General features: G+C 43.8%; 2 protein-coding genes across 3 annotated transcripts; one reads left to right on the top strand and one right to left on the bottom strand.

The window, feature by feature from the left end:
- Positions 1–22,813: 22,813 nt before the first annotated feature.
- Positions 22,814–54,533, bottom strand: BRCC3 (BRCA1/BRCA2-containing complex subunit 3). Its single transcript, XM_068248097.1, has 8 exons — positions 54,142–54,533; positions 50,557–50,676; positions 46,818–46,905; positions 40,668–40,756; positions 39,946–40,001; positions 29,467–29,598; positions 27,624–27,667; positions 22,814–23,014 (listed from the first exon to the last, which is right to left on the bottom strand). Exons 1-8 carry the CDS (start codon positions 54,244–54,246, stop codon positions 22,863–22,865), a joined length of 786 nt encoding a protein of 261 aa, XP_068104198.1. The 5' UTR covers positions 54,247–54,533; the 3' UTR covers positions 22,814–22,862.
- Positions 54,349–62,717, top strand: CMC4 (C-X9-C motif containing 4). 2 transcript variants are annotated; one of them, XM_068248099.1, is made up of 3 exons: positions 54,349–54,630; positions 60,908–60,993; positions 61,069–62,717. In XM_068248099.1, the coding sequence occupies exons 2-3, from the start codon at positions 60,933–60,935 to the stop codon at positions 61,218–61,220; spliced, it is 213 nt and encodes a 70-aa protein (XP_068104200.1). In that variant the 5' UTR covers positions 54,349–54,630; positions 60,908–60,932; the 3' UTR covers positions 61,221–62,717. The 2 variants fall into 2 exon arrangements, with proteins under 2 accessions (XP_068104200.1, XP_068104199.1); XM_068248098.1 differs by lacking the exon at positions 54,349–54,630 and adding an exon at positions 54,844–54,987.
- The last annotated feature ends 963 nt before the right edge of the window (positions 62,718–63,680 follow it).

Below are 63,680 nucleotides of genomic sequence, written 5' to 3'. Positions count from 1 at the left end.
AAAAAAATTCTAAACCAGGTGCGCTTTCATGGTGCAGGATTATCTGGTGCGTCACAACTTAAAGGGGAACTTCAGCCTAAACATACTGTCATTAAATTGCATTAGTTATGTTAGAATAGATACAGTGGAGGAAATAATTATTTGACCCCTCATTGATTTTGTAAGTTTGTCCAATGACAAAGAAATGAAAAGTCTCAGAACAGTATCATTTCAATGGTAGGTTTATTTTAACAGTGGCAGATAGCACATCAAAAGGAAAATCGAAAAAAATAACCTGAAATAAAAGATAGCAACTGATTTGCATTTCATTGAGTGAAAGTTTTTGAACCCCTACCAACCATTAAGAGTTCTGGCTCCCACAGAATGGTTAGACACTTCTACTCAATTAGTCACCCTCATTAAGGACACCTGTCTTAACTAGTCACCTGTATAAAAGACACCTGTCCACAGAATCAATCAAGCAGACTCTAAACTCTCCAACATGGGAAAGACCAAAGAGCTGTCCAAGGATGTCAGAGACAAAATTGTAGACCTGCACAAGGCTGGAATGGGCTACAAAACCATTAGCAAGAAGCTGGGAGAGAAGGTGACAACTGTTGGTGCGATTGTTCGAAAATGGAAGGAGCACAAAATGACCATCAATCGACCTCACTCTGGGGCTCCACGCAAGATCTCACCTCATGGGGTGTCAATGATTCTGAGAAAGGTGAAAAAGCATCCTAGAACTACACGGGAGGAGTTAGTGAATGACCTCAAATTAGCAGGGACCACAGTCACCAAGAAAACCATTGGAAACGCATTACACCGCAATGGATTAAAATCCTGCAGGGCTCGCAAGGCCCCCCTTCTCAAGAAGGCACATGTGCAGGCCCGTCTGAAGTTTGCCAATGAACACCTGAATGATTCTGTGAGTGACTGGGAGAAGGTGCTGTGGTCTGATGAGACCAAAATAGAGCTCTTTGGCATTAACTCAACTCGCTGTGTTTGGAGGAAGAAAAATGCTCCCTATGACCCCCAAAACGCCGTTCCCACCGTCAAACATGGGGGTGGAAACCTTTTGCTTTGGGGTTGTCTTTCTGCTAAGGGCACAGGACAACTCAATCGCATTAACGGGAAAATGGACGGAGCCATGTATCGTGAAATCCTGAACGACAACCTTCTTCCCTCTGCCAGGAAACTGAAAATGGGTCGTGGATGGGTGTTCCAGCACGACAATGACCCAAAACATACAGCAAAAGCAACAAAGGAGTGGCTCAAGAAGAAGCACATTAAGGTCATGGAGTGGCCTAGTCAGTCTCCGGACCTTAATCCAATAGAAAACCTATGGAGGGAGCTCAAGCTCAGTTGCACAGAGACAGCCTCGAAACCTTAGGGATTTAGACATGATCTGCAAAGAGTGGACCAACATTCCTCCTAAAATGTGTGCAAACTTGGTCATCAATTACAAGAAACGTTTGACCTCTGTGCTTGCAAACAAGGGTTTTTCCACTAAGTATTAAGTCTTTTATTGTTAGAGGGTTCAAAAACTTATTTCACTCAATGAAATGCAAATCAGTTGCTATCTTTTATTTAAGGTTATTTTTTCGATTTTGATGTGCTATCTGCCACTGTTAAAATAAACCTACCATTGAAATGATACTGTTCTGAGACTTTTCATTTCTTTGTCATTGGACAAACTTACAAAATCAGTGAGGGGTCAAATAATTATTTCCTCCACTGTAGGTAGTATAATCTCTTACTCGCCCTGTTTTAAAAGAACAGGCAAATGTTTGATTCATGGGGGCAGCCATCTTTTTGGTTGAAAGGAGGTGACAAGGAGCAGGAGACACAGTTCCAACTGTCCTGTGTCCTGATCACCCCTCCCAGCTGCGCACCCTAGGCTTCAAATGTCAAATTCAAAATGTAAGAAAAAAAATTTGTACCAAAACCGCAGAACGAGAGCAACATCAGAAATCCCATCATGTTTTGCACAGCATCGGGGGGGGGAAAAGCCTGAGCAATTTTCTTCTGTGCATCTAAAAATGAGGCTTGGGTAAGAAAAACAAAGTTCTGATGCTGTGAAACTGTTAAAGAAACACCAAGCCTTTTCAGTACTGCTGAGTCGATTTTTATTCTGGAGGTTCACTTTAACCTCCTTGGCGGTAACCCCGTGTGTGACACGGGGTAAGCCGCCGGAGGGTGCCGCTGAGGCCCTGCTGGGCCGATTTACATAATTTTTTTTTTTTTTTTTGCTGGACGCAGCTAGCACTTTGCTAGCTGCGCCAGCACCCCGATCGCCGCCGCGCGCCTGATCGCCGCTATCCGGTGCGGCGCACCCCCCCCCCCCCGACCCCTGCGCTGCCTGGCCAATCAGTGCCAGGCAGCGCCAAGGGGTGGATCGGGTCTCCCAATGACGTCCCGACGTCATTCCGCCCCGTCGCCATGGCGACGGGGGAAGCCCTCCAGGAAATCCCGTTCTTTGAACGGGATTTCCTATCGCCGGAGGCGATCGGCGGGGCTGGGGGGATGCCGCTGAGCAGCGGCTATCGTGTAGCGAGCCCTGGGCTCGCTACATGATTTAAAAAAAAAAAAAAAACTGCTGCGCTGCCCCCTGGCGGTATTTTTCATACCGCCAAGGGGGTTAAAGGGAAGGTTCAGTGATGCCTTGAAAAAAATAAAAATCCATATCCACTTGGGGCTTCCTCCAGCTTGTGGCAGGCAGGAGGTGCCCTCGCTGCCGCTCCAGAGGCTCCCAGTCGTCTTCGGTGGCCGACCTGGCCAGGTCGGGCTCTTCTGCGTCCCACGCGGGCGCGCTGACGTCATCGGACGTCCTCCGGGCTGTACTGCGCAGGTGCTAAAATTCCAGGATAGTATAAATACCCCCCAAATGACCCCATTTTTGGAAAGAAGACATCCCAAAGTATTCACTGAGGGGCATGGCGAGTTCATAGAATTTTTTTTTTTTTTTTGTCACGTTAGTGGAAAATGACACTTTGTGGGGAAAAAAACAATAAAAATCAATTTCCGCTAACTTGTGACAAAAATAAACTCGCCATACTCCTAACGGAATACCTTGGGTTGTCTTCTTTCTATAACGGGGTCATTTGTGGTGTTCCGTTACTGCCCTGGCATTTTAGGGGCCCTAAACCGTGAGGAGTAGTCTTGAATCTAAATGTCTCAAAATGACCTGTGAAATCCTAAAAATACTCATTGGACTTTGGGCCCCTTAGCGCAGTTAGGGTGCAAAAAATCCCCATACTCAGAAGTAGTAGAATGTGTTTTACAGCGTAGTTTTACACATACCCATGCTGGGTGGGTGAAATATCTCTGTAAATGGTGTGTATGTGTGTGTGTGTGTGTTAAAAAAAAAAAAAAAAGGAAAAAGTTGTCTATTTACAGAGATTTCTCCCACCCAGCATGGGTATGTGTGAAGACACCCCAAAACACATTATACTACTTCTCCTGAGTACGGGGATACCACATATATGACACTTTTGCAGCCTAGCTGTGCAAAGGGGCCCACAGTCCAATAAGTACCGTTAGGATTTCACAGGTCAATTTTACTCATTTGTTTTCCAGACTACACCTCACGGTCTAGGGCCCCTAAAATGCTAGGGAAGTATAGGAACCCGACAAGTGAACCCATTTTGGAAAGAAGACACCCCAAGGTATTCCATGAGGGGTATGATGAGTTCATAGAATATTTTATTTTTTGACAGAAGTTAGTGGAAATGGATTTTTAAGGGATTTTTTTTTTCTCACAAACTGTCATTTTCCACTAACTTGTGACAAAAAATAAGATACTCTATGAACTCACCATACCCCTCACAGAATACCTTGGTGTCTTTTTACCAAAATGGGGTCACTTGTGGGGTTCCTATACTGCCTTGGCATTTTAGGGGCCCTAAACTGAGTAGTCTGGAAACCAAATAATTAAAATTGACCTGTGAAATTCTAAAGGTACTCATTGGACTTTGGGCCCCTTTGCACAGGTAGGCTGCAAAAAAGTGTCACGTGTGGTATCGCTGTACTCAGGAATAGTAGTATGTGTTTTGGGGTGTATTTTCACACATAACCAATCCTGTGTGTGAGAAATATCTCTGTAAATGACAATTTTTTCCATTTTATTTTTTTTTACACTAAATTGTCATTTACAGAGATTACTCCTACCCAGCATGGGTATGTGTGGAAAGACACCCCAAAACACATTATACTACTACTCCTGAGAATGGCAATACCATATGTGACTTTTTTTTTTTTTTGCAGGCTAGCTGCGCAAACTTGCCCAAAGTCCAACGAGCACCTTTAGGCTTTACAGCGGTGCTCACAATTTAGGCCCCCACCAAACAATTCCAGGACAGTAAACGCCCCAGAAATGACCCAATTTTGGAAAGAAACCCCAAGGTATTACACGAGGGGCATAGTAAGTTCATATAAAATATTTTGTCACAAGTTAGCGGAAAATGACACTTTGTGGGGAAAAAATAAAATCAATTTCTGCTAACTTATGACAAAAAATAAAATTTCTATGAACTCACCATGCCCCTCAGCGAATACCTTGGGGTGTCTTCTTTCCAAAATGGGGTCACTTGTGGGGGGGGGGGTCTGTCCTGGCATTTTAGCATCTCCACAATCATTACATGTATGGCCAGTATTAGGAGTTTCTGCTATACTCATATTGGGCATGATGGGTACGGGTGATGCATTTTTTTTTTTTCTCCATAAAAGGAAAAGTGAACGGCAAAGATTCTCACATTCGCATTGATCAATGTGGATGAAAAAAATATCTGCCGAAATATGTGAAATAGGGGCATGGCGTTTGCCAGGACAGAGCACCGCCCACAAAATTTTCCAAACCTACTTTGCTCCTATGCCCTGGCAAACCCGATTAATCCATTCACATCGATGTGGATGAAAAAACCTTTGCCAGTTTTGATACAAAGTGCTTGCCAAAGCATAGGAGCTCCAACACCGCCCCTCAGCTCATATGCCTTGGCAAACGTATCTTACTGCGGAGGAGAAATCTCGTCCTGCAGCGCTGCATGCACCGACTTGTGTGTAATCTGACAGACACGCAATGCTTCTGTCACCATCAGTGCTGCAGCTGGTTGATCGATCAGTCGTTCGCTCGGTCCACCTGGAAGGATGGAAAAAGAGGGGAAAAATACAAAAAAGCAAGCAGTAATGCAAGAAATTCATTAACTTTTGTAAACTTTATTAACCACTTGAGGACCTAGGGCTTTCTACCCCTTAAGGACCGGCCACTTTTTTTCCATTCAGACCACTGCAGCTTTCACGGTTTATTGCTCGCTCATACAACCTACCACCTAAATGAATTTTGGCTCCTTTTCTTGTCACTAATAAAGCTTTCTTTTAGTGCTATTTGATTGCTCCTGCGATTTTTACTTTTTATTATATTCAGCAAAAAAGACATGAATTTTGGCAAAAAAATGATTTTTTTAACTTTCTGTGCTGACAGTTTTCAAATAAAGTAAAATTTCTGTATACATGCAGCGCGAAAAATGTGGACAAACATGTTTTTGATAAAAAAAAACCCATTCAGTGTATATTTATTGGTTTGGGTAAAAGTTATAGCGTTTACAAACTATGGTGCAAAAAGTGAATTTTCCCATTTTCAAGCATCTCTGACTTTTCTGACCCTCTGTCATGTTTCATGAGGGGCTAGAATTCCAGGATAGTATAAATACCCCCCAAATGACCCCATTTTGGAAAGAAGACATCCCAAAGTATTCAATGAGAGGCATAGTGAGTTCATAGAAGATATTATTTTTTGTCACAAGTAAGCGGAAAATGACACTTTGTGAAAAAAAAAAAAAAAAAAAAAAGTTTCCATTTCTTCTAACTTGCGACAAAAAAAAATGAAATCTGCCACGGACTCACCATGCTCCTCTCTGAATACCTTGAAGTGTCTACTTTCCAAAATGAGGTCATTTGTGGGGTGTGTTTACTGTCCTGACATTTTGGGGGGTGCTAAATTGTAAGCACCCCTGTAAAGCCTGAAGGTGCTCATTGGACTTTGGACCCCTTAGCGCAGTTAGGGTGCAAAAAAGTGCCACACATGTGGTATTGCCGTACTCAGGAGAAGTAGTATAATGTGTTTTGGGGTGTATTTTTACACATACCCATGCTGGGTGGGAGAAATATCTCTGTAAATGACAATTTGTTAATTTTTTTTACACACAATTGTCCATTTACAGAGATCTTTCTCCCACTCAGCATGGGTATGTGTAAAAATACACCACAAAACACATTATACTACTTCTCCTGAGTACGGCGATACCACATGTGTGGCACTTTTTTGCACCCTAACTGCGCTAAAGGGCCCAAAGTCCAATGAGTACCTTTAGAATTTCACAGGTCATTTTGAGAAATTTCGTTTCAAGACTACTCCTCACGGTTTAGGGCCCCTAAAATGCCAGGGCAGTATAGGAACCCCACAAATGACCCCATTTTAGAAAGAAGACACCCCAAGGTATTCCGTTAGGAGTATAGTGAGTTCATAGAAGATTTTATTTTTTTGTCAAAAGTTAGCGGAAATTGATTTTAATTGTGTTTTTTCACAAAGTGTCATTTTCCACTAACTTTTGACAAAAAATAAAATCTTCTATGAACTCACCATACTCCTAACGGAATACCTTGGGGTGTCTTCTTTCTAAAATGGGGTCATTTGTGGGGTTCCTATACTGCCCTGGCATTTTAGGGGCCCTAAACCGTGAGGAGTAGTCTTGAAACGAAATTTCTCAAAATGACCTGTGAAATTCTAAAGGTACTCATTGGACTTTGGGCCCTTTAGCGCAGTTAGGGTGCAAAAAAGTGCCACACATGTGGTATCGCCGTACTCAGGAGAAGTAGTACAATGTGTTTTGGGGTGTATTTTTACACATACCCATGCTGGGTGGGAGAAATACCTCTGTAAATGGACAATTGTGTGTAAAAAAATCAAAAGATTGTCATTTACAGAGGTATTTCTCCCACCCAGCATGGGTATGTGTAAAAATACACCCCAAAACACATTATACTACTTCTCCCGAGTACGGCGATACCACATGTGTGGCACTTTTTTGCACCCTAACTGCACTAAGGGGCCCAAAGTGCAATGAGTACCTTTAGGATTTCACAGGTCATTTTTGTTTCAAGACTACTCCTCACGGTTTAGGGCCCCTAAAATGCCAGGGCAGTATAGGAACCCCACTAATGACCCCATTTTAGAAAGAAGACACCCCAAGGTATTCCGTTAGGAGTATGGTGAGTTCATAGAAGTTTTTATTTTTTTGTCACAAGTTAGCGGAAATTGATTTTAATAGTTTTTTTTCACAAAGTGTCATTTTCCGCTAACTTGTGACAAAAAATAAAATCTTCTATGAACTCACCATACTCCGTACGGAATACCTTTGGGTGTCTTCTTTCTAGAATGGGGTCATTTGTGGGGTTCCTATACTGCCCTGGCATTTTAGGGGCCCTAAACCGTGAGGAGTAGTCTTGAAACCAAATGTCGCAAAATGACCTGTGAAATCCTAAAGGTACTCATTGGACTTTGGGCCCCTTAGCGTACTTAGGGTGTAAAAAAGTGTCACACATGTGGTACCGCCGTACTCAGGAGAAGTAGTATAATGCGTTTTGGGGTGTATTTTTACACATACCCATGCTAAGTGGGAGAAATATCTCTGTAAATGACAATTGTTTGATTTTTTTACACACAATTGTCCATTTACATAGAAATTTCTCCCATCCAGCATGGGTATGTGTAAAAATACACCCCAAAACACATTATACTACTTTTCCTGAGTACAGCGGTACCACATGTGTGACAATTTTTGCAGCCTAGGTGCGCTAAGGGGCCCAACGTCCTATTCACAGGTCATTTTGAAGCATTTGTTTTCTAGACTACTCCTCGCGGTTTAGGGCCCCTAAAATGCCAGGGCAGTATAGGAACCCCACAAGTGACCCCATTTCTAGAAAGAAGACACCCCAAGGTATTCCGTTAGGTGTATGGCGAGTTCATAGAAGATTTTATTTTTTGTCACAAGTTAGTGAAAAATGACTTTGTGAAAAAAAACCAATAAAAATTAATTTCCGCTAACTTTTGACAAAAATAAAATCTTCTATGAACTCGTCATACACCTAACAGAATACCTTGGGGTGTCTTTTTTTCTAAAATAGGGTCACTTGTGGGGTTCCTATACCGCCCTGGCATTTTACAGGCCCAAAACCGTGAGTAGTCTGGAAACCAAATGTCTCAAAATGACTGTTCAGGGGTATAAGCATCTGCAAATTTTGATGACAGGTGGTCTATGAGGGGGCGAATTTTGTGGAACCGGTCATAAGCAGGGTGGCCTTTTAGATGACAGGTTGTATTGGGCCTGATCTGATGGATAGGAGTGCTAGGGGGGTGACAGGAGGTGATTGATGGGTGTCTCAGGGGGTGGTTAGAGGGGAAAATAGATGCAATCAATGCACTGGGGAGGTGATCGGAAGGGGGTCTGAGGGGGATCTGAGGGATGCCGAGTGATCAGGAGCCCACACGGGGCAAATTGGGGCCTGATCTGATGGGTAGGTGTGCTAGGGGGTGACAGGAGGTGATTGATGGGTGTCTCAAGGTGTGATTAGAGGGGGGAATAGATGCAAGCAATGCACTGGCGAGGTGATCAGGGCTGGGGTCTGAGGGCATTCTGAGGGTGTGGGCGGGTGATTGAGTGCCCTAGGGGCAGATAGGGGTCTAATCTGATAGGTAGCAGTGACAGGGGGTGATTGATGGGTAATTAGTGGGTGTTTAGGGTAGAGAATAGATGGAAACACTGCGCTTGGGTGGTGATCTGATGTCGGATCTGCGGGCGATCTATTGGTGTGGGTGGGTGATCAGTTTGCCCGCAAGGGCAGGTTAGGGGCTGATTGATGGGTGGCAGTGACAGCGGGTGGTTGATGGGTGGAAGTGACAGGGGGTGATTGATGGGTGGCAGTGACAGGGGGTGATTGATGGGTGATTGATAGGTGATTGACAGGTAATCAGTGGGTTATTACAGGGGAGAACAGATGTAAATATTGCACTGGCGAATTGATAAGGGGGGGTCTGAGGGCAATCTGAGCGTGTAGGCGGGCGATTGGGTGCCCGCAAGGGGCAGATTAGGGTCTGATCTGATGGGTAACAGTGACAGGTGGTGATAGGGGGTGATTGATGGGTAATTAGTGGGTGTTTAGAGGAGAGAATAGATGTAAACGCTGCGCTTGGGTGGTGATCTGATGTCGGATCTGCGGGCGATCTATTGGTGTGGGTGGGTGATCAGATTGCCCGCAAGGGGCAGGTTAGGGGCTGATTGTTGGGTGGCAGTGACGGGGTGATTGATGGGTGATAGGTGATTGGCAGGTGATTGACAGGTGGTCAGTGGGTTATTACAGGGAAGGACAGATGTAATTAATGCACTGGCGAATTGATAAGGGGGGGGTCTGAGGGCAATCTGAGCGTGTGGGCGGGTGATTGGGTGCCCGCAAGGGGCAGATTAGGGTCTGATCTGATAGGTAACAGTGACAGGTGGTGATAGGGGGTGATTGATGGGTGATTGATGGGTAATTAGTGGGTGTTTAGAGAAGATAACAGATGTAAACAATACATTTGGGAGGTAATCTGACGGCGGGTTTGCGGGCGATCTAATGGTGTGGGTGGGTGATCAGATTGCCCGCAAGGGGCAGGTTAGGGGCTGATTGATGGGTGGCAGTGACAGGGGGTGATTGATGGGTGATAGGTGATTGGCAGGTGATTGACAGGTGATCAGTGGGTTATTACAGGGAAGAACAGATGTAATTAATGCACTGGTGAATTGATAAGGGGGGGTCAGAGGGCAATCTGAGCGTGTGGGCGGGTGATTGGGTGCCCGCAAGGGGCAGATTAGGGTCTGATCTGATAGGTAAAAGTGACAGGTGGTGATAGGGGGTGATTGATGGGTGATTGATGGGTAATTAGTGTGTGTTTAGAGGAGAGAATAGATGTAAACAATGGATTTGGGAGGTGATCTGATGTCGGATCTGCGGGCGATCTATTGGTGTGGGGGGGTGATCAGATTGCCCGCAAGGGGCAGGTTAGGGGCTGGCTGATGGGTGGCAGTGACAGGGGGTGATTGACGGGTGATTGATGGGTGATTGACAGGTGATTGACAGGTGATCAGGGGATAGATGCATACAGTAAACAGGGGGGGTGGTCTGGGGGGGGGGGGTCTGGGGAGAATCTGAGGGGTGGGGGGTGATCAGGAGGGGGCAGGGAGCAGGGTGGGGGATAAAAAAAAAAATAGCGTTGACAGATAGTGACAGGGAGTGATTGATGGGTGATTAGGGGGGTGATTGGGTGCAAACAGGGGTCTGGGGGGGTGGGCAGGGGGGGGTCTGATGGGTGCTGTGGGCGATCTGGGGCAGGGGGGGGAGAAATCAGTGTGCTTGGGTGCGACATAGGGTGGCTGCAGCCTGCCCTGGTGGTCCCTCGGACACTGGGACCACCAGGGCAGGAGGCAGCCTGTATAATACACTTTGTAAACATTACAAAGTGTATTATACACTTTGTATGCGGCGATCGCGGGGGTTAACATCCCGCCGGCGCTTCCGTATGGCCGGCGGGATGTTGCGGCGGTGTGAGCGGCGCCAGGCGGAGGCGGAGGATCGCGTCACTGATGACGCGATCGCTCCGCCCATGCCCCTACAAGGACCGCCGCCAATTGTCAATACGGCGGTCCTTGCGGGGTGCACTTCCCGGCCGCCAATTGTACATACGGCGGTCGGGAAGTGGTTAAACCTTTTTAAACCAAACAACGTTTGGAACTTTTGCTTACATTTTTTTTTTTTTTTTTTTTTTTTTTTTTTTTTTTAACTTGCCTTCCGAGGATAAACTTCTCCTTCCCCATGGGACAGTGCGCAAAGCACACAGAGATGTAGCAAAGTACACTATGCACTTTGTCCCAAGTGAAAGGAGAGGTTTCTGGCAGCCCTGTGTATTTGGGTCTCTCAAAAGCAGATGTCTGGTTTCACACACAGGAGCCGCGCAGTAGCGTAGGTATGCACTAGCTTTAACCACTTCCCGACCGCCGTATTGACAATTGGCGGCCAGGAAGTGGACCTCCGCAAGGACCGCCATATTGACAAATGGCGGCGGTCCTTGTAAGGGCATGGGCGGAGCGATCGCGTCATCCGTGACGCGATCCTCCGCCGGCGCCTGTCTCCGCTCACCCGCCGCAACATCCCGCCGGCCATACGGAAGCGCCGGGGGAATGTTAACCCGACGGTCGCTGCATACAAAGTGTATAATACTTTGTAATGTTTACAAAGTGTATTATACAGGCTGCCTCCTGCCCTGGTGGTCCGAGGGACCACCAGGCAGGCTGCAGCCACCCTATGTCGCACCCAAGCACACTGATTTCTCCCCCCCTGCCCCAGATCGCCCACAGCACCCCTCAGACCCCCCCCCCCCTGCCCACCCCCCAGACCCCTGTTTGCACCCAATCACCCCCCCCCCCCTAATCACCCATCAATCACTCCCTGTCACTATCTGTCAACGCTATTTTTTTTTTACCCCCCCCCCCCCCCCGCCCCCCCTCCTGATCACCCCCCACCCCTAAGATTCTCCCCAGACCCCCCCCCCCCCTGTGTACTGTATGCATCTATCCCCCCTGATCACCTGTCAATCACCCCCTGTCACTGCCACCCCATCAATCAGCCCCTAACCTGCCCCTTGCGCGCAATCTGATCACCCACCCACACCAATAGATCGCCCGCAGATCCGACATCAGATCACCTCCCAAGTGCAGTGTTTACTTCTGTTCTCTCCTCCAAACACCCACTAATTACCCATCAATCACCCCCTGTCACTGCTACCCATCAGATTAGACCCCTATCTGCCCCTAGGGCACTCAATCACCCGCCCATACCCTCAGAACGCCCTCAGACCCCAGCCCTGATCACCTCGCCAGTGCATTGCTTGCATCTATTCCCCCCTCTAATCACACCTTGAGACACCCATCAATCACCTCCTGTCACCCCCTAGCACACCTACCCATCAGATCAGGCCCTAATTTGCCCCGTGTGGGCTCCTGATCACTCGGCCAAACCCTCAGATCCCCTCAGACCCCCTTCCGATCACCTCCCCAGTGCATTGATTGCATCTATTTTCCCCTCTAACCACCCCCTGAGACACCCATCAATCACCTCCTGTCACCCCCTAGCACTCCTATCCATCAGATCAGGCCCAATACAACCTGTCATCTAAAAGGCCACCCTGCTTATGACCGGTTCCACAAAATTCGCCCCCTCATAGACCACCTGTCATCAAAATTTTCAGATGCTTATACCCCTGAACAGTAATTTTGAGACATTTGGTTTCCAGACTACTCACGGTTTTGGGCCCGTAAAATGCCAGGGCGGTATAGGAACCCCACAAAGTGACCCCATTTTAGAAAAGACACCCCAATGTATTCTGTTAGGTGTATGACGAGTTCATAGAAGATTTTATTTTTTGTCAAAAGTTAGCGGAAATTGATTTTTGTTTTTTTTTTCAGTGTCATTTTTCACTAACTTGTGACAAAAAATAAAATCTTCTATGAACTCGCCATACACCTAACGGAATCCCTTGGGGTGTCTTCTTTCTAAAATGGGGTCACTTGTGGGGTTCCTATACTACCCTGGCTTTTTAGGGGCCCTAAACCGTGAGGAGTAGTCTAGAAAACAAATGCCTCAAAATGACCTGTGATTATGACGTTGGGCCCCTTAGCGCACCTAGGCTGCAAAAAAGTGTCACACGTGGTATCGCCGTACTCAGGAGAAGTAGTATAATGTGTTTTGGGGTGTATTTTTACACATACCCATGCTGGGTGGGAGAAATCTCTCTGTAAATGGACAATTGTGTGTAAACAAAATCAAACAATTGTCATATACAGAGATATTTCTCCCACCCAGCATGGGTATGTGTAAAAATACACCCCAAAACACATTATACTACTTCTCCTGAGTACGGCGGTACCACATATGTGGCACTTTTTTACACCCTAAGTACGCTAAGGGGCCCAAAGTCCAATGAGTACCTTTAGGATTTCACAGGTCATTTTGCGACATTTGGTTTCAAGACTACTCCTCACGGTTTAGGGCCCCTAAAATGCCAGGGCAGTATAGGAACCCCACAAATGACCCCATTCTAGAAAGAAGACACCCAAACATATTCCGTTAGGAGTATGGTGAGTTCATAGATTTTATTTTTTGTCACAAGTTATTTGTGGGGTCATTTGTGGGGTTCCTATACTGTCCTGGCATTTTAGGGGCCCTAAACCGTGAGGAGTAGTCTTGAAACGAAATTTCTCAAAATGACCTGTGAAATCCTAAAGGTACTCATTGGACTTTGGGCCCCTTAGCGCAGTTAGGGTGCAAAAAAGTGCCACACATGTGGTATCGCCGTACCCAGGAGAAGTAGTATAATGTGTTTTGTGGTGTATTTTTACACATACCCATGCTGAGTGGGAGAAAGATCTCTGTAAATTGACAATTGTGTGTTAAAAAAATGTCATTTACAGAGATATTTCTCCCACCCAGCATCGGTATGTGTAAAAATACACCCCAAAACACATTATACTACTTCTCCTGAGTACGGCAATACCACGTGTGGCACTTTTTTGCAGCCTAACTGCGCTAAGGGGCCCAAAGTCCAATGAGCACCTTTAGGCTTTACAGGGGTGCTTACAAATTAGCACCCCCCAAAATGCGAGGACAGTAAACACACCCCACAAATGACCCCATTTTGGAAAGTAGACACTTCAAGGTATTCAGAGAGGGGCATGGTGAGTCCGTGGCAGATTTCATTTTTTTTGTCGCAAGTTAGAAGAAATGGAAACTTTTTTTTTTTGTCACAGTGTCATTTTCCGCTTACTTGTGACAAAAATTTATATCTTCTATGAACTCACTATGCCTCTCAGTGAATACTTTGGGATGTCTTCTTTCCAAAATGGGGTCATTTGGGGGGTATTTATACTATCCTGGAATTCTAGCCCCTCATGAAACATGTCAGGTGGTCAGAAAAGTCATAGATGCTTAAAAATGGGAAAATTCACTTTTTGCACCATAGTTTGTAAACGCTATAACTTTTACCCAAACCAATAAATATACACTGAATGGTTTTTTTTTTTATCAAAAACATGTTTTTCCACATTTTTCGCGCTGCATGTATACAGAAATTTTACGTTATTTGAAAAATGTCAGCACAGAAAGTTAAAAAAATAATTTTTTTGCCAAAATTCATGTCTTTTTTGATGAATATAATAAAAAGTAAAAATCGCAGGAGCAATCAAATAGCACCAAAAGAAAGCTTTATTAGTGACAAGAAAAGGAGCCAAAATTCATTTAGGTGGTAGGTTGTATGAGCGAGCAATAAACCGTGAAAGCTGCAGTGGTCTGAATGAAAAAAAAAAGTGGCCGGTCCTTAAGGGGGGTAAAGCCCACGGTCCTCAAGTGGTTAAGTCGAACACTTCTGGCGTAAGGGGGGGACCGCAAAGTGGGACTTTCGCTAGGCAATATGCTGCAACACATTGCTCCTGTGTGAAAGAGCCTTGAGAGACTACTACCGCGTCTCACGTTCCCTACTCCAATAGCGAATGTGTTCGTGGAACTTTTCAAAACACTCCCCTATGCATAGGGCAGGCTAGTCAGGACAGTAAAAAGTGGTGTCACGCCTCATTCCATCCCTCTTACAGACACGACAATGTTTTCTTGGGGTGCGTTGACCTGGAGTACTCGGAAAGACATAAGCATAGTGTCTTTCATTAGGGGGATTGGCCACGGCCCCTCCTGGATACAGGAGTTCCCGAAATGACCTTTTCCTGAAATTTAAGGAAGGATCCTGTTCTCCCAGCCTTGCTGTAGAGAACAAAGCTGTTGTACATTGCCAATTGAATCAAGTAAATAGCCACTTTCTTATACCAGCGGCTGGTCCTTCGGGAAACTAAATAGGGAGCCAACATCTGGTCATTGAATTCCACCCCTCCCATGTTTAAATTATAGTCGTGGACGGTGAGGGGTTTCTCAACACAAGTTGCTCGCTGAATTTGGACTGTTGTATCTCCGTGAATGGTTGGCAGAAGGTAAACATCCCTCTTGTCCTTCCATTTCACTGCAAGAAGGTTGTCATTACACAAGGCAGCCCTCTCACCCCGTGCAAGTCGGGTAGCAGTGAGCCATTGGGGGAAGCCCCGGCGAGTAGGCCGCATGGTGCCACATTCCGAGTATCTTCAAATGCTGATAGAGGGCCACACTTGTGTAGTAGTTCACATAGATGGTACCCCTTGTGGAATAAGGGTGACACCAAGTCCCACACAATCTTGTCAGGGCATCCGACCGGCTCCAATTTTGTGTCTTTTCCCTCATAGACCCTAAAGCAATATGTATAGCCTGTCGCCCTTTCACAGAGCTTATACAGCTTGACCCCATACCGGGTGCGCTTGGTTGGGATGTACTGCTTAATGCCAAGGCGCCCGGTAAAATGTACGAGGGACTTGTCTATACAGATGTTCTGTTCAGGGGTGTAAGCATCTGCAAATTTGGATGACAGGTGGTCTATGAGGGGCCGAAATTTGTGGAGCCGGTCATAGTCAGCGTGGCCTCTTTCATGACAGGTTGTATCATCATTGAAGCGCAGGATGTCCTCAAAACATAACCTGGACATGGCAGCAGAGTACATGGGCATGTGATGTATTGGGTGCATAGACCAATAGGACCGCAATACATTTTTTATTTTTTTTTAGTTAGACCCATGTTAAGGAGAAGGCGCCAAAAGATTTTAAATTCGGAAACTGTGACCGGTTTCCACTGAAAAGGCTGGGCATGGGAGCTGTTCGGATTGGCGGTGATAAATTGTGTGGCCTTGCGGTTGGTCTTGCCACGACTAAGTCGTAGAGATCCTCGGTGAAGTTCAGATGAAAAGCGTTTAGGGCCGATCCTAGATGATCTGTCTCCACCTGGACTCCAGACTGGGCAGTGAAATGGGGCACTACGGGTGCTGCGGAATTAGGGAACTTCCAATGAGGGTTTGCCAGCACCTCTGGGAGCCTAGGGGAACTACGAGCCCGTGTTTCTGGTGGCTGCGACTTGGGTCTTACTGCACGTACCACCGAACCAGTTTCAACTGCCATGCTGGTGCTCGCCACTTCACCAGGGTCTATGGCAGTCCAGGCTGTGCTGCGCTGTTGGTGCATGCCTCACCATCAAAATCTGGATCAGCGCTAGCACCACTCTGCTGCCCTTGAGGTTGATACTGCGCAACCTGTGGTCCACTGACATGGGGTCGGGTACGCCTGGCGCTAGCAGGGACCACAACCTCGTCATCAGAGCTATCGGTCAGAGAGTCACTGTCCTCTACAGGTTCATATTCTGAGCCGGATGATAAGTCCCAATCACTCTCACCCGACTCGGCCATAATACTGTAGGCCTCTTGCAGGGAATACATCTTTTTTGCCATTTTGGGCTGCTAAATTTAGGCGGTATTCCTCTGAGACCATCCAGGAAAAAAATGCACCTGTCTAGCAAAGTGTATTTGTTAAGTTAACAGCTGCGATTGCTCAGTTTTGATAAAAAAAAAAAAAAAATCAAAACTGATCTTTATAGCGTCGCAGCCATTGTGTTGGGTTTTTGCAGTGATCAGAAAACAAAAATTTATTTCACTTGGTGGGGCGGGCTGAACACAAGTGTGGCAGAACGATCTGGCCTGATCGGGCAAACACTGCGTTTTTAGTGGAGCCTACTCTAAGGTGACCCTAACGTACTTGTATAGATCTGACTGCGATCAGTACTGATCACTTACAGATACTATATAGTACCAATGCAGATTAGCGACAGTGATGACGCTAATCAGCTACTTATTCGTGACTGCGGTGTAGTGGGCTGGGCGCTAACTACCTAACAAAGGGGCCTAGCTAGCTCACTGGCCAAAAAACAGTGCACAGGCAATAGATGTCACTCAGATCTCACTCAGACCTCGATCAGAGCTGTGACAGGCGACCAGATATCAATCACAGTGTCAGATGCCAACCAATGTAAACAGCAATTGAAATCACAGGGCAATCACAGATGATCAAAAACCAATCACTAATCAATCAGATGTCAAAAATCAATGCACTGACAATTGATGTCACTCAGGCTTCGATCAAAGCTGTGACAGGCGACCAGATATCAATTCACAGTGCTGCTGTCAGATGCCAACCAACGTAAACAGCAATTGAAATCACAGATGATCAAAAACCAATCACTAAATCAATCAGATGTCAAAAATCAGTGCACAGACAATAGATGTCACTCAGATATCACTCGGACCTCGATCAGAGCTGACAGGCGACCAGATATCAATCACAGCGCTGCTGACAGATGCCAACCAATGTAAACTCACAGGGCAATCACAGATGATCAAAAACCAATTGCAATGCAATCAATACATCAATCAATCAATCTGATGTCAAAAAACTGTGCACAGGCAATAAATGTCACTCACATGTCACTCAGACCTCGATCAGAGCTGTGACAGGCGACCAGATGACACTCAAACCTCAGTCAGACGCTTTGGCAGGGCAGTGAGGGGGGCTGTGGGGGGTGATCAGCGGCGATCGGGTGGGGGATCGAGCAGGGAAACGTGTGGATAATAGTGAGCAGGGCTGCCGTCCTCTCTCCTGGTGGTCCGGGCACGCTGTGACCAGGAGAGGAGGAGGCAGCCAGTATTATACACGTTGTTTACATTACAACGTGTATTATACTCTTTAGATTGGCCCGTTTGAACAATCGCAGCCCGCCGGCGCTGCTATTTGGCCGACGAGCTGATGACACAGGGGGGCCGCAAGGGATCGCCCGCATTTAGGACAGAGAGGACCTTACGCCAATCGGCGTTAGGCAGTCCTGGGGCTGCCGCCGCGGCCACGTCCATTGGCGTGACACGGGCGTCAGCTGGTTAAATATGCAGTAAAAGGTCTGCTTAATCCACAAAATGAAATAAACTAATCAAAAAAAGAGTTACTTGTGCTGCTTCAATAAAGCAGTCCCCGTATTTTAAGTCGGATACACATATCTGATTGTGACTGTATATATGATGTGTAAACAGATGTTATTTAGTATATCTAAAAGATTCATATACTGTAAGAATAAAGCCTGATGTGTAGCTGTCACTAATAGAGATGGAAATTCTGCGTTGATGCTGGTTTATACAAATTTATGCACTTCCTTTGCTCATGAAATCAAATGATGTGATATGTTCTTAAAATTTGGTTTGATGACTACGAGTTAAAGGGTACCTGAGACGGATGAAAAGAATTTTGTACATATCTGGGTCTTCCTCCAGCCCCCTTCAGGTCCCATACTGTCCTTCTCCGCCACCTGGATCCTCTGCTAGTAGTCCCGGTTATTCAGCCAGTCAGCGCAGTCCGGCCATGCATCGCTCCCACAGCCAGGAGCAATCTGCACCTGCGCAATAGTGCTGTGCAGGTGTACCTTCTACAAGTAATCTTACCAAGGACAAGTTTTAGTCTACGGCTAAAAGTATTAGAGGCAGATCATAAATATGGCAGCCTCCGTATCCCTATCACTTCAGTTGTATTTTAAAATTCCTAAGGGCCGGTTTCCACTACACGCAGATTGGATGCAGAAAAACGGACTCCAGTAAGTGCCTATGGAAAAATCTGTATCAGAAGAATCGCGTTTTGTGGAAACAGGCCCATAGGCTTTCATTGGAGTCAGTTTTTCTGCATCCAATCTGCGTGTAGTGGAAACAGGCCCTAAGCGTTGGCAGTTTAGAGATGCATTGCATGTTACACTTTCAATCAACATTGTAATATGCAAATTAGAGTCTGCGGAATCCTAACCTGAGGAGTCTAACTGCCCTGATGATTCTCCTGAAGAGGGGGAGCTGCTGGAAATTCCTCTCTCCCGGTCCCAGCTCTGCGCTCCTCTTCGATGCAATCTACTGCAACTTTGCTGTGTACACGTGCCACCGCAGGTCACAAAGCAAAGGCAAGAGGAACAAGGAAGAGTATGCTGTAACCAGGGAGAATGTGGAGATTGCAGTGAAGGAGTCCAACCCCCCCCGCCCCCCCCAAAAAAAAAAAAACACTGCCACATTGCAGCCCGAGCCCCACTGGTCCCTGAGATTAATTTCTGTAATTTATCTCAGAAACCAGTGGGGCTCGGGGAGGGGGGGCTGCAATTTAGCACAGGTAGTTTGGGGTCCCCTTCCTACCCTGAACATTTAGGGAGTGTAGGTGGTGTGGAAGTGGAGATATTTAAAGAGACTCTGAAGTCTTCTAAAATACAGCTTTTTATTGCAAAAAGCTCTTAAAGTGAACCAGAGACGAAGCACCCTCATGTATTTTACCATATAGATCAGTGGAAACATTAGAGAAAATGCCTACCTTGCTTTCTGTTTCATTCTGCACAGCTTGCTTCTAATCAGCCCTGATAAAATTCCCGACTGAGCATCCAGTCTGGCTTTGCTCAGGAATATTTATAGCTCAGTCTGTGTTCTCTGATGTCTTTTCAAGTCCAAGCCTGCCCCCTGCTGGCTCTGCTCAGGAATTATAGCTGAGTCATTATAGCAAAGCCAGACTGAATGCTCAGTTGGGGATTTTATCAGTGCTGATAGAAGCAAGCTGTGCAGTGCAGAATGAAACAGAAAGCATGGTAGGTGTTTTCTCTAATGTTCCCACTGATCTATATGGTAAAATACATGAGGGTGCTTCATCTCGGGTTCACTTTAAGCATGTTTGCCCTAACTAAAACGCTTCATCCCCACGGCTGAAATCTAACTAAATCCCCCCCCCCCCCCCCCAACTCCCCAGGGCACACTGTGGGGAGCACTTCCGTGAGAGGCAGAGCTGCCTCCACCCGCCCCTCAGTCTTCCTTTACTGAGAGGTGGAGATACGCGTTGATACTCATGTAGAGGCAGAGCTGCAGCTGAAAGCTCTGCCTCTCACGGAAGCACACAGGGCAGCAAAATCCACCACCACGAAAGTCATGGATTTTGCGAGGGGAGTTTGGGGGCAAACATGCTTTAGAGCTTTTTAAAATAAAAACATTTTAAAGAGGCTTCAGAGTCTCTTTAAGGGAAATAATATTTATGTCCCCACTGAGTATGATACTTGGTGCGGAAGAGTTTCTGGGCAGCATGATCTGTCATTACACCCTGATGATCCCCATCAATCTCCACTGCGGGGTGACGTACTTACTCTATCCCTCCACACACGACCCATTACATTCAGAGCCTGTTGCTGGTTACAGGGATTGAGAGCCATCCAGAGACACAGGGCCATATGCAATTCACTTTTTCACCTAAGTTTTCTCCTAGGAGTTAATTTTTCATCTTCGATTTAAAACAACTTTTCAGCAATTTTCAACTAAAAAAGTAGGTGAAAAGGTATTATCAAAATTATTTTGAGTATGTTCTTGCTTTGTGCTGGCTTAAAAAGCATTTTATTGACAAGTTTAAAATTATCATCTAGGAGAAAACTCAGGTGAAAAAGTGAATTGCATATGGACCACAGTGAGGACAATGGATTGACATCTCCATGGACAAGTGGGGTGATGGGAATCATTTCAATGATGTCCTAATTAACATTGTTTTAAATTACCAAGAGGGTGTTCTGATTAACAAACTTTTTTGATTGTTTAACTTGCCCAGTGGGTGGTATGAGGTTGCTCACTGATGGAAGTATATTGTATGTTATGTACATTGAGGTGTACATGTTTCTTATGCCTTGATAAAGGGGACCTTGCTGGCCCTGAAACCATCGTCTGCTCTTTCGGTCAGATGAATATTGCGTGCGTGTATAATGGAACAATAAAACTTGTATTTTGTTCCTGAGAGTCTGTGTGGATTTCTCCTTCAAATACTGAATTTATGCTGCCTGGGAATCCTGCACCAGCACCCACAGTTTGCGGTTCTTTCTTGTACATCAAGCGCATACATTGAATATCTGCACAACCTCGGATGACATACCCATCTCAGCATGTAACTTCTATCAAGACGTCCTGAAGACACCAACAAAGGCCAGGTCCCTGGCCTAAAGAGGGACATAAGCGTCTCAGCTGAAGAACTTATAGGGGTTACCCCAGCATCTAAAACCAGATGAGACCTCTCCTTTTGATCCTACTCTACACATTAATCATTAAGTGTGGGCTCCAATTTTGTTTGTCTCCATCAACAGCACTGTTATAAACAGGCAGCAGCACCTGTTATGCTAGGGACTGGCAGATCACTGTCAGGCAGTAGCCTCGTTCTGATAATCATAACTATAGACATGGCACGGTAACACAATTGTACAAGAAGGTTTGAGGTGTTTGGCAAATCTACTAAATGCTACTTTCTTTATCATTTTAGAATCCTGCTATACACTTGCATCCAGGGCTGTGGAGTCGGTACAAAAATCTTCCGACTCCAACTCCGACTCCTCAGTTTATGAAACCACGACTCCGACTCCGGTACCCAAAATGGCACCGACTCCGACTCCTCGACTCCTTAGTCTAATACTTAACAGGGCTGTGGATTTTGTACAAAAATCAGGCGACTCCGACTCCTCAGATTATGAAATTAACGACTCCGACTCCAACTCCGGGTACCCAAAATTGCCCTAACTCCGACTCCACAGCCCTGCTTGCATCATTACCCACCCTGTGACAGCCTTAAAGTGTACTTGAGATGGGTGATTATAAAGAAAATATACACACCTGGAGCTTCCTCCAGCCTGATTGCTCCCACACCGTCCTCTTATGCCTCTCCGTTCGCTTGCAAACTGGCCCCGTAAAATCCTCCGGTCAGGGCCAGTTGGCACTGGTGCAGTACGGCTAGGCGTGCTCTCCTGTCTTGCTCCAGTCGCAGAATGCTCCTGGCAATGTGAATGCCGCGTAGGTGGCTTCGGACCGGAGGACTTTCCAGGGCCAATTGCAGGTGAACGAAGAGGCCTATGGGTGCAGTCAGGCTAGAAGCCCCAGGTATGTACATTTTCTTTATAATCACCTATCTCAGGTTCCTTTTAAAGGGCCTGCAGACTTGTGTGGTAAGACTTACTCTCTCTAATCATGGTGAGATTGGTTACCCCTCAGGTGACCTCCATCAGTAAGTACCTTTTTATAACACTAGTCCTTGGTGGTCTACATACACCATTTGGTTCTTCGTCTTTTTCTTTGAGATACTCAAAGATATTTGTATTTTAGAACAAGGTTATATATCCTTTTGTTTGTTTTAAATTGTAACAAGTGTATATCATTGTCAGTATTTTGTACCCCATGTTTGTTTCTTAGTTTGTACAGTGCCATGGAATATATTGGTGCTTTACAAATCAATAATACTAAGGGCTCTTTCACATCAGACAACGCGAGCAGGAGCCGTTCTCCTGCACGCGTTGTCTGCCTGCGGCGTGTCGTCGGGTATCTGCGGTGCGACGCAATCAGCGGCGGTAGCTGGTAATTAAACCCGACGGAAAACGCCGGCTCGCGGGTGCGTTGGAGGAAAAACTGCGCCCGGGTGCGTTGGAACCGCAACGCTTCCAAACGCAGCGTCGAGTGTGAAAGGTAAAATGAAAGTCTATGGACTTTCATCTTACCTTGGTTAACGCAAACGGCTGCCGTTTGCGTTAACGCACAAAGTCTGCCCTAATGTGAAAGAGCCCTAAGCAAATAAAACATACTTATACAGAGTAAATGTCTACAGTATAGGTCACTGTGATAAAGAACAGACACCCTGTGGCATATCTTTTACAACAGGTTTAATGGAGTAAAAAAAAAAAAAAAAAAAAAAAAAATTATATATATATATATATATATATATATATATATATATATATATATATATATATATATATAACCGTAGCAATTTAGAATATTAAGTCAAGCTATGCAACTCTTGCATTAATTTGTCTTTCTCCTCTTCTAATTCAAGGGCACGCTGATGATTCTGTTGCAGACGATCTTCCAGCCATTGCAGGAGTGGTCCACTAATTGCAGACATCTGTCCACACAAATTCTTAGTAAAAACTACAAAAGAAGAAAGCAAAAACCAAAACTATATAAAGTCATGTCAATAGTAATGGTCATGTATAGGAGAACTCATGATCAGTTTGGTCAGGTGATAGATATGCACGTTTCTGATTTGCTAGAAATGATCATGTGCTTAAAGCAGGATGTGATCACAGCAAAACAGAGCTTTGCAAATCAGCTGATCAAACAGATCACATGCTTCTCCACAAGTTCTAGACATGACCGTTACCAGCACAAGTAGTAAAAGCAATTTTAAGCTGGAATTCAGACAGGAGTAAAAACCTGGAAGTGGTAATAACCTTGCCCCATGCTTCCTATTACATATATAGATATTACAGACATAGGACCTGATGCATGAATCAGTGGTAACATTTTACGGGTACTAAAGGCAGGAAGTACACATTACTCCATTATCGTAATGGAGGAATGCGTGTGGAGGATAAAAGTTTTTGCCATCTATTTAGAAAGGGGTGATAGTGGTTAAAATCTGGAACAGCTTACCTCAGGAAGTAGTTATAGCAAACTCTATATCTGCATTAAGGCCTGGTGCACACCAAAGGAGTTTTTCTGAGCGTTTTGAGTTTTTAAATCTGCTGCTAATGTTATCCTATGTGTCTGTGCACACTGGAGCAATGAGGTTTTGTAAAAAACCCCATAGCATTACATTGGGAAGAGCTTTTAGAGGTTTCAAAAGCTCTTCCCGATGTAATGCTATGTTTTTTTTTTACAAAACCTCATTGCTCCAGTGTGCACAGACACATAGGATAACATTAGCAGCAGATTTAAAAACTCAAAACGCTCAGAAAAACTCCTCTGGTGTGCACCAGGCCTTACAGAGGGCTTGGATGCTTTCCTTGCATTGAAGGGCATCCACAGCTATAATTTTTAGGTAACTCCCAGAAGAGTTCATCCAGGAATTTATCTGACTGCCATCTGGAGTCGGGAAGGAGTTTTTTCCCCTTTTAAGGCTAATTGGCCCAGGCCTGGTAAGGTTTTTTTGCATTCCCCTGGATCAACTGGGGTATGTGCAGGTTCAGGATGGTGATTTATGTATTTATTTTCTGGTTGGACTTGATAGATTAATGTCTTTTTTCAACCAAACTAAGAAACTATGTAAGGTTCGTTTACCACTTGTTGAAAACCTACCCGTTCAGTACATTTTCTACACCTACTTTTAGCACAGGAAGCAGATCCTAATGTTAAATAAGATCTACTTCCACTTTTTTTTTTCCATATGGTTGGTATATGCTATAGTGTCTGATTCAGCATAAGCAATTCAGGTAGCCAAAATGTATGTGATAGCAGGTAAACAAGTACTTTGCCCACTTTAGCAAGTCTTGGTGTCAAAACAGCTAGTCAGCAAAGCTGCTTGTTGTCCACTTAAGTCCAGTTTGTACTGACTCAAGATTGTATATTTAAAGTGAACCAGAGATGAATGATATGTCAGGTTTTATAATTACCTGGGGCTTCCTCCAGCCCCCTTGGTCCCTCACAGTCTCCCCAGGCTGCTCCTGTCCCCCGCAGGAAGGCCCGGGACTTTGCCCATGTTGTGCATGTGCAGAAAATCAATCAGAAAAATGATCAGGAATCAGATCGGACCCATTGAAAATGATTATTTCCAACGGGTACGATCTGATTTCGGATCGTTTTTCTAATCACTTCTATACAAAAATTGATCATAAATCAGATTGGACCGGTAGGAAATAATCAGTTTGACCATCAGTCTGACAGAAAATTGCATTGTGTGTACTAGGCACATGGGGTCTTTATAAATAAACCAATTTAAAAGAGTGATTCTGCTGCTCTATCTGCAACTTTAATTCAAGGAGTTTACCAGTCCACACCCGGATCCACCAAAGATGTGTTGTAGCAACATTAATGCTGGGAATACACAGGTCGATCTGGCGGCTGATTAGCCGCCAGATCGACCCCCGTCGCGTCCCCGCTCGTCCGTGCGGATCGATTACCGCTCGTCCCCGCCGGCACTTCCTTATTAGCGCTCTATTCCCTGCCATTGTCCGCCGGTGGGGATCGAGCAGCTTGATCGGGCCAGCTGAATATTATCAGCTGGTCGATACACGGTACAGAAACGTACAGTGTATTCCGAGCATTAGGCTGCTTTCACATTGGGACGTTACCAGCGCACGTCAGAGCAGCCTGTAACGCAGCCCAACTCAGTAATGAAAAATCAATAGGCTGTTCACAGTGCCCATGTTGCGTTACATTGTAACGCTGCACGTTATTTGAAAGTGCAGCATGCTGTGCGTTCTGTTTGCACATGCTCAGTATTGTGGTTTTTTTTTTTTTAATATTTTGAGCAGGAGAGGAGGAGGGGAGAGTCCGCTATTGTTAGCCACATGGCTAATTAATATTCACTGCACTGCAGTGTAGTGATGGGAGGTTCGGCTCAATTCATTGAATCGATTCATTGAAAAGAGCCGGACTTCCTATCGCTACTGTTCAGAAACGATTCATTGAAAAGAGCCAGACTTCCCATTACTAGGTTCAGTCCTGCCTCTGAATCGATTCTGAACAGTAGAGATAGGAAGTCCGGCTCTTTTCATTGAATCAATTCATTGAAAAGAGCCGGACTTCCCATCACTACTGCAGTGTTTACTTCCTGGAGCGGCCGCTGATTGGCTGGCGGGACCACATGATGCGGAGGGTTCCGATCACATGGTCCCCGCAGAGTATCAGATAAAAAAGGCGCACCAACAGCCACACAACGCGGCTCACTGGCGTCCACCTCCAACACCACCAGGCGTTGCGTTAGGGGTACGTTATGTGACCTGGGTGTGAAAGAGGCCTTAATAAAGACCCACAGGCTGAAACATGTTTTAGTGGTTATGGTACTTGAACAAAATGTGCAATTTCTGCTAAAGTCCAGGTAGAGACCCAGTCATTTCTTACTTTGTCTTTATATAGATAAAGCCAAGTTTATCTAACCTTTACTGGTAAGTGAGACCAGAGACTCCTCTCTGCATATACTCCAAAACTACAATGGAGGTGTAATGCAGTGCCCAGAACTGTGTTCCATATTCCAGATGCAGCCTTACAAGAGAGATATAAACTGGTGCAGTATAATGCTAATAATATCACAAGTTTTCCCCTTTAATGCATACCAAAATTGTATTTGCTTTAGCTGCAACTGCTTGCCATCGAATATAATTATTTAACTTTGTCAACCAGTACTCCCAAGTTTGACGTCCGCATCTGTATCCTGTTTATTTTGTATGGTGCTAGACCATTTTACAACCAAGATGCATAACTTTACATTTTTCAACACTGAATTTCATCTGCCATTTACTTGCCCTTATAGCCATTCTATCCAGATCATTATGGAATATGTCAATATGTTCCTGTGGGTTGACAATTATGCATAGCATTGTATCATCAGCAAAATAGCAACATTACTTTCTACTTCATCTATCAGGTCATTAATGAATTGCAGAATACTGGTCCCATTACTGACCCCAGCAGGATCAAACTGCTCCATTAACCACAACTTAGCCATTCTATATTATAGCCATAGATAAGGATCCACGCACACAGATTCTTCCAACCTCAAATTCTTCACTAGACCGTTGTGAAGAACAATATCGAAGTACTTTGCAAAGTCCAAGTATATCATATTCCCAATATGCACATTGGCATGTACCACCTCATAAGAGCGGAGTATGCTAATCAAACAAGAAAAATGTGATTATTCTTTGCTATGAAATCTTGCGATGAAGAATAGTATCTCCTCGAATAGCTTGCACACAGGAAATAATTATGAAGGCTTGTAATTCGCAAACTGATATTTTATTACTCCAGATCTTCCTAAAGATTTTAAAAAGTACTCCTCTAAATAAATAAATAATAACAAAAAAAAATCTATACTATTGACACATATGAGTTGAACTCAACATGATCAAGCATGTTACATGCGAAATTGCCATTGTGACCAGCCACTAGACCTTCACCCATCCCTTTTAAGAGGCGCCAGAAGAATAAAAATATCTAAAAAGTTTGGAGGCAGTGGTGGACTTACCTCCTCAAAACAGACAAGATATGGCAACAAAGTTTAGCAAAAAAAATTATTTACATACTTCAGGGGAAAATGCAACGCGTTTCGCAGATATGACCCCACTTCATCAGACAATAGGTAGGAGTAGGTACAGTGCAGGTCTGTAGCAGGGCCAAGCACCTGTAACAGAGGCACTTGGCCCAGCTACAGACCTGCACTGTCATTGATCTGCTACAGCAGTGTCCCCCAGCCCTGTCCTCAAGGATCACTAACAGTGCATGTTTTATGGAATTTGACAGGTAATTAATCAGACATTTATTACCCCACCTGTGAATGTTTGTGCAAAACGTACTGTTGGTGGACCTTGGGGAAAGTGGGGAATTCTGTGCTACAGGTATATTAGAAATCCTCACTGGAGCTTATTCATAGAGTGGTAAATGTGAGGGAGACAACAACCAGCAGGAACAGTTTCTTGAGTAAGTGCTCTGGCTAGTTTTTATTTTAAAATTTCAGCAATCTTCAGGTGTGCTTAAACTAAAATATGAACACTGCTCTAAATAGCAGAATTTTGTATAAAAAAAATATGCCATCACTTACCAGAACCATTGTGAATCTTTGTGACAGAATCTAGATGTCCAAGACTAAAAAAACAAGCACAAAAGTGATCATCATCCTCAAGTATTTCTATTTTCAAAGCATATTATTACCACATGTACCCTTTTATGACGGTTGATGCTTGCAGAGCATCCCATACAGTGGATAATACGTAATCTCAAGTACCACTTAACACACACATTACGCACGTGTGTGCATGCACAGACTTCGTTGTACTTTATATACAGCTGACAGAAGGACGCTGCAGCTGACCAGAGGATTTCGGAATGAGGGAGAGTGTGAACAGAGCAACTGCTGGAGGCTGAAAGAAGCCCCAGGTCAGTTAAACTACTCTATTTATTTTCAGATTTCCTTTAAATTTGGCAGAAATCTCACTTTACTCCTAATACCCTGACCATTTGGAAGAGATTGCAATATAAATATAATCTACAACCCTTCCCCCAACCTTGAGTTATTCCATAATCCTGATTTCCCAGAACGCAACGATCTGCTACTTTACTTGGTGGAAAATCACTAAGATTACTACACTCAAAAGCAGAGCTCCCCAACAGGACAACTACCCAACATGCAGCAACTTATCAATAGATCTTTCCAGTTGTGGACAGACTTAGACTTAAAGTGGCCATACACTACTCGATATTGCGACCTGATCGGCCTTCCTATTTAAGAATCTGTGTTGCAACATGGCCGCCCGATCAACCTTTCGATTGATTTCCAGCCAAATTCAGTTGAAAGGATTGGACATGCTGAAAAATCTTAGTCGCGAGTGCTTGATCAGATGTGCAGTTGTAACAGCATGCAATATCGTGGCAACCGGCATACCTGATAGATCCCTGGTCAGTATCCCCCCAGGTGTAAAAGTGTGTCATTCCCCCCCCCCCCCCCGCAGTATAAAAGTCTCCCCTCTCTGATGACATGACTCCTGGCCTCCTCCGGTGTTTGCCTTCACCGTAAGCACCTATTGAACTGGAGCATGTGTGGCGTCACGTGGTACAGTGCCTCGGGGTGAAGCCGAACACTGGAAGAGCCAGGAGTAATGCCGGCAGAGAGGTGAGACTTTACTGAGCACGGGTACTAAAGGGACACTTTTACACTTGAGGGGAACGGCCTGGCAAGCAAATTTCTGATAAGATTTCAGCATGAAATGTGCAGTGTATGGGCAGGAAATAGATCCCTCTCTGATCAGATTCGATCAGAGAGGGATCTATCTTATGGTCACTCTGCTCATACATTGACCTCAAAGTAAAGCATTGTGGCAATCATGGCTGCCACATTTCTAACTGGTAAATTGTTTTATTTCAACAACTACGTAGCAGGGGCATGCAGGTAGAATTCCTAGGTAAACCTTGCTCTTACACTTGCAGCCAACAATTGTCATGGTAAACCAACATTTCATTTAAAATCTTGAGCTGTGGTCTAGAATTTGCAGTTCATAAATGCACTATGCTTTATGCTACAATTAATAAATGTATTTTCAACTTTAAGAAAACCTGAGGAGAGAGGCCTTCAAAGGCTGCCATCTTTACTCCCTTTTGTGCAACATGCCAGGCTTTCATGCTGCCGTTTTAGTTTGGCAAGTTCTGAATCACATGACTGCAGTCACAGCAACCAGACTAGCAATGATATGTCAGATTACATGAGTTTCACATTCTGAATCAGTGATTTGGAAGTACTAGACGAGACGCATATGTATGCCAGACATGTGGCACTTTTCTTTAAAACAAAGTAAAGATGACAACCCCCACATTGGAGTGCTAGTGGTGAAGCTTTACTTTCATTTTCTTCAAGTTTCCGTATGTAACACTTTAATATATACTGTGCATACTTGTGTATTCTACGATAAGCATCTTGCTCTTCCTGGCAAAGGATTCTTGGAAGCTCTACCGCTGACTCCAGGCATACTTTCCGGATTGTTTCTTGTGGGACTACATGAAGGGGAATTTCTATTCTTTCATACCTGAAAAATGTGAATATAAAAGTATCAGCAAAATCTACTTAAAGGGAGTCTAAAGCGAATCTAAGAAAAAAAAAAAAACTAAAAAAAAACTCAGATACCTAAGAAGAAAGAAGGCCCTGAGTCCTACAGAGCATTCCAGTTTCTCTGCTGGTCCTCGCATTCCACCGCTGAGCCTGCGGTGGAACAAGGGGACCAGGAGAGGAACAAGAAAGGCTCTATAGGACCCTCTCCTTAGGAAAGTATCTGTTTGGGGTTTTTTTAGATTTGCTTCAGATTCACTTTAAGAGACAAATCAAATTGCATCCACTCTGGTTACAGTCATATGACAGTTACATTGGTAACTATATAACTATATTGGTAGCAGATAAACAGTCAAGTCAAGATAGCCACGGGGAAGCCAGCAATTTCAGAAGATACCGCTACACACAATCCATTTTTCACAACTGGAACAATCATTCCTGATCATTTTGGCTAGAAATCTGTAAGTATGTACAAGGCTCAATGCTTTAAAGGGAACCTTAACTGAAAAAAGAAAAGGAGTTTCACTTACCTGGGGCTTCGACCAACCACCCGCAGCCATCTTTTGCCTGCGGTGTGCCGAACTGGTTTTCCGTTCCTGCGGCACAGCTAAGTTTTAATTTTACACACAATAACTGCGCACTAATGATTCTACAGTCCATCCACCATCTATGCAGATAAGTGTCCAGACTCCAGATATCTTCCTTTGACTATCGAGGCTAGGCAGACCAAATTGTGAGTCACCACCACCACACCCCAAGCAGTGGGCACTCACCATTATAGTTGACCGTCTATTACATGGGTCTTCAGCGCTTATGGGGTCATCTGGCCACCCCCTGCCTTACAAGAAAGTTTCTCTGTCAATCCTCTCTCGTTACTGTAGAACAGGCATGGGCAAACTCGGCCCTCCAGTTGTTACGAACTACAAGTCCCACAATGCATTGCAGGAGTCTGACAGCCACAGTCATGACTCATAAAGGCAAATGCATTGTGGGACTTGTAGTTCCGTAACAACTGGAGGGCCAAGTTTGGCCATGCCTGCTGTAGAACCATATCACCTCAAAGAAATATATTCAAAAGGCTCCCATAGGGTAAAAAAATTGTAAAACCATTTTAATAATAAAAAGATTTTGCACTCACAAGCATTGACGTGGTTTAAGGCACAGAGTTTTTACGGGCTCCACCCCACACGTAGGCCGCCGGGTCAGCTATGTTGCGTGTCCTCCTTGCCTGGTCCCGCTAGTCCTCACATCTGCCTGGATAAAAGCTCCGCTAGCTTGACTAGTTTCGTCGCTTTAAGCGACTTCTCAGAAGCATGCACGGCCATTAGTGCTGCTAAAACTTATACCCTTCATGGATAAACACCCCCCCGCCCTCCCTAACCCGGAAGTGGCTGGATGCTCTTAACCTAACCAATGAGAACGGCTGTTACTGGAAGTAGACCTAGCGGTCTGTTGCAGTGTTGCCAACTCATCCCTTTAATTACTGACACGTTTAAGCTATACAGGTTCTGGGGCTTCTTACACATAATGAGTGCCTTAACTGCATCTACCTAGCCACAAAACCTGTATAATTCATATGTGTCAGTAATTAAAGGGATGAGTTGGCAAAACTGGTCTGTTGATAAGCAACCTTCCGCCTCCGTGTCGTTTCCTACTCTTCACTTTCTCCGCCCACGGTGTTCCTCCCATTTCCACCTCTCTCCATGTAGCGTCACGGCAACAGCTCCTCCCATCAACAAACATCTCGTGGAGCTGCCGCTGTAATCAATACTTATTCATTTTGTCATTCCCTTCTATCGAATACTTTTACCTCTCCGGTGGAAGTGTGGGGTACACCCTTACAGTCTATAATTTTCAATAAATCATTTCATTACCATATACTACTATTATTTTGGGTCGTTTCTACATACCAGTTCAAACGCATACATAACCCATATTGGGCGACCCTAGAGTCGCATCAATGCTGTGTTTTTCCATAGATTTTGTCTGCATATACACCCACATAATGTATAATGGCGAATATATAGTCTCACGGCTGCAATTTCCTTTATAGAATGTTACATAGTTACATAGTTATTTTGGTTGAAAAAAGACATACGTCCATCGAGTTCAACCAGAGGACAAAGTACAACTCCAGCCTGCTCCCTCACATATCCCTGTTGATCCAGAGGAAGGCGAAAAAACCCTTACAACGCATATTCCAATTAGCCCCAAAAGGGAAAAATTCCTTCCACTCTCCAGATGGCAATCAGATAAAATCCCTGGATCAACATCATTAGGCATTACCTAGTAATTGTAGCCATGGATGCCTTTCAACGCAAGGAAAGCATCTAAGCCCCCTTTAAATGCAGGTATAGAGTTTGCCATAACGACTTCCTGTGGCAATGCATTCCACATCTTGATCACTCTTACTGTAAAGAACCCTTTCCTAAATAAATGGCTAAAACGTTTTTTTCCTCCATGCGCAGATCATGTCCTCTAGTCCTTTGAGAAGGCCTAGGGACGAAAAGCTCATCTGCCAAGCTATTATATTGCCCTCTGATGTATTTATACATGTTAATTAGATCTCCTCTAAGGCGTCTTTTCTCTAGACTAAATAAACCCAGTTTATCTAACCTTTCTTGGTAAGTGAGACCTTCCAACCCACGTATCAATTTTGTTGCTCGTCTCTGCACCTACTCTAAAACTGCAATATCTTTTTTGTAATGTGGTGCCCAGAACTGAATTCCATATTCCAGATGTGGCCTTACTAGAGAGTTAAACAGGGGCAATATTATGCTAGTATCTCGAGTTTTTATTTCCCTTTTAATGCATCCCTCAATGCAGCGGCTTGGCATTGAGTACGATTATTTAACTTGTTGTCGATGAGTACTCCTAAGTCCTTCTCCAAGTTTGATGTCCCCAACTGTATCCCATTTATTTTGTATGGTGCTAGACCATTGGTACGACCAAAATGCATGACTTTACATTTTTCAACATTGAATTTCATCTGCCATTTATGTGCCCATATAGCCATCCTATCCAGATCCTGTTGCAATATGACACTATCTTCCTGAGAGTTGATGATTCTGCACAATTTTGTATCATCTGCAAAAATAGCAACATTGCTCACTACTGCATCTACTAGGTTATTAATAAATAAATTGAAGAGCACTGGACCCAGTACAGACCCCTGTGGGACCCCACTGCTAACAGTCTCCCATTTTGGGTACGATCCATTGACCACAACTCTTTGTTTTCTGTCCATTAGCCAGTTCCATATCCATGCACACAGACTCTTCCCCAGTCCTTGCATCCTCAACTTTTGCACCAGACTTTTGTGGGGAACAGTGTCGAAGGCCTTTGCAAAATCCAAGTATATCACATCTACAGCATTCCCAATATCCTTATTAGCATTCACTACCTCATAAAAGCTGAGCATGTTAGTCAAACAGGACCTGTCTTTAGTAAACCCATGTTGATGCTGAGAAATAAGATTATTTTCTACTATGAAGTCATGTATAGTATCTCTTAGTAACCCCTCAAATAGTTTACATACAACTGATGTTAAGCTTACAGGTCTATAATTTCCTGGATCTGATTTTTTGCCCTTCTTAAATAATGGTAAAACGTGGGCTGTACGCCAATCCACTGGGACTCTGCCAGTTGAGAGTCACAAAAGATAAGATAAAGGGGTTTATCTATAACTGAACTTAATTCCCATGTTGATGTTTTAACTTTTTTAGATACACATCCAATGGGGGATATAATCCATGTAATCCCGTTAGTACTTACTTTGTTTTCAATGTAAGCTGAGGTTAGAGCATTACTGCCAAAGTCTTTAGTGTAAGGCCATTCAATTGGCCAGAATAGTGACTTATAATAACTGTAACAACAAAAATGGGAACATCAGTGCCCACCCCTCTTATATCAAACCCCCCTCCCCCCCAAAAAAAACCCAACATTTATACTAATCACCCCATTCACCGCAATCTTGTGTGCTAAGCTTTGGCATTTACTCTGCACCCTGCTTTTTTAATCATTACTCAGAAAGCAAACTAAATCAATGTCTATATTGTGTCTCCTAGGCTTCAGTGTGTCAAGTAAATAAATCAGTTTGGTTTCTCTTTGCAAGACTTCTCTAACCATATCTCCTCCTCTCCATGGTCTAGTGACCTTTTTCACTTCACAGAAGGACAGCAGGGATGGGTCACAGTTATGGACCTCCCTGAAATGGGCTGATAGGCTATGACTCTTAAGTTCCTTCGCTATATTCCGTAGATGTTCCCCTGTTCTCTCTTTTAGATGTCTGGTAGTTTTACCCACATATTGGTGCCCGCATGGGTACCATGCCAGATATATTACAAATTTACCATTACATGTAATGAGGTCCCTAATCTTTATGGTTTTATTGTTCAAGTGGCCCAAAACCTGCTGTACCCTTGTGGGTTTTGCCTTCCTACATCCTTTACAGTCTCGACACAGGAAAAAAAACCAGGGCGTTGCCACCCCTGGATTCTGGGTGGTTGTTTGTGTGGTTCCACACAACTTGGGGCCAACATGTTTTTAAGGTTTGGCGCTTTTCTGTATATAAAATTTCGGCCTAGGAGGCAATATTTTACTCAATTCCACATCTGATAACTGGATTTCCCAATGCTTGTTTATTATGCCCTCCAAATGTTTGTATTGTGTGTTAAACTCTGTTACAAACACATAATTATATTCCTCCCCACCCCTTAATTAATTTCTCACCCTATTGATTATTTGACCCCTATCCATTAGTCTTACTTTTTCTATCTCCTCTTCCAAGAATTCTTCCTTATAGCCTTTTTTCCTTGAATCTTTCTTTTAATATGCCTGATTGGGCATCAAAATCTGCTAAATTGCTACAATTTCTCCTCATCCTCAAATTGCCCCTTAGGAACATTTTTTATCCAGTTAGGGTGGTGGCCATTATCATTTAGTGCATCCATAAATATTTTTAACTCTTCTAATGTGCTACCCCAAATTATTAGCAAGTCATCTATATACCTTTTCCAAGTTTGAACCCCCCGTGATAATTGTGAATCCAAAATACCCTCTTCCCATTTACCCATATACAGGTTGGCGAGGCTGGGTGCAAACCCTGTCCCCATCGCACAATCCCTACTTTGTCTATAGTAGTTTCCCCCGTGCCAAAAGTAATTTTTTTTGTAATGCAAACCTCAATACTTTCAAAAGAACTCTATCTGTTCTGTGCATAATTCACAATTGTTTCCCATATAGTACTTTACTGCTTCTATTCCTTTTCCTGCTGGATACTTGTATACAGTGACGCTACGTCTGCAGTTACAAGTATCATACCTTGTTCAATTATTTGGCCTTCAATTTGTTGTATATTACCACATATTGGTGCCCACATGGGCACCATGCCAGATATATTACAAATGTATCATTACATGTAATGAAGTCCCTAATCTTTAGGGTGTCTTTTCCCACCAGACCTCTAAAAGAGAGAATAGGGGAACATCTACGGAATATAGCGAAGGGACTTAAAGTGAACCCCCGGACTAAAAATCGACTCAGCAGCACTGAAAAGGCTTGGTGTTTCTTTAACAGTTTCACAGCATCAGAACTTTGTTTCTCTTATACAAGCCTCATTTTTAGCTGCACAGAAGAAAACTGCCCGGGCTATTTTCCCCTGATGCTGTGCAAAGCATGATGGGATTTCTGTTTGTTTTGTTTTGTTGTTCTCGTTCTGCTGTTTTGGTGCAATTTTTTTTTCCTACATTTTGAATTTGACATTTGAAGCCTAGCGTGTGCAGCTGGGAGGGGTTTTCAGGACACAGGACAGTTGGAACTGTGTCTCCTGCTCCCTGTCACCTCCTTTCAACCAAAAAGATGGCTGCCCCCATGACAAAGATGGCAGCCCCCATAAATCACAAACATTTGCCTGTTCTTTTAAAACGGGGTGGGTAAGAGATTATATTACCTATCTATTCTAATTAACATAACTAATGTAACTTAGTGACAGTATGTTTGTTTAGGTTGAAGTTCCCCTTTAAGAGCCATAGCCTATCAGCCCATTTCAGGGAGGTCCATAACTGTGACCCATCCCTGCTGTCCTTCCTGTGGAGTGGAAAAGGTCACTAGACCATGGAGAGGAGAAGATATGGTTAGAGAAGTCTCGTAAAGAGAAACAAAATGGATTTATTTACTTGACACACTGAAGCCTAGGGGACACAATTTAGACATTGATTTAGTTTGCTTTCTGAGTGATGATTAAAAAAGCAGGGGGAAGAGCCAAAGCTTAGCACACAAGATTGTGGTGAATGGGGTGATTTTGGTGGTGGGGGGGGGGGGGGGGGGGGGGGTTGATATAAGAGGGGTGGGCACTGATGTTTCTATTTTCGTTCCCATTTTTGTTGTTACAGTTATTATAAGTCACTACTCTGGCCAATTGAATGGCCTTACACTAAAGGCTTTGGCCTAATTTTCAATTAGTCATTTCATTAGCATATACTACTATTATTTTGGGTTGTTTCTACATACCAGTTCAAACGCATTCATAACCCATATTGGGCGACCCTAGAGTCGCATCAATGCTGTGTTTTTCCATAGATTTTGTCTGCATAAACACCCACATAATGTATAATGGCAACTATATAGTGGCACCGCTGCAATTTCCTTTATAAAATGTTGATGTCTTAACTTTATATACACATCCAATGGGGGATATAATCCATGTAATCCCGTTAGTACATACTTTGTTTTCAATGTAAGTTGAAGTTAGAGCATTACTGAATGCTCTAACTCCAATTTACATTGAAAACAAAGTATGTACTAACGGGATTACATGGATTATATCCCCCATTGGATGTGTATATAAAGTTAAGACATCAACATTTTATAAAGGAAATTGCAGCGGTGCCACTATAGACGCCATTATACATTATGTAGGTGTATATGCAGACAAAATCTATGGAAAAACACAGCATTGATGCGACTCTAGGGTCGCCCAATATGGGTTATGAATGCGTTTGAGCTGGTATGTAGAAACGACCCAAAATATTAGTAGTATATGCTAATGAAATGACTAATCGAAAATTATAGACTGTAAGGGTGTACCCCACACGTCCACCGGAGAGGTGAAAGTATTCGATAGAAGGGAATGACAAAATGAATGAGTATTGATTACAGCGGCAGCTCCACGAGATGTTTGTTGATGGGAGGAGCTGTTGCCGTGGCAAAATGATGCTACACGGAGAGAGGTGGAAATGGGACAGACTCCGTGGGCGGAGAAAGTGAAGGGTAGGAAGTGACACGGAGGCGGAAGGTTGCTTAGCAACAGACCGCTGGGTCTACTTCCGGTAACAGCCGTTCTCATTGGTTAGGGTAAGAGCAACCAGCCACTTCCACATTAGGGAGGGAGAAGGAGGGCAGGGAGTGTTTATCCGTGAAGGGTATAGGTTTTAGCAGCACTAATGGGCGTGCATGCTTCTGAGGATTTGCTTAAAGCGATGAAACTAGTCAAGCTAGCGGGGCTTTTATCCAGGCAGACTTGGGAACGCGAGGACGAGCAGGACCAGGCAAGGACGACTGCGTAACATAGCCGACCTGGCAGCCTACGTGTGGGGTGGAGCCCGTATAAACTCTGTGCCTTAAACCACGTCAATGCTTGTGAGTGCAAAATCTTTTTATTATTAAACTGGTTTTACAATTTTACGCTATGGGAGCCTTTTGAATATATTTCTTTGAGGTGATATGGTTCTACAGTAACGATAGAGGGGTGACAGAGAAACTTCCTTGTAAGGCAGGGGGTGGCCAGATGACCCCATATGCACTGAAGACCCATGTAATAGAGGGTCAAATATAACGGTGAGTGCCCACTGCTTGGGGTGTGGTGGTGAGTGACTCGCAATTTGGTCTGCTGAGCCTCGATAGTCAAAGGAAGATTATAAGACACTTATCTGCATATATGGTGGATGGACTGTAGAATCCTTAGTGCGCAGCTATTGTGTGTAAACATTGACTTTTTCTAGATTGGGCAGCAGCCACCGTGTTGTTTACATCCTCATAGATATATATCAGCGCGGTTTTGTTTGAGAATTTTAAGTTTCAATTCTGTCTATTTATCCGGTGTGGCCCATGGCCGCGCACATCCTCGTACACATTCATGCCATGAGCGCATCCTGCGCAGGCGCAGTAAGAGATTCTCTCCCGCAGCGGGGGAACGGAGGATCGGTTTGGAAAGCTGCGGGCAGAGGATGGCTCCAGGTAGGTGAAACTCTTTCTTTTTTTCAGTTAAGGTTCCCTTTAAACAACTGTCGTCCACTATTGCAAATTTAAAGTAAACCTGTAAGGGGGTGCTCACTTTGGCGGGGGAAAGCCTCTGGATCCTAAAGAGTCTTCCCACAGCATCCTCTGCAAACCCCTTCCACCACTGGGACCCCCAGACAAAAAAAAAAAATAATAATCCTAGTCGCTGCTGCATGCAGGCTCAGTAGCGGCTTTTCGCTCGAGCTCTGGTGAGGCATCTACACCTGCACAGTAGAGCGAACACAATCAGGCTCAGCTATTTCCGTCGTAGCCCATCAAAGCTGCTACTGTGCCTGCATGTACCACTTCCTTGTCAGCAGGCTTTTCGGGGTCCCATCGCTGGATCCCCTCTGCTAAGGAGGAAGCCTCTTTAGGATCCAGAGGCTTCTCCCTACAGAGGTAAGTACCCCTTAAGGGTACTTTTTCCTTTCAGGTACACTTTAAAGGAAACCAGAGACGAGATTAACTACAAGTTTTATGGCTGCCGGAGAGATACATAGAAGGCGCACTTCTCTTGCGCAGAGTAGCTGAAGTTACGGCACCCGGTACCGCAGAGGGAGAAGACCGAGGACGGCGGCGTGGGAGCGATCCGAGCACATGGGGCTGGAGGAAGCCCCAGGTTTGTATAAAACTTGTAGTTAATCTTGTCACTGGTACACTTTAAAGGAAACCAAAAAAATTAACGCTTTGGCACAAAACAAACATATAGCCTGATTTTACAAAATAAATACTATACCTTTTATTTTTACCGCTCTGGTGTGCCGTTTTTTGTGTTTTTGTACTAAAACTCTAAGGAGAACACAGTTCATCAGAAGAGCATATTATTTAGTGAGCTGTGTGCAAAATGAAATCACCATTTCTAAAAACCTATTATGACTAAGAAATATGGATTAAAAAAATAGCTCCTTCCTTGACAGCAGCAGCTCCTCCCATCTCATAACAGCTCGCTGTGATGTTGCAGTATACAGAACCGGAAAGCAGAGCCAGAAGGGGGTAGGCTTGGGTTTGAAAAGACATCAGAGAAGACATACTCAGCTATAATGATTCCTGAGCAAAGCCAGACTGAATGCTCAGTCAGGGATTTTATCAGGGCTGATAAGCAGGCTGAGCAGTGAAGGATGAAACAGAGAGCAGGGTAGGTGTTTTCTCTAATGTTCCCACTGATATATAAGGTAAAATACATAAGAGCACTACTGTTTCATTCCTTAATTCATAAAGAGACTAAAAACATTCAGCATCCCTACCATCAGAAGCCGCTGGCCATGACACCAGGGGGACAAACGGAGTGGTTATCTTTACCAGACAAGTGCACTTTTATATACAAATTGTCTTCATGAGCATTGTGTGTTTTCAATCCCTTTACGATACGAATATAGGTATAAAAAGGTAATATCCTACTGGAGCGCTCCTCGGTTTCTGTCTATTTGCAGATTTGCAATATCCATGGCTGAATGGGTTTTTTTTTTTTTTTTATACACTACATAGAGCGCAGCCTTCTTGTCAGTGAGCTGTACTCCATTGGTAGAGAGTAGAGACCATGTTTAGCTATGCGGGGGAGGCGGAGAACCAACACAGTGACGCAGGTGTGATGTCACGTGGAAGCTGGGTGAGTGGGAAGTATAATGCGCTCGGTTGTCACGATCCGCTGGCTGAGCGTCTGAGGGGTCAGGGCTGCTGTACACATACTGGATTCTCAGCAGAAGCAGTTGTTATTGGTGAAGTGTGATTTTATTGCACTGTCTGTGGATTTTTCAAATAAATATATTAGCCTTTTTCTACTTCAATCTGGTCTGGTTTGCGGATCCCTTTTTTGTTCTGTTATTGGTGAAGTATCATGTAGCGTGTGTACACAGCTTATTGTCGCCTCTTGCAATTGCTCAGAATAAAGAGAACACTATATGCACACCATAAAATTACTCTACTACAGAAAGGTGGAGGGTTTCTTGCATACTGTTGACTATTATGACCCTTTTGAATATTACAATTTGCAGTTGAGTTTTATTCTTGTAAAAAAAAATACATTTAAAACTAAACAAACTCAATTACTTACTCTGTGCTCTTCTGGGCTTGGACTGACTGGAAACAGGTGTACAAAATTCGTCCTGTCTGAGTAGATTGGGGGTTACCAAAGCAGAAGGGGAAAAAAAAGGAAGAAAGTGAAAACAAATGATATAAAAAAAACTACAACAATCACAGTTATAAAATAAACCACAATCATTTTTTCTTTTAAGTAGAACTTTACAGTTCTGAACAAGCATGCAAATGAGATGTTCTTGGTTCACTAGCTGCATGCTGCTTGCAGCTGTGTGATTCAGAACTGCATAAGAATAGTAAAAATGAATGCTGCTTGCTTGCTATAATGTCTTAACAGAGAACAAAGAAGACTCCACCATATTTCTCTGGCATCAGGATCAAATTGGAATGAGGACCCTGTATCTCTTAAATGCTGCCTAGTGTCTGCACAGACACAGTTGGATTTTTAAAGGTGGAACCATTTTAATAGTATTTTGAATAACATTTGAATTCAAACTGCATATCCTATCCACTGTGTAAACTCCGAAATTATTTTTTGATAACAGCCATACTGGAAACGTGACTTTGTCCATTACTTCTAATCAAACCACTCCTCAAACATAATGGCATTTTCAATAACCACCTAATCCACACTGCACTTAGCTAGAGAGGTGGGGAATGTTGAATACTGTAGTGTGTACGAAAATATTACTACACACGTACATTTGATTCGTATTTTCCAACAGTGCTGCAACTGACCTTTGTGTTCTTATCTTCTATAAAGCAGGAGAATATTAGGCCGACAAATCCAACATCCATCATCTGATACATAGCCTGAGTGCGAACATCTGGAGGTGAACAAAATATATGCAACAAATATTACAACTCAATACTACATTCTGTACATAAAAAGATAAAACAAAAAATGATAAAAAGCTTTTATAAAGAGATGCTACTCTCTTGGACTTTAGAAAGAATCATGCTTGCTATTGGTACTTAAAGGGGTGTAATAACTTTTCTCTTACACACAGCAAGAAAGACAGTGATGGTCAGATCTGTGAGCCTTTTGGATCATCACACTGTACAGGGCTAAAAAGGTTGAACTTATTATATGCATGCCTGTTTTCAACCAAGATAACTACCGTATATAACTATGTCTTATCACCTAAGACAGAATATAATAATACTAAAAAATGATAATAACATTCGTAAAGTGTTTTTCTCCCATAGGACTCAAAGTGTATAGATATGTGTCGGATCAATACAGGGTTGCAGACTGTGACTGTGTTACAGAGGAAATAGGTGTTCGTAATTTTGAGAATAAACAGGTGGCTTTGCAGTTTGGACTTAAATGCTTCCAGGAATGGAGATGTCCTGATTGGGTGTGGTAGGAAGTTGCAGTGTAGAGGCAGCATGACAAGAAGGCTCTGTCTGCAAAGGTTTTGAGGTGGACTCTGGGGGTGACCAAGTTATTAGATCCTTTTAATCTAAGATTGTGTGTGTGTGGCCGGGGGGGGGGGGGGGGGGCGGGGGTGATGCAGTTGCAATAAATCCTTCAGGTATCCAGGGCTCAGATTGTGAGGATTTGAATGTCAATAAGACAATCTTAAAAATAATTCTTCATTTTATTGGTAGCCAGTGGAGAGAGCGACGGGTTGGAGTTATGTGGCAATGGCAGGGTTGGCTTGTTAATAGGCAAAAATGAATGAAGAGGAATCACACCACTGGTTTAATGCAATTATAGCTCTGTATTGAGACAGGTTACCCTACATGTTACGGACCAATCGTCCTTCGTCAGGTGTACGCTTGATAACAGTTGTGCAGTGGCATTCTGTACTAATTGCAGGTGGTGCAAGTCTTACAATAGTCTAACAATAGTCTAACTGCGATGTGATAAAGGCATGAGGTGAGAGAAGGAATGTTTCACAGCTGCGATTTGATTCATAAAGCTTAATTCTCCATCAATCAGTATACCCAGGCTGCACACAACACCTGAGCTGTTCAGGTCGGAGGTCCTCATCCTCAGTTGTGCTGGTTGAGACAGGAGCCGCTTTGCTGTCGAGCACTGACCTCCGATAACAAGAACCTCAGTTTTGTCAGCATTTAGTTTTAGCCAGTTATTCATCCACTCCTGAAGCTCAGCTAAGTACGTGTTTATTTGTGGGGTAGGGCCTGTTACGCCAGGTTTGAATGATAAATATAGCTGGGTGTCATCAGCTTAGCAATGATATGTCAGGCCAAGTTTTTAGATGTATTTTTTTCTCCCCAAGTGGCAACATGTGTATGGTGAACAGCAAAGGGGATAGTATGAAAATTAATTTAACATTAGTATCAAAGAAAACAGCCTCATTTTTATTTTCAGCTTTATAGTTTGTATTTTTTTTTAACAACATTGTATCATTCTGTCATATTTGCAATTACAAACCACACACTGTATTTTAAAAGGAATCACCCCCCCCCCCCCCCCGCTCTGCTTACCCGGGGATTCCTCCAGCCCATTGAAGATTACACGTCCTATGCCGCAGCTCCGCTCTCAGCCGTTCGGCCCGGGGTCCCCGCCGGTGAAGAGGATGACATCTTCTAGTGCGCCTGCACGAGCGCCGCTGTCAATCAAGTCAAAGTTCAATGCGGTGGCTTGATTGAACAGCTTGATTGCCCTCTGCACCGGCGGGGACCCCCAGGCCGAAACACCTGAGAGTGGAGCTGCGGCGTGGGACGTGTCATCTGCCATGGGCCGGAGGAAGCCCCGGGTAAGTAGAGCGGGGGCGGAGGGGGGGAATTTGGTTGATGACTCCTTTAAACTATGAAACAGAGCAGAGCTAATGATCCTTTAAAGGGAACCTTAACTGAGAGGGATATGGATGTTGTCTTTTAAACAATGCCAATTGCTTGTCAGTCCTGCTGATCTCTTTGGCTGCAGTAGTGGCTTAGTCACACACCTGAAACAAGCATGCAGCTATGCCAGTCTGACTTCAGTCAGAGCATCTGATCTGCATGCTTGGTAAGTGGCTGTGGTTAAATGTACAGTGGTGTGAAAAACTATTTGCCCCATTCCTGATTTCTTATTCTTTTGCATGTTTGTCACACTTAAATGTTTCTGCTCATCAAAAACCGTTAACTATTAGTCAAAGATAACATAATTGAACACAAAATGCAGTTTTAAATGACGGTTTTTATTATTTAGTGAGGAAAAAAAACTCAAAACCTACATGGCCCTGTGTGAAAAAGTGATTGCCCCCCCTTGTTAAAAAATAACTTAACTGTGGCTTATCACACCTGAGTTCAATTTCTGTAGTCACCCCCAGGCCTGATTACTGCCACACCTGTTTCAATCAAGAAATCACTTAAATAGGAGCTATCTGACACAGAGAAGTAGACCAAAAGCACCTCAAAAGCTAGACATCATGCCAAGATCCAAAGAAATTCAGGAACAAATGAGAACAAAAGTACTGTAATTGAGATCTATCAGTCTGGTAAAGGTTATAAAGCCATTTCTAAAGCTTTGGGACTCCAGCGAACCACAGTGAGAGCCATTATCCACAAATGGCAAAAACATGGAACAGTGATGAACCTTCCAAGGAGTGGCTGGCCGACCAAAATTACCCCAAGAGCACAGAGAAAACTCATCCGAGAGGCCACAAAAGACCCCAGGACAACATCTAAAGAACTGCAGGCCTCACTTGCCTCAATTAAGGTCAGTGTTCACAACTCCACCATAAGAAAGAGACTGGGCAAAAACGGCCTGCATGGCAGATATCCAAGGCGCAAACCACTTTTAAGCAAAAAGAACATTAAGGCTCGTCTCAATTTTACTTAAAAAACATCTCAATGATTGCCAAGACTTGTGGGAAAATACCTTGTGGACCGCCGAGACAAAAGTTGAACTTTTTGGAAGGTGCGTGTCCTGTTAAATCTGTCGTAGAAGTAACACAGCATTTCAGCAAAAGAACATCATACCAACAGTAAAATATGGTGGTGGTAGTGTGATGGTCTGGGGTTGTTTTGCTGCTTCAGGACCTGGAAGGCTTGCTGTGATAGATGGAACCATGAATTCTACTGTCTACCAAAAAATCCTGAAGTAGAATGTCCGGCCCTCTGTTCGTCAACTCAAGCTGAAGCGATCTTGGGTGCTGCAGCAGGACAATGACCCAAAACATACCAGCAAATCCACCTCTGAATGGCTGAAGAAAAACAAAATGAAGACTTTGGAGTGGCCTAGTCAAAGCCCTGACCTGAATCCTATTGAGATGTTGTGGCATGACCTTAAAAAGGCAGTTCATGCTAGAAAACCCTCAAATAAAGCTGAATTACAACAATTCTGCAAAGATGAGTGGGCCAAAATTCCTCCAGAGCGCTGTAAAAGACTTGTTGCAAGTTATCGCAAACGCTTGATTGCAGTTATTGCTGCTAAGGGTGGCCCAACCAGTTATTAGGTTCAGGGGGCAATTTCTTTTTCACACAGGGCTATGTAGGTTTTGAGTTTTTTATCTCACTAAATAATAAAAACCATCATTTAAAACTGCATTTTGTGTTCAATTATGTTATCTTTAACTAATGGTTAACGGTTTTTGATGAGCAGAAACATTTAAGTGTGACAAACATGCAAAAGAATAAGAAATCAGGAAGGGGGCAAATAGTTTTTCACACCACTGTATTAGAGACACAGGATCAAGCAGGAGAGTCAGGCAACTGATATTAATTTAAAAGGAAAACTCCAACCCTTCTCAGTTTATGTTCCCTTTAAACTCCCATGCAGTAAAAGCCTATTTGAAGCTGTGTCTCACTGTTTCTTTGATGTATAAGTGCTTCAGAAAATAGGACTGTCGCTGACCCAAGTTGGGTCAGAGAGATCAGAGAAACTCTTTTGCATAATTAACAAGTGAAGTTTTTTAAAGAGAACCCGAGGTGGATTTGAAGAATATTATCTGCGTACAGAGGCTGGATCTGCCTATATAGCCCAGCCTCTGTTGCTATCCCAAACCCCCCTAAGGTCTCCCTTCACTCTGCAATCAATCATAAATCACAGCCACGCTGCTGACAAACAGCTTGTCAGAGCTGGCTGTGTTTATCTCTATAGTGTCAGTCTGCTGCTCTCCCCGCCTCTTGCAGAACTCCAGTCCCCGCCTGCATCCCTTCCCTCCCTGCTGATTGGAGGGAAGGGACGGGGGCAGGGACCGGAGCTATGCAGGAGGCGGGGGAGCAGCTGAGACTGACACTACAGATGTAAACACAGCCTCACAGCATGGCTGTGATTTATGAGGGATTGCAGAGTGCAGGGGGACCTTAGTGGGGTTTGGGATAGCAACAGAGGCTGGGCTGTATAGGCAGATCCAGCCTCTGTATGCAGATAACATTCTTTAAACACACCTCGGGTTCTCTTTAACTTTTCCTGTACTGGTAAGAATATGAAACTCATATTTTTGCTACTGATGGTCTATTTCTTAGCTTTACTACACATATAATTCATTATACGTTTATTTTCACTTCAGCTTCCCTTTAAAAGGACAACTGAAGCTAGAAGTATCTGGAGGCTGCCATATTTATTTCATAACAGTTGTCCTTTAAGCAAGATTTCATGATCAACTCTGTCAAAATCCGCTGAGAAGTCAAGCAAAATCAGGATGCTGAGATATCTCTCCCCAACAAGAACATACTGATAAATCACTTTTGGAAGTTCTAACCGTAGGGTGCTTTCTGGAAGGGAAAGAAACCACAGTGATGACTTCAACAGTGTGCTGTTGCTCTTCCTTTGTCTAATTACCAGGCTTAAAGAACTACTGTAGGGGGGTAGGGAGAAAAAGAGTTGAACTTACCGGGGGCTTCTAATGGTCCCCCGCAGACATCCTGTGCCCGCACAGCCACTCACCAATGCGCCGGTCCCCGCCTCCGGTTCACTTCTGGAATTTCCAACGTTAAATTCGGAAAACCACTGCGCCTGCGCAGCAACGCCTTCACTCCCGCTGATGTCACCGGGAGTGTACTACGCAGGTGCAGTACGGTCCTGGTGATGTCAGCGGGAGCGAGGAAATTCGGAAGTGAACTGGAGGCGGGGACCGGAGCATCGGTGAGTGGCTGCGCAGGCACAAGACATCTGCAGGGGACCATTAGAAGCCCCGGGTAAGTTCAACTCTTTTTTCCCCATCCCCCTGCAATACTCCTATAAAGATGTGTTTATACTGATACAAGACCCTTACACCAAGACCTAGGTATTTGTCACAAAAGCACAAAATCTAATCGAAGTTCAAAGGTGGCTACAGCAGAAAGCACAGTGATAGTAAGAAGGTGCCAAGGCAACCTTATGTTAAAAGCTGTGTAAATGTTCCAATTAATTATTCTTCGGAGGCTCGATTCTCAGATTCGACCGTAATATCAATCGAATCAATACGTTTTTCGGCTCAATTCTATTAATCTGATCAAATTGGATAGCAGCTTTTCTTCTGTTAGTAGGGCCTAACAAGTGATTTTACGACTGAAGCGGAGAATCGTATCAATGGCTACCTTAGGGAACGTCTTCATTGTTTATTATTGAGGAAGTTGTCAAATGAGAACATTTATAATAATCAATAAAAAATTTGAACTGTAACTTTCAACTGCAAAATTAACATCAATTCATTGGGAATTAATTCAAAGTAAAGGGATCCGTTTTACAATTTATTGGATGGGAGGGCTAGAAACTTTTGATCTGATACCAGTTACTTTTAAATAAACAATTGCTTTTGATTCTTTTCAGAGGTTTTAACATCAAGCATTTAAGACTGCATTAAAATCTATCCATGAGTGGATATTATCACATAGGAAACAAGCAGTCGCGAGGTAGATCACGATCGACCTATTGGGCACTCAGTAAATCAGAAGGATGAAAAGCACAAAGATAAGCATGCACTGAAGCACAATTTTATAGGCTCTCACCAACATGAGAAGGCCATACAGTGATATGTGGATGGGAGTGATACCATCCAACAACTCGCATAGGACGTCCTGTGATCTCAGTCAATCTGTGAAGCGATGTTAAGGTAAAACACGGATAAAGAGTTTTTAGAGCAATGAGCACACTTTTGTATGCAGCAGAGCTGTGGAGTCAGCGCATAACACCTTCCACTCAGACTGCTTTAATTACCGCATATATCAAGATGAAAAAAAAAATGCTATATATGGTATTGCAATTATAGAATTCCTAAATGGATGCCAAGCATACAACATACAAGACATGTTAACACTGCAAATGTGGCTTTACAACCCCAACCTGTTAAAGCTTGAGTATATGGGCTATGCCATCTTGGCTTCTGATTTTGATTTTAGAAATCACAAACATTTTGTAACCTTACAGTATGATATGCGAAGAGTTCTACTTTAACTTGGAACTTTGGAGAAGTTGAGAAGACATCCTCAGGGGCGTGCAACAGTTACAGGCCTGCTACTGAGCCTAGTTGCTAGATCTCCTTTCATAGGCTAATACCACAAAGTGGATCGCTAATTAAATTGATATTCTTCAACTTTACTGTCCACCCAATGCTGACTATTTTCAGCAAGGCTCTCCTCAGCCCTTGAATGGTTAATTTGAATATATTCAGCAGTGTTGCTCTGGGAGACATCTCAAGCTCACTCCAACCTGAATTATCGCAAATTCTTTCTGTTTTAGGAAAGCAAACTTTTGTTTTTCTCAGCCCTTGAAGTTAGCTGAAAATTGAATTTCAAAATTGATTTCTAGTAGAGATGAGACGAATCAGAAATTTCCTGGAATCCAAATCCTGAAAAGATTTAGAAATCTTTCAAATTTAATTCTGTACATAACAATTGTGTAATCTGCGTAAGAATAGTAGTTAGACTGAGAATATAAGTTTCTAAATCTAACTATTATTCTTTCACGCATAACTCAATTCGTATGTACAGGATTTGTTAGATTCGAAAGATTTGAGAATCTTATTCAGGATTCGGATTTGAGGAAATTTGGGGGTCATCCCATCTCTGGCCTTCCCTATCATTATGGGATCTTTGCCTGATATATTATAGAGCCATGTCATGAGGTGTAATACTGGAATTCCATAACAGAAGTTCAACCCTCATTAGGTACAGCACTGCAGATCTTGAGAGCTCTGTTAGTGACATCTGTCAGTGCCACTACTGGGGTAAAGCTGCATTGTATGCAGTAGGTGCTACAACTATCTCTTCTCAATATGAATGCAAACAGATACCTACCGGTTTATATAAAGAATTGCAAATATACATCTAACAGCTACAACATATGTGATGTATTAGGCAGCAAGCTAAAAAAAATAGGCAAGCTTAAAGGACACCTGAAGCGAAAGGGATATGGAGGCTGCCACATATATTTCCTTTTACGCTTACCTGGCTTTCCTGCTGATTCTCTGCCTCTAATACTTTTAGCCATAGACCCTGAACAAGCATACAACAGATCAGGTGGTTCTGACATTATCGTCAGATCTCACAAGATTAGTTGCATGCTTGTTTCTGGTGTTATTCAGACACTACTGCAGCCAAATAGATCCACATGGCTGCCAGGCAAGTGGTATTGTTTAGAAGGAAATAAATATGACAGCCTCCATATTCTTCTCACTTCAGTTGTCCTTTAAGGATCTGAGAAATTCTTAAAGCGGTTTAACACCCAGCATTACAACTTTGCTTTAAAAGATTGCTTACAGCTTACAAACTATTATGCCAGATTTTTTTTTAAGCAGAAATTCACTGAATGGGTTAAACATGACATTTTAGTGTTGGATTTAACTAGGAATCCGCATCCGTTCTTATCTGTAGTTACAAAATGTATCTTTATTTGGAATACAAATAGACCTTTGAAAAGCCTGCCGGGGGAAGCCCTCTTTGTTCTCTCAGAGCAGTGTTTGTTTGTTACATTGTAGATAGATACACTTGTAACTAAACAAGCAAGCACGAGAAGCATTTCTAGCTAAATGCAGCACTAAAATGTCATGTTTAATCCATTCAGTGAATTTCTGCTAAAAAAAAAATCTGGCATAATAGTTTATAAGCTGTAAGCAATCTTTTAAAGCAAAGTTGAAATGCTGGGTGTTAGACCACTTTAAATGGGACAAAATTGTGATGGCTAGATGAGTAGGTCAAGATTAGCCAAGACAGTATATGTATGGTATCTGTGTGTTCTCAATATGTATGCATGGTTTCCTGCAAGCCATCTGGCTTCCCCCTACATCCTGAAACATACTGGTAATTAAATGGATTCAATCTCCTCGCTCCCAAATGTGCATTAGGAACACCATACTGACTATAGCAAGAATTACATTAGTGGCACAACTATGACATTTGTAGAGTGCTGCAGAAAAAAAGCATAATAGTAAACTCCAAAAAAAGCAAGCTTTGTGGAAAATTCCCAGAATGCAGTAGTGACTAGAAAAAGTGGTCTAAGGAAACTGGAGATGCGATCATGGGCTTCCAAGACTCACTGATGCATGTAGGAAGCAAAGGTTAGTCTTCCTATTTCAATGTTAAAGAAGCGTTACTGTAGCACAAATTGCTAAAACAAAATGTAATACTGGTGGCCATGAGAGTAAGGTGTTAGAACACAGTTCAAATTACTGCCTTTGGGTGGTGTATCTATGGACAACTATCCATCACACCAACAGCACCTAAAATAAGTGTGTGAGCGTTAGAATTGAAACAATGGAAGAAGATGGCCTGCTCATATTTTCGTTAGACTCCAATTTTCCCATAGGTGTGACCCATAGGACCCTTCCCGTTCTCCTCACAGTGTCCTTGTTCCTCCGCAGGCTCCTCCATTTGAATCTCCCGCCATGGGAGACTTCGGAAGTCTCGGGAGCACTCAGGCTCCCAAAGACCGGGGGCTCTATACTGTACACACGCGAGTGTGCAAGAGAGGGCATTCGCGCAGTACGGAGTGGCCCGTCTTTGGAAGGCCGGATGCCTCCGAAGACTCCCGAAGCCAGCCCAACCCGAAAAAGAGCAGTCTATGACCCATGGGTCGTAGACTGCTGACGGGGAAGCCTGTGGGGGAACGCAAGGATCGGGTAGGGGCTGTAGAACCCAGAGCCTTCGCTCTCCTTAGGTAAGTATCTGTTTTTTAAAAGGCTTCAGACTCCATTTAAGGCTCCTTTTACACATACCACATTGCGTTGCCGTGCGGTACTCTCCGCCGCCGCTCATCGCAAGGGCAATGAAAATCTGTGGACATACTTATAACTGCGTTGCGCTGTGCCACAAGTAGTTAATTCACAACATACCCGTCCCAAAGTCATCAATGCATTACTGCATGATCCGGGCCTACCACATGGATTATGCTGTAATGCAAGTCTATGGCAATGCAGTAAGTGTAAATGTAGCGCGCATGCGCAGACAGACGGGTTATCTCAGTGACATACTTGCTGTCCAGCAGGGAGTGCGTCACTGAATGGGGGCGGGCCTATGCATATGACCCTGTTGACACGCTCTGTCGCAGGGTCATTTAAAATATTGATTAGTGCAATGTGGTAATCACATGGCAGGCTGCATCACTGCACAAGTGTAAAAGCAGCCTCAACGTTTAGCTTACAGTGTACACGTAACTAAATAAATAAATAAATAAATAAATAAATAAATAAAAACGCCACATGATTTAGAAAGGAACAAATGAAAACAATTGTGTTTATATTGTGCAGGATATATCAGCTTCTGTGGTAGCTGCTGACAACTGCTCAGGAGATATTTCCACTCGATCTTTCCTCTTGTCTGAACGTCGTAAAATGATAACTGAGTGAATGTGCACAACTCTCTGGGTATCCACCTGTGCAATATGAGAAAATAAAATTAAGAATACTATCACAATCAAACAAATCTTAAAGAGACCCTGTAACTAGAAAAAAAAAAGTCCCCTGCGGGGTACTCACCTCTGTAGGGGGAAGCCTCAATCCCAATGAGGCTTCCCCTTCTGCTGTAGCTGCAGGCAGTCTAGCGCTGGCTCCTCCGGAGTGTCCCGGAATCCTCCCCCGACAAGGCTGACAAGCGCAGATTTATTTACCTTTCCTGGCTCCAGCGGGGGTGCTATTGCGGCTCTCCGCACGGAGATAGGCGAAAATAGCCGATCTCCGCCGGGTCCGCTCTGCTGCGCAGGAGACTTGCTCTTGCGCAGTAGAGCGGCCAGACAGCGATCGGCTATTTCCGCCTATCTCCGAGGCGGAGAGCCGATAATGCACCTGCGCTGGAGCCCGCTTGATGTTGTGTAGTGCGTGTATGCACGCCTTACATAGCAGCGCTTGTATCTCAATGGGGAAGCAGAAGATTGCTTTATTTTATTTCAAATATGATACTGTATTTTACGCCATTGATTGAGGGAAAATATTGAAGACACAAATACACCAAAAAAGCATTTCAAACGCAATGCATAAGCATACAAAAACGCACTAAAAAATAAAAACGCACACTGCAGAAAGCACGGTTTTCACGGTAGTGTCCTCCCAGCCTCACTTAGTAGTGTATTCACTCTTTTGCCAGTGGATTACACATTCATGGCAGTGGGTTAAGTTATTTTAATGGAACAGCAAATTTACAATGTTATACAAGCAGGGACGTGGCAACTGCTATGGCTAATGCTATGGGGCACTAAAGCACAGGGGGCCCAGGTGGTACTTGGTGGATTAACTATTCACCAGGGCTGTGGAGTCAGAGTCGACTAGTCAAAGTCGGGGCAATTTTGGGTACCTGGAGTCGGAGGTTTCAAAAAACTGAGGAGTCAGAGTCGGATGATTTTTGAACCAAAATCTATAGCCTTTGTAAAAAAAAATAGACTAAGGAGTTGGAACAATTTTGGGTACCTGGAGTCAAGTTGGTGGTTTCAGAGTTGGATGATTTTTGTACCGACTCCACAGCCCTGCTATTAACTTTCTTTTGTTCCTCCACCCTCTGACTTTGTCTCAGTGCCCATGGACTATATGCAGTGTAGATTGCATGATACTGTTAACTGCCCAATTAACACATGTTCAATAGAGTATGGGTAGGTGGCATTGCTCAAGAGTGCCTACATCTAAAGGCCCCATTAATGTTTTATTATGTAGCCACATAATCTCTAGCTAAACCACTGTATAAGTGTCTGACTACATTAAATTATATCAGCATGATTTTTTTTTTCATTAACCTCTCCAGGAGGGAGGTAAGTAATCGAGAGTACCATTGGAGGAGCTTGAATACTTACCTATGGGGTGCTGCTCCTCTGACCCCAGCCTGTATGGAAGGCGTCATATTCTCACAAGACTGGACACATCTGCATAATGTTGTAGTTACCAGGAGTCTCATGTAATGCATGCTGGGTGATTTAGTCCATGGATGTGAGTACAAAGCTGTACTCACTTCCACAGACTACATCTTCCGCCACGTATTGCAGCATGCGCACAAGACACTGCTGGGAACTACAACATCCAGCAGACCTGGTCGGTCTTCTGAAAAGATGGTACATCCTGTACAGGCCAGGGGCCAGAGTAATAGGACCACGTAGGTAAGTAGTGAGGCTCCCCCAATGACACTCTCCATTACAAACCTCCCTTATAGGGAAGCTCATTAACCACTTCAGTACCAGCAGTCTCTGGCCCCTTAAAGAGACTCTCTAATATAAAAAACGTCCACTGGGGGGTACTTACCTCAGGAGGGGAACGTCTCAGGGTCCCAATGAGGCTTCCCCCATCCCTGTAGCTGAAGACAATCCAGCTCTGGCTCCCCTGAAGCCTCCCGCAATCTCTCCCCCTCCCCCCGACAAGGTTGATATATTTACCTCTCCAGGATCCACAGCAGGCACAGTAGTGGCTCTTCCTTCGGGTAAGGCGGAAATAGCTGAACCCAATCATATCCGCACTACTGCGCAAGAGCAAAAGGACTCACGCCTGCGCTGTAAAGCGCATCAATTGGGTTCGTGTTTTTTTTTTAATTACAGGATTTCTTTAAAGGACACCGGAAGCTAAAATAAACGAATGAAATAAACAATTGTATCTATCTTCCTTCTACTAAAAATGACTTTTTTTAAGATATTCCACAGTTTTATTTTAGGTTTAAAACTACTTTTTAAAGTTTTAACTATTTTATTGTTTTTGCTCAATGACACATTCATTGAACTATGCAAGAGCTAAAATCTATGAACTATTGACCCCTTTCAGCTCTTTCCTGCTCTTAGAGGCCATTTTCTGCTAGGAAAGTGTTTTATAGTTGGAATCTCTTATCAGTGAGGGTCACACTACTCACTTCCTGTTTGAATCAGGACTGAGTCAGCCACTTATATACCTGTTATTTAGCTCTTTCAGGCAGAGAAAGAAAAAAGGGAACACAACATAGTTATTAGTGTGCTTGGCGCTGTACATACACGTCTATCTCATTGTCACACGTCACTTCGGGTATCCTTTAAGGACAAGAGACTGCTGGTACAAAAACTGAGCTTATCAGCAACATGCTGCACAGACCCATGCTACCACAGATCGCGCCATTCTCCTGCCCTGCTGTTGCTATGACAGCAGAGCTCTGTGAGCTGGTCCGGAGCCAAATTCAATGGCTCCTGACCCTGTGATCAATGTGAGCTAATGAGATTGGCTTCTGGCCCCGTTCATACTGCACGCGTTTCCAGCCACGTTTTGGAAAAATGTGCGGGAGGCCGTCTGATGTTCACACTGCATAGAGTGCACTGTCTGATGTTCACACTGCATGCGTTCCGGAGCTGTGCGGTCCGGGAACGCATGCTGCACGCATTTTTTGCAAAACCGCGTGGCTGTCCCATCCACTTTTCAGTGATGGGATTAGCCACGCAACGCATACAAACGAGGATGGCGTGCGTTTGCATGCGTTGCGTTCCACACGCATGGCCGTCTGCTTTTGTAATGTGAACGGGGCCTCACAGTGATCACGGGGTCAGAGCTGATCTGTCATACCGACAGCAGAAAGTGTGAGCTGCAGGGTCAGGAGAGCGGTGCGATCGGCAGGTTTCTGCAGAATACTGAAGTTGAAAACTACGCCCTGGCAGTCTTAGGCGGACATAAACAGGGTGTCGATTTCAACGACCGCCATCCGAAAGCGATTTAAAAAATCCAGGTGCACTGGTAGCTTTCAAGTGCTATATCTTCAGTGTTCTCTCATGAAAAGATGTAGCTATATAAAAGAAGGGTGTCATTTTAGAAACAAGAGCCACAACCACTTTACTAAAGTACAGCACAGCACTGTACTAGAAATTAACTGCATTACGTGTTGTACAGACACAACATACAGTAATTCTCTTTACCTCCCCTATGCATAGCCCCATGACTTCTTCTCGTTCTGTGCTTAGTGAATGAGCCACACAGACTAGGAATGCGTCTCCCTCAAGGTGGACAGCCTGCACTGCCATAGCGCCCCTTTTACTGGTTGTACTTCTTCTGTATCTGATCTCAATATTGATCCAATCCGATCCTTCCTTGACTAATAAAAAAGTTATTTAACATCACTTCCGGTCCAAAGCAACTTCCAGGCTTTGTACAGGGAGAGCAGAGAACAGCAGTGGCACGTCGTGAAGCTCCAAGATTCACAAAGAGTTTACAGTCCAACAAACTCTACCGACACTTTTTATTGCTCCTTTTTCTCACACATACTCAAACACTGTGTGTAGACCAGCGGAGACTGCACCTGCCATTTGCACACACACCTCTGATGCAGTTCCAGTGTTCCACGCATGCTCAGCTATGTTATCAGTGACTCGGCGCCATATTAATTCCTGGAACCGTGACAACAGGAGGTACGTACTGGAGAGAATTCAGGGGATGGGTACACGAAAACCTTGCTTTGCTGCTAATATTGCTTTTATGGAATCATACATGCATGACGCGCACCGTCTCGAATCGTGTGCTTTTACATGAATTTATATTATATATTATATACAGTCAATACAAAGTACTGTATTTCAATCCACTTGTATGTCAAGTCACTGCGCATGTTCCTGGCTCCCTAGATCAGCTGTGAATGCGGCGCACACTCAGATCAGACTTCAGGACGGCGGCACCATACTTACTGCTGGAACACTTCGTTTAACTTTAGGATGTCATTCCTCACTGCATGTGACTTTGAAAAAGCAAACAAATTGCCATCTCCTCAGGTACATTGTCCTGCCAGCATGTTTAGCATTAGTAGGGAAAAAAATTATGTTCAACACCTGATTGCCTCCCTTATCACTTTAACCTTATCAATCTTAACCTCTTAGGGTCCACAAACACATCCATTCTCCTGACAGTATTCCAATACCAGGTAAACATCAGGAATACAAATTACTAGGCACTTTTTTTTTTCAGTGATTCTTCTAATCTGGTATATATGGTCATGAGTGCAAAATGCCTCAGGAATTTATGTGAATTATGCTGCCAAGCCCCTACTCTCACCTAGTGACTGTTGGGAAAACACTGAGGCACTTGATGGCACAAAACTTGCGTCTCATGAACAGACACTGGTACACACCACAAGAGCTTTTTAAAGAGAATCAGTGTTGTTAAAATCGCAAAAAAGTAAACATACCAGTGCGTTAGGGGACATCTCCTATTCCCCTCTGTCACAATTTCGCCACTCCCCGCCGCATTAAAAGTAGTCAAAAACAGTTTTAAAAAGTTTGTTTATAAACAAACAAAATGGCCACCAAAACCGGAAGTAGGTTGATGTACTGTATGTCCACACATAGAAAATACATCCATACACAAGCAGACTGTATACAGCCCTCCTTTTGAATCTCAAGAGATCATATGTGTGTTTACCTTCTTCCCCCCCCCTGCAGCTCTCATCCACTGAAGAGTGGCAGGCTGATTGTTTCTTCCTGCAGACAGCCCAGCTCCTTTCACAGCCTAACAAAGGACAATTTATCCAGCTTGTAAAGCTCTCTTCTCTCACTGAGAAGAGCAGAGGCGCTGCCTAATCTAAATAACACACACGGGAGTGTGCATAGAGTGGGCCTGGAGGAGGTGTGTGCATAACAGATCAACAATACTGAAGAGTTGGCAGCCTTCCGGACACATGGCGACAAATCCGACAGGGGAAAGATACGTTGATTTATTACAGAGATGGTGATAGTAGAAAGTGCTGCAGTAAGCCAGAGCACATTAGAATAGGTTTAGCCACTTGTAGGATAGTAGAAAAAATGATTACATTTTTGTTACAGAGTCTCTTTAAGCACTAGTGATTTGAAAAGCTCTTGCTAATGCAATGTTATTTTTACAAAATCACATCGTTCCAGTGAGAACACACACAGAGGATAACATTGGCAAGAGCTTTTAAAATCACTAATACATAAGTTACAGGGCATCCGGAGAGCTCACCACCTTTTCTACATTTTGTTATGTTACAGCCTTATTCAAAAGTGAATTACATTTTTTCCCCAGAATTGTACATACAACACCACATAATGACAAATAACATGCTAAAAATGTTTACTTGAGGTTTTAGAAAATGTATTCAAAATAAAAAAAATAAATCATGTGTACACAAGTATTAAAAGCCTTTGCTTTATCTAACCATGCACCTTTCGCAGCAATTACAGCCTCAAGTCTTTTTTTAATATGATGCCACAAGCTTGGCACACCTATTCTTGGCCAGTTTCACTCATTCCTCTTTGCAGCACCTCCCAGCTCCATCAGGTTGGATGGGAAACATTGTTGCACAACAATTTTAAGATTTCTCCAGAGATGTTCAATCGGATTCAAGTCTGGGCTCTGTCTGGGCCCCTCAAGGACATTCACAGAGTTGTCCTGAAGCCACTCCTTTCATATCTTGGCTGTGTGCTTAGGGTCGTTGTTCTGCTGAAAGATGAACTGTCGCCCCAGTCTGAGTTCAAGAGCACTCTGGAGCAGGTTTTCATCCAGGATTTCTCTGTACATTGCTACAGTCATCTTTCCCCTTACCCTGACTAGTCTCCCAATTCTTGTTGCTGAAAACATCCCCACAGCATGATGCTTTAATGCAGGGATGCTTTAGGCCTGGTTTCCTCCAAACGTGATGCCTGGCATTCATACCAAAGAGATCGATATTTGTCTAATCAGACCAGAATTTATTTTTTTTCTTGTGGTCTGAGTTCCCTTCAGGTGACTTTTGGCATACTCCAGTCGGGCTGTCATGTGACTTTTATTAACCCTCCTGGCGGTCTATTAAAAACCGCCAGGGGGCAGCGCAGCATTTTTTTTTTTCAATCATGACAGCCGCTGTGCAGCGGCATCCCCCCACCCTCTTTGATCACCTCCGGCGATCAAGCCCGTCCGGTAATCCCGTTCTGAACAGGATTTCCATTAGGGCTTCCCCGTCGCCATGGCGACGGGCGGGATGACGTCGTCGACGTTGTGACGTCAAAGGGAGTCCCGATCCACCCCTCAGCGCTGCCTGGCACTGATTGGCCAGGCAGCGCATGGGGTCTGGGGGGGGGGGGTGCGGCGTGGCAGGTATCGGCGAATCGGCGGCGATCGGAGTGCACACGCAGCTAGCAAAGTGCTAGCTGTGTGTAGCAAAAAAAAAAGATGCAAATCGGCCCAGCAGAGCCTGAGAAATCCTCCTGCGCGGTTTACCCTGAACTACGTTCCTGGTTACCACCAGGAGGGTTAAGGAGGAGTGGCTTCTGTCTGGCCACTTTAGCATACAGGTCTAATTGGTGGATTACTGCAGAGATGGTTGTTCTTCTAAAAAGGTTCTCCACAGAGGACTGTCAGGAACCGGCCCGCAGCACGCCTGCGTATACAGTTTCCGACTGCGGGTTTGACCAGATCAAGCGGGGAACAGCCTTATTCAAGCTACAAACAAGGCTGGGACCCCTCAAACACTTCCCACTGCCACCACTAGCTGTTGCTAGACACGTCCACTCAGCTGTCGAGTGCTCAACATGCAATCTGCGTTTTCGTATTTGGGTCAGCTTTGCGCTTAGGCCGAATACGAGAACGCCACGCACACACACACAGTTGCAATCTTACACTGTAGTGAAGCAAAACCACTAACAGTCGTTCCGAACGATACTGTTAGACTTCCCACTCGGCTGTCGAGCGCAGAAGTGCCCCATACACACAATGCAATTACAATCTCATACGGTAGTGTCGCTCAGTCATACAATCAGGCATGAACTTATACACGGTTACACTTCAGTCTCTTCTAGGCTATGAGTGTTAGCTTAGTACAGCAGAAGTCCATCTTATTAAATAACAATTTAATATTCCAGAAAAACATGGAACAATGCAGAAATTAATATATACAAAAGATGTACAAAAAACAAAGTAAAAAAGTTACAAGATAAAAGTTACAAGATAAAAAGTTACGATACAGAGTTTACAAAGATACACACAAAGCGATTTTTGCATAAAAATAAAAATGGGATAAACGTTAAGTGAACTTTTACCATTGCAAATGTCCAACCGTGGAGAGACGTGGAGATTTCCTCGGGATCATCTGTAGCGATGAGCTACTCTCGGGAGAAGATCCTTTCTAGGCATCTGGCCCTGCTTTTTATACTGTGAGATACGCACGGAGGCTGTAACTTCCTTAGGGAGGGGAGGAACTAGTTTTAAAAGTGTATTTCACAGCAGATCAAAGGTGGGGACTTGACTGCTCTTGGCATAATACGCCATTTCCTGGCCAGAGGCTAATGCAATTTCCCATCTCCCAATAGATGTAATTTACAGGATATAGTTTGCACCTCCACCAATAATTTAATTTCCTCACAATGAAATAGTGTTTAACACACATGTCAAACGTTTGGTGAGGAGGCTCTTCCTGGCTAGTCTAGAGTTCTTCACAATGCTTTAACAGCCTTCATCAACAAGTGTAAATGTTTCAGTTGTCAATGACTTCAAAGCTTCAACTCCAGATAAGGTGGAACAAAACCCTTCACTTCTGCCATTGTCTGATTAACCATGTGCTTGCTGGAGGCTAACACCCCAGCTCTATTCACTGAAGTCTGCTTTAGATGCAAATGTAGTACAGCCAGATGACAATCGCTTCAAAGCAGAATACACATGTGAGACATAGCAGACAAACAAGATGGCAGTTACCTCTAATATCATGACAATATCATAAATAGTCGCCATGTCCTGCGTATTACTGTACATATCGTCATCACCACATATATCATCCATATACTCACGCCATATCCTCACAAGGACCTCTGGAGCTCTGACGGAGTGATCATCAGGTTCTTGGTCACCTCCCTGACTAAGGCCCTTCTCCAACGATCGCTCAGTGTAGATGGCCGGCCACCTCTAGGAAGAGTCCTGGTGGTTTTGAACTTCTTCCACTTACAGATGATGGAGGCCACTGTGTTCATTCCTTCAGGCCTCGTTCACATTGCGTTCCGATCGCATTAGCCTTCACGTTGGACTTTTTTAAAGCAATTTTTTTCCCCCATCCCAGCGATTTCTGATCGTTGGACGTTTTTGTAAGTGTTTTTTTTAGGCGTATTTGCAGAGCGATGCCGTTTTTTTCACTTCCGAATGTGAGTCAGGAAGTGAACGCTTTGATTCCGAAAAGAATAAATACAATGTATTTATTCTTAAATACACGAATGCAATTGCTGCAAAAAGTGATTTTGTGAGCGTTTCGCATTTTTTCTTTTACCTTCCATTGTAGCAAAATCGCCCCGAAAATGGTCCATGCAGCGCTTCTCTGAGCGGAAAGCGAACGGATCGCCCTAATCTGAACTAGCGCATAGGATAGCATGGTGTAACTGCTTTCAGGGCGATTTTTAAAAATTGCAGGCGCTTAAAACAAAATCCAAAAATGCCTCCAGTGTGAACAAGCCCCCAAAGCAGCAGAAATGTTTGTGTTACCTTCCCCAGATTAGTGCCTCAAGACAATCCTGTCTCGGAGGTCTACAGATAATTTCTTTGATTTCATGCTTGGTTTGTTCTCTGATGTGAACTGTCAACTGTGGGAACTTGTATAAACTGGTGTGTGCCTTTTGCAAATCACATCCAATCAACTAAATTTACCACAGGTGGACTCATGGCCGGTTCTCTAATGAAGCAATGTGAAACACTTGCATCAGGCGCAAAGATTACAGGGGCATGCAGTCAGAGTAGGAGGAGAAGCGAGAGGAGAGCGAGGTAAAGATGTCATCATTGAGGAAAAGCAGCTTGTTGTGCTGTTTGAGGAGTCTGACTGTGAGTGAGGGGGAGGCATTTGACTTGCACAGCAGAAGGGAGGAGGTGGCACTGCTGTTCTGACTGAGAAGGAATGGAATGGCTGAGGGTGAGCAATATGTTTGTCACAGAGTCACTGCCAGCGAGTGTGCTATTGCGTTTAGCTGCAGCATGTCATGTGAGAACATTAAATGAAGCAGAGTAAATTGTTGGATGCTGTGCGAACATTCGATATGGGGGGGGGGGGGTCTAGAACCGGCCCTAGGTGGACTCCAATGAAGTTGCAGAAACATCTCAAGGATGATCAGGGGAAATAGGATGCACCTGAACTCAATTTTGAGCTCACCGTTTTGCTTCATGGCACAGAGTGTGAATATTTACGTACTTGTGCTTTCTCAATTTTTTTATTTTATTTTAATAAATGTGTCAATACCCTAAGCCAAATTTTCACATTGTCATTATGGGGTGTTGTGTGTAGAATTCTGAGGGAAAAATGAATTTAATACATTTTGGAATAAGGATGTAACATAAAAAAATGTGTAACAAGTCATGTGCTGTGAATACTTTCTGGATGCACTTTAGAATCTTGCTTGAGGTGGTCTTTATTGGCTGCCCCGGACGAGATAAATACAATGCAGAAACAGATTAGAGGGTCAAAATTTGCAGTCTTCCAAAACATTTCCAGCAAAAATATTTCAGAATGCAATTGGCCAATGAAAATCTAGTGTGTGTAAGTAACATTACTTAGAGAAGGCTAGCATTATATTCCCAAATGAAGAGAAACATAGTGCTGTTCTTTTGGTTGGCACACCTTATGCTTACAGGTTATGGACACCCAAACAGTGTATTTATACGTATGCAAAACTTTCACTAAAGACAGATTTGAATAAGTATCTTACTGTAACGTGTTTCCAATGATTTTAGGATTTAATAATATGTCAAGGCTGTGATGTCACAGAAAAAGGATCCATGTCAGAAAGCTGCTTGTGCAATTCAAAAGTGCTTGCAGGGTAAGAACCACAAAGCATGCATGCAGTTTAAAAATCTCTTCATAATAACTAAATTCTTGTTGTTTTTTTTGACAGCCAATAATTACAAGGATTGGAAATGTGAACCTGAGCTTCAAGCAATGCGGATCTGCTGTTCAAAACTTGCCACTCAAGAGTCAGTCTGTTGTGCTGGCTTTAACAGCACGCAAGCCACCAATACCAAATCCAGTGGCCAAATTATTAAATAAGTATCCAGATAAACTAATCGACAACCTCTCAAGAGAGTAGTCACAGCCAATCAGTTATAGACCTTGTAATTATGGTGCTGCCATAGAGTAAAATACATCGGTTACAGTACATGTATTGGTTACATCGGTGCCAACTCTATAATCATGGCACATGCTATGATGCTGATTTCCAGCCCCGCGCTACTCAGATGATGCCGAACTCCAGCCCATCCTCTCCATCAGTGCCACTCAGATGATGCCAATCTCCATCCCCGAGCAATTTTGGCTACACTGTGTGCCCTAATGTTGTGGGTTTATTTTTTCATGTTGGTGTCAGAAAATATCTAAACAGGATTGTAAACAATTTACAAACCATTAAAACATTCACACCCCTCATATCAACAAGTATCAGAAATAATTTATCATTCATTAATATTGCCTCTGGTCCAAAATCATACAGTATATGCCAATAAATACTACTCTGTGCTCAATCCTTTGCAACTGAGTGCATGTGAACTCGGGTTCAGGATATGCAAATAAAGTGCTATGTGCTAATCATAGTGAAAGAATAATCATGAATTAATTACTAAATCAGTCAGGTAATAACAATTAAAGACGTGCAAATAAACTTTTGTGCAAAACAAAACCACTTATCACACATGCATCAGTAACATTTCCATTAGCAAGGTTCTAGTGCAGTGAATTATGATGCTGGTACTCCTGGTGTCCTGCGCTGCAGAAGCCGACCTTGCCAGGTCGGCTTCTGGGTTGGCTTCATGTGTGTTCCGGCTGACGTCATCAGGTCTGTACTGCGCAGGCGCAGTACATACCTGATGACGTTAGCCGGACGTAGAGCGCACAGGAAGCCGACCTGGCGAGGTCGGCTTCTGCAGCGCAGGACACCGGGAGCCACTTGAGCTGCGGCGAGAGCACAGGACGGCAGCCAAGGGCTGGAGGAAGCCCCAGGTAAGTGGATTTTTTTTTATTGCTTTGGACCTTCCCTTTAACCCAGGTTCACTTAAACTCTGTCACGCAGGATTGAACACAAAGTAGTATTTATTGGCATATATGATTTTGGACCAGAGGCAATATTAATAATTTAAAAATCATTTAAGATGATTAATTGGTCATCTGAGAGGTTTGAAAGTTTTTAAATTGTTTACAATAATGTTTACATTTTTCTTTTGATACCAATAAAATTAGTTATTCTTGAGATATTGAGTAGTGCTGTTTCCATGGGAAACGTTCCCTTTCATGCTGGTAAATTTCGTATTGATCGCCCAGAGCACACTCTGCATTAATGAGTGTGTTGAAAACTTTTTAAGTTTAGCTATTGCATGTAGGCAGTAGCAGCTGCTACCAGTATTTATGGAAAAATATTGAACAAATCTGAGTCATCTTTACATTAAAGTCAAATATATGAAACTTTATTATTTGTGGACATAGACTTTGCAAAATGCAGCATTGAAAGGCTTTTCTTTTGTACAGTATTATTACATTAAACATAAGTTGCTGTAAGGACTCGTTTTGTTGTGTGACTGATGCATTGAACACAATCGGCAGTGAACAATGTACAATTTTGTTCACTGGTGATCAGTAACATAATTCACTTAAAAGACAGCTGAAGTGAGAGGAATATGGAGGCCACCATATTCAATTCCTTTTAAACAATATTGATGTGCTGTAGAACTTATCAGCTATAGGCTCACTAAAGACCAGCTGTTCTGGATGTGTACCTGGCTTTTAGGGGCATGAAGAGATGATTTGCATATTCGGTAGCGGTGCATCATGGGAAACCACAGTTGCTCACTTAAAACTGAATAATTGCAAATACCTTGGTTTTTTTTAAAGGATACCAGAACCGAAAGGCTCTGGTAAAAATGGTAGATGCAGTGTTGAGGGGGTAAAAAGTACATACTGGCTGCTCCTCATGGTCCCCTCCGTCTGCCGACGTTATTGCTGTATACATGCTGGTGTCCAGGCGACTTTGTTGACCTTTGCCCTGGACATACTGCGCTCTGTGTGCGCAGTATGTCCTTCCCTCGTCGCTTCTGGCCGGCGCATAGTTGGAGGCTCAGAAGCACACTGACACCTCAGTCTCCTCCGTGCTGCGTGTGCGTTCCACTAAACCAAGCATCACAGGTGTCAGCGTGCTTCTGAGCCTCCAACTATGCGCCAGCCAGAAGCGAAGAGGAAGGACATACTGCGCACAGAGAGCACAGTATTTCCAGGGCAAAGGTCAACAGTCGCCGGGACAGTATACAGCAAAAATGGCGGCAGACAGAGGGGACCAGGAGGAGCAGCCAGTATGTACTCTTTACCCCCTACACACTGCATCTACCATTTTTACCAGAGCTTTTCGGTTCTGGTATCCTTTAAGAAGGCAAAATTTATATTCAAAGAAAAGCTTTGTGAATCAATCCCCATGTAACTTCAGGTACGCTTTAAGCTTAAAGAGTAACTGTTAGCCCCCAAAGTGAA

Source organism: Hyperolius riggenbachi, chromosome 8 (genome assembly GCF_040937935.1).
Source record: "Hyperolius riggenbachi isolate aHypRig1 chromosome 8, aHypRig1.pri, whole genome shotgun sequence".
In the NCBI taxonomy this organism is placed as follows: domain Eukaryota; kingdom Metazoa; phylum Chordata; class Amphibia; order Anura; family Hyperoliidae; genus Hyperolius; species Hyperolius riggenbachi.
Note: the sequence above shows the minus strand (reverse complement) of the source record. Positions and strands in the feature narration are given on the sequence as shown.

Coding starts and splice junctions, on each gene's coding strand:
- BRCC3 (XM_068248097.1), bottom strand. CDS start 54,246: ATGGCAGTGCAGGCTGTCCACCTTGAGGGAGACGCATTCCTAGTCTGT. Junction 29,599..39,945: donor CAAGCCCAGAAGAGCACAGA/GTAAGTAATTGA, acceptor CACATTTTTCAG/GTATGAAAGAATAGAAATTC. Junction 27,668..29,466: donor GCTTATCGTAGAATACACAA/GTATGCACAGTA, acceptor TTGTTTTTTTAG/TCTTGGACATCTAGATTCTG.
- CMC4 (XM_068248099.1), top strand. CDS start 60,933: ATGTCACAGAAAAAGGATCCATGTCAGAAAGCTGCTTGTGCAATTCAA. Junction 60,994..61,068: donor AATTCAAAAGTGCTTGCAGG/GTAAGAACCACA, acceptor TTTTTTTGACAG/CCAATAATTACAAGGATTGG.